Below are 70,675 nucleotides of genomic sequence, written 5' to 3'. Positions count from 1 at the left end.
AATTGTATTTCCCCCCATTGACGACTTTTCCTCTACTGTTTCTCTCTAGAGATGCCATTGCTACTTGGTTCTGCATAACCCTCCAGAGACGTGCTGATGTACAGATATCTTTTTTCACATAAACAGTCACGTATCATACACACTGTTTAGTCTGTGCTTTTTTTCTCTTAAGTACATATTTTGGGGAGAATCATATATTAGTGTGTATGGTTCACCTTCTGGAATGTTCTTGCGAAGCTAATTCTCAATCCACATGTCCATATTCCCTCCATGGATGTTTTCTTCCAGACTGGCCAGTGCACTTCTACTAGTTCATTCCTTGCACGGATGGACACCCAGTGCCTGGGCTGGCCCAATGGACATCAGTGTGAAAGATGAGGTTTGCTGGTAGTTGTGTGCCTGGTTTTGATCTTCTCCTGGTTTAATTCCAGTTAGAAACTTGATTTTCCCCTTTACACCTTATTTTTTTGAAGATGATAAGGGCCAGTACTCCAGTATAACACAAATATTGCTATATTGATAAATACGTTGATACTAAATTGTTGATCTTTAGATTAAAATATCCGTTCATCGGCTGATGTTCCAAGGTCCTATCTTTGGCATGAGAACGTTGATTTGGAGTTTGCAGTATACGTATGAAAATTCTGCTTGTGGGAGTGTTGATGTCTTCATGTCAAGAGCCAATGCAGTCCTGAGAGAGAAGAAGAAAGCTGGGGAAGACTAGGGTGTTGGGAGAGGAGTGGGGAGCACAGGCTGAGGGCCGACAGGAGGGACCTGTGAGCCAGGGTGAATTTTACCCTGGAGGTGATGCAGGGAAGTCTTGGCATCTGAAGGGTCGTTGGGTTGACTTTGTCTTTTATTATAAAAATAATGATCACAGATGGATACCATCTATGAGCCAGGAGTTCTGCAAGATGCTTCCCATATATTATTTCTAAGGCTCACAGGAATTGACAAGGTTTGTTTGTTTCTCCTCATATGACATCTGAAAAAAGCAAGGCTAAGAGGGTTTAAGTGACTTGGTCAAATGGCTAGTGATTGGTTGAGTCAGAATTTTCACTTGGGGTCATCTGACGCCAAAGCCCTGGCTCTTTGCCTTTTGCCACACTTCCTTTCCTACTATTGCTGCCTCAAAGTGGAGACATGTTCTGTGGTGAACACCAAACTATTAGGAGCCCTCTTGCTTGGCTGGAGGGAGGAGAGCATCTTGCCCACAGTGCTGGTTGGTGGATTGGATCGTGCGCTTTCCAAGCAGAGGTGGGCCCTCAGTCCTACCCACTCCAAGGCAGACAGTTTGATTCCCTGTCTGCTGATGGGGGAACCAGGCACCCCTCTTTCCATCCCTCGGCTACTGCTGGGATCATGCCCTTCCCTGTGGGCAGATTGGGTGTCCTGAGCATGGAGCTGGAGGAGCTTCCCAGAGTGTGGGCATTGGACCTGACCCCAACACGTGAGGCAGCAGGACATGTCTGCACAGCCATTGGATATGCCCAGCTGGCTCAGCCCATGGTCCTCAGGGCCTTCCTCCCCTCTGTCCAGTTACCACTCTTGCCGTATCTCCACCAGCTTTTGGCTCTTGGCAGATTCCGGCCCATCTCTAGTAGTCAGGGTCCAGCAGTTACCCTGCCTCAGATGATGGAGGAATGCTGAAGAGAGGGACTGTTTTCAAGCATGTAGTTGGGGTGAAGGGAAGTCAACAAGAGGTGGGGAAGCCTGGAGGGATTGACAACCATGGAGAGCCATTCCCACCCCTGGACGTGATGGGAGGGCGCTGGAACCCGTGGGCCCTGTCACTTGGAGAGGGCTGCTGGATAGGAGCCCTGGGCCTGGGGAGAGGGATCCAGACACTGTCAGCCCTCAGCCTCCCAGTGAGAGATCTAGGGGAATAAATATTCCCAGCCCACTTCCCTTCTGCCCCTGATTTCTGCTGGTTCTCTATGGCCCAAACAGAAGCCAGAGGGCAAAGGAGCTCCTTGATGCCGCTGAGGCAGGATGTTGGAGGCCAGCAGGAGACCAGGCTACCTGCCATCCCTTTGGTGCCCTTGGCATGTGGGTCTGATTCAGTCTTCCCCTGTCCAGGCTGGGCCTCCTGCTGTTTCCACCATCACAGTGAGGAAAACTTGACCCTAGCCAGCCTTCTCTTGACTTCTGGGAGGCAAAATGAGGACAAGATGAGGTAGAAAATGTGAGAGTTCTGGGAGGTCCTGAGCAGAGTTACAAGGGCCTTTGGAGCCCCTCTGTCCTATCTTGGGGGCGCCCTGAGGCTGTCCGCCACCCTGGCTCTGTTAGTTTCCAGAGCTCCAGCTTGCCCTGCCCTTCCCTCACAGTTTAAGTGGTCATCAATTACGCATGGAAATGGATGGCATGGCTACTCTCTCACTTTCATTAATGTCTGTATCTCTTTTTCCAGATGTCTGTTCAGAGCTGACTCCCCATTGTCAGTCCTGGGCCAGAGGCCCATGTTCCTTCTGAGCTCCTTCCTCCCAGGAACCAGGTGGTACAACAGCTGCTCTGGGATGAGCATGTGTGGGGCCCGTGAGAGGAGCCCTGAGGACAGAGGGGGACCCCAACTGCCATCCAGGTTGGGCTGGCTTGTGCTTGTCCTGAAAAGGTGGTCTGTCTCTTGGTTCCTGTTTCTCCGTGGGCCAACCCGTCTTGTAGGTGCAGGGGTGGTGGGCATGGCTGGAGGGGTCCTGGGAGAGAAGAGGGTGGATGGATGATAGCAGGCCAGGGCTGCTAGCCACACCCACTGCCCCATTTTTTCCAAGGATATTCTTCACTCTCTGTTTTTTTTTGGAATCTACATTGCCATATTTATGGGGGAATTAAGGAGCAGATGTGGGGCTGACAAATTCCTGAATTCCTTGTTACTTTCTGGGCATTTTGTACTGCTGGGAGAAATGAACGCAACTTGGGAGAAAATATTAAATCTTGTAAATGAATTTTCTCCATCCCCCCTCCCTCTCTCCCTCCTTCCCTCCTCTCTCCTTTACCTTCTTTGGCTCTGTGGCTTCCTCTCAGCCAGCGGGCTCCTCTCCTGTCAGCCCTATCTTGTCGCCCCACTCACCAGCATGTAGTGGGTGTGGCAGGCAGCTTCTAAATTGACCCCCAGTGATCCCCAGCTCCCATTTAATCCCCTTCCCTGGAGTATGGTCTGGACTTTGTAGCTCATTTCTAATGAATAGAAGTTATGGGATGTGTTTTGGTTTGTCTCTTTTGTTCCCCATTGTTCATTTGTTTTGTTTCTCAAATTCCACATATGAGTGAAGTCATATGGTATTTGTCTTTCTCTGACTGGCTTATTTCACTTAGCATTATACTCTCTAGATCCATCCATGTTGTTGTTAGTGGCAAGATTTCATTCTTTCTTAATGGCTGAATCATAATCTTGTGTGTGTGTGTGTGTGTGTGTGTGTGTGTGTGTGAGTTTGTGTATATGTGTGTGTGTATCACATCTTTATCCATTTGTCTATTGATGGACACTTGGGCTGGGATGTGGCTTTTCATATTAGGCTATGACAAGATGGTGGCTTCCATCTTGGGGACTGCTCACTCGGGGTGGGGGAGTGTGTAAGGAAGCCAGCTGATGAGTCATAAAGTCATCTCGTGGAGAGGCCACATGGTGAGGACCTGAGGGAGGCCTCAGGTCAACAGCTGTGAGGGTCAGAGATCCATCTAGTCAGCTTGCAAAAACCCTTCCCCAGCAGTCTTCTGATGAGACCACAACCCAGGTCAACAGCCTGATGGCAACTTTATAAGGCACCTCGAGCCAGACACCAGCCAAGCCGTGCCCAATTCCTGACTTACAGAACTGTGAGACAATAAATGTTGTTTTGAGCTGCTAAGTTTTGGGATAATTTGTTACACAACGATAGTTGGGGAGGCTCATTAAAGCATGGGAAGGAGGGGCTGGACCTGGGTGTAAGTTGGCAGTGGGATAGTGGGAGTCCTGCCTGCCTTCAGGAGTGGGACAAAGGGAGCCAGGTGTCTCTCCATGGCTGTGGCATCATCTGACAGCCTCACCTGTCTCGGAGCTGATATCAGCTAGATCTTAATGCCAAGGCTGAGGGATGGTGGATGACTTTATTGGGGTGGGGAGGCTAGGGTCCCTTCCCTTTTATTATTGACGGAGCTCAATGTCTATTTTATTAATAATACATGCCTGGTGGTGATGTCTGAATGAATGTTTTTCTCCCACGTCTAATTGTTCTGTCGGGCATCCCTCCTGTAGATTTATCATTCCATCTTTTCTTTATTTGGTAGTTTTATTGCCAGTGATTAGTAATGGCAGCAGTTGGAGTCCTTCTTTATGGGAAAGATTCATCTCTGTTTACTAATGGGATGAATCTGGAACGAGGAGACTTGTCTCTATCCCTGGCCCCATTTAGGAGAACCTAGAGTCATAATCCCCTGGGCTCCCTTCCCTCCCTTTCCCCCAGCACCATCTTGAAACATCACATTCTGAGGAGACTTTTTCAAGCTGGGGAGATGTCCCTGTGGCAGACCTGGAGTGTGGGCCATTTGCTGCTGCCCCATCACACAGTGTGCGATTCCCTATTGCCCGACCCACTATTGCTGCCTGATCAACCCATGTCCCAGGGACAGAGCTTTCTAACTTTGAGTGAAGCTGACCTTCTGCTGCAGTGCCCTTGGTGACAGCCATGCCTCCAGGCATGGTCCGAAACCTACAGGACTCACGGCTGGGGTCCAGGATGAGCTTCTCATCCCTGTACGACCTGCTTAGGCACGCTGAATCTTTCCAGATACACTTGCTCCCTGTCTGATTTCTGAGAGCTAAATGGGCTATAAAGTGAACCTCTTTTGCTTTTATGGAGGTGGAGAGCTGCAGGGGTGAAGCAGGTTGAACGTGAGAGGTTTGTGGGGAGAAGCACATTTCTGCGGATGGACGGAGTTATGTCTGCTTGCGGGGAAAGTGGAGAGCGGGCAGGAGGAGGCTCCCGCCGCTGTAGAGTATGCCGACCTTGCCAAGGCTGGTTCCCCAGAGGGCGTCCGGTTCAGGGTTCCTCACAGGCCCTCCGCGCTGGTGCAGCCTGCACCGCACGGCTGGGCTCCTCCTTGCAGAGCCATGGTGTTGGTGGAACAGCTCTGGCTTCGTAGCCGCACACACCTGGCATTTGGATCCCAGCTCCCATCTGTGCATGCACTGAGCTGTTTGGACCTTAGATTTTTCTTCCTCACAATGGAGAGAATAACAACTTATCTGGGAGGGGCTCATCAGGCTCCAAAAGGGTGAGCCCAGCTCCTCTAGGTAAGGGGGGGTGGCTGGCCAGAGTTTAGAGCCTTAACAGCTGCCCCCCGAGATTTCCCTTCAGTGTGGACCAGCTGCTTCCCCCATGCTGGCTCCAAGAGATGTGTCTCCTTTAACCCAGTTCCAGGTACTCCACCTTCCCCTAGTCTCTATTCCTTCCTTCTTCCCTCCCTCCATCCCTTGTCTCTTCTAAACACATATTTGCATCTACTATGCATTTATATGTCTACTATGTTCTAGGTGCTTTGGAAACAGCCGAGAACAAAATAGAGATCCCTGTTCTGTGGAGTCTATTATCAAAGAGGGGAAAGAGACAATAAATAATAGACATGATTTAATCCTAAATTACATGGTATGTTAGCAGATGATACGCATATGGAAAAAGTAACACAGAGGACTAAGGAAGGGCGGCCTGGCATGAGGTGGGCACTGGGTAGGTTCTGGTGGTCAGCAGGGTAGTCAGGCAGGGTAGTCAGAGTAGCCCCGACCCTGAAGGTGGAGCCTTGAAGGAAGGGAATGAAGGAGCCAGGTGACTGTCTGGGGAAGAACATTCACAACAAAGGAAACTGCCAGTGCTTAGCCAGTGCAAAGGCCCTGGGGCTGCAGCATTGGAGGAGCAGCGAGAGGTCGCTGTGGCTGGGGAGGATGGAGGAGCAGAAAGAGACAAAGTCAGAGTGTGACATCAAGGGCTGAGGAGCCCTTGTGGGTGGGGTGGGGGGCTGGTGGGAGCCTGAATCCTTCTGGCATCTGGCTTTTCACACAATGGGCACTGCAAAGTCCAGGACCTGCCCCAGGAGCTTTGGGCAGAGTATCAGCTCCTTTCTCAGTGACTCCTTCTTATAAGGAGCTCAAGGAAGTTCTCTGCCTGGGGCCCGAGCTCAAGCCTGGGACACCATTCCAGAAGCAGAGCTCTGGCCGGGCCGCAGGTCCTGCAGCGTCTCTGGCTCTGCCTTAGCGGCAGGGCTGCACTGGGAGGCAGTGGCACTCCTACCATGCTTGCTCTCTGATTCTGGTCTTGGGGTTGGCACAAGGAAGGAGGAGGTAACTTTGTTCCAATTAAGCTGCATTCATTTTGTCATCTGAATCCAATTCCCCTTCAGTCTCGCAGTCGAGGAATTATCCTTTATTAAACTCGGGCCGTTCCTGAGTGTGCAAGGCTCGAGCTGCAGCCGCAGCAGAATCCAGAGCGGTCCCCTGCCCCCCAGTGCCATGTGGCCCTGAGCTCCTGAAGATTTTCCTCTGGCAGCTTTTTCATGCCTGCTTGGTGGGAGGAAGCCAGTCAACGAATGACCTCAGCATCCAGGAAGGGCAGCTGTGGGTGTGCTGGGCAAGACCCAGTCCCTGGCCCAGCCTGGAGGGCCCAGCCAGGCTCACTGGGGGCTGCCTGCAGCCAGGCCACCCCCAGACTGTGGGGCCTCTGCTGAGTAGTGAGGGGTTGTGGGAGAGGGAACCAGATGGGTGAGCACTGAGTGGGTGCTGGGCAATGGTTTAAGTGCTTTACAGGCACTAACTCACCTAATCCTTACTACCATCCTATGAGGTTGGGATTTAGGATGATCTCCATTTTATAGATGAAGATACTGAGGGTCAGAGTGACCTGGTCAATCACTGAGTAAGTAGTCCAGTGGGGATGTGAATCCAGGCAACCTGATTCCAGGCTCTGCCTGAGCTCCCCACAAGGGGGGCCTCTTCTCAGTAATGTCTTTGATGTGTCTCTATGGGTTGGGGGTGGGTAGTGTTTTTTATTCTTCTGCCACTTGATCTCATTCCTGCGAACATTGAATCAGTAAGTCATGTGTGTTTCTATGTGTAACTTAAGTTTATTCATGCTTTTTGCCATACGATATTCATGCATTTTACTCTACTATTGGCTTATTCACTCTATCTCATTTTATTTTTTAGTGGCTGCTTGAAGGCTTACAATTTAATCTTTAACTTATAATAATAAGGTTATTCTGGAGTGCCTGGATGGTTCACTTGGTTAAGTGTCCAACTCTTTTTTTTTTTTTTAAGATTTTATTTATTAATTTGAGAGAGAGGGAGAGTACAAGTGGGAGAGAGGCAGAAGGAGAAGGAGAGGGAGAAGCAGACTCCCTGCTGAGCTGGAAGCCCAACTTGGGGCTTGATCCAAGGATCTGGAGATCACAACCTGAGCCAAAGGCAGACGGTTAACCATCTGGGCCCCCCAGGCCCCCCAAGCATCCAACTCTTGATTTTGGCTCAGTTCATGATGTCAGGGCTGTGAGATTAATCCCTGTATCGGGCTCCACATTGGGCATAGAGCCTTCTTAAGATTCTCTCTCTCCCTCTGCCCTTCCACCTGCTCATGTGCTCTCTCTCTCCCAAAAAAGAGATTATCCTGCTTCTTCCATAACATAAGAACCTGACAATAGTATTCTTCCTTTTACCTTCTTTCATCCTTTCTGTTATTGTGGACATATATTTTACTTCTGCTTACGCTGTGCACCCCATACCATGCTGCCATTATTTTTGTTTTAAACAGTTATCTTTTTTTAAAAAATATTTTATTGATTTATTTGAGAAAGAGAGAGAGTGAGCATGAGTGGGAGAGGTATTTACCCCCCCAAAACTCAAAAACACTTAATCAAAGGAATACATGTACCCATATGTTTATAGCAGCTTTACTTACAGTAGCCAAACTGTGGAAGAAGCCCAAATATCCGCTGACTGAGGAATGGGTAAAGAAGATNAAGTGCCTGGATGGTTCACTTGGTTAAGTGTCCAACTCTTTTTTTTTTTTTTAAGATTTTATTTATTAATTTGAGAGAGAGGGAGAGTACAAGTGGGAGAGAGGCAGAAGGAGAAGGAGAGGGAGAAGCAGACTCCCTGCTGAGCTGGAAGCCCAACTTGGGGCTTGATCCAAGGATCTGGAGATCACGACCTGAGCCAAAGGCAGATGGTTAACCATCTGGGCCCCCCAGGCCCCCCAAGCATCCAACTCTTGATTTTGGCTCAGTTCATGATGTCAGGGCTGTGAGATTAATCCCTGTATCGGGCTCCACATTGGGCATAGAGCCTTCTTAAGATTCTCTCTCTCCCTCTGCCCTTCCACCTGCTCATGTGCTCTCTCTCTCCCAAAAAAGAGATTATCCTGCTTCTTCCATAACATAAGAACCTGACAATAGTATTCTTCCTTTTACCTTCTTTCATCCTTTCTGTTATTGTGGACATATATTTTACTTCTGCTTACGCTGTGCACCCCATACCATGCTGCCATTATTTTTGTTTTAAACAGTTATCTTTTTTTAAAAAATATTTTATTGATTTATTTGAGAAAGAGAGAGAGTGAGCATGAGTGGGAGAGGTATTTACCCCCCCAAAACTCAAAAACACTTAATCAAAGGAATACATGTACCCATATGTTTATAGCAGCTTTACTTACAGTAGCCAAACTGTGGAAGAAGCCCAAATATCCGCTGACTGAGGAATGGGTAAAGAAGATGTGGTGTACATAACGGAGCATATTCAGCCGTAAGAAAGAATGAAATCTTGCCATGGATGGAGCTAGAGGGTGTCATGCTAAGTGAAATAAGTCAGAGAAAGACAAATACCATATGATTTCACTCCTACATGGAATTTAAGTAACAAAACAAATGAACAAAGGAAAAAAGAGAGAGATAAACCAAGAAACAGACTCTTAACTGTAGAGAACATACTGATGGTTACCAGAGAGGAAAAGGGGGGGGCAATGGGTAGAACAGGCGATGGAGATTAAGGAGTGCACTTGTTGTGAAGAGCCCTGGGGGATGTATGGAGTTCTTGAATTACTATACTGTATGCCTGAAACCAATATAACACTGTATGTTAGCTAACTGGAATTAAAATTAAAAAGCCCATTGATTGGCATGGGTTTCTTTAGATTTATTTTCCTTGGGGTTTGTTGAATTTCTAGGATCTTTGGGTTTATATTTATTATCAAATGTGGAAAAAGGCAATCATTATTCCTTCATTGGTTGTCTTCCCTCTTCTCTTTTTAAAAAATATTTCAAATAAATATATGCAGACCTCTTGATATTGTCCCACCAGCTGCTGATGCTCTGTTAATTTTTTAAAGTCTTTTCCTGTGGCTTATTTGACATAGTTTCCATTGCTGTATCTTCTAGTTCACTGATATTTTCTTCTGATTATATAACCTATTCTTAATCTCATCCAATGTATTTTTCACTTAAGCTATTGTATTTTTCAACTCTAGAAGTTCCATTGGGTCATTTTTTATATCTTACATCTCTCTCCTCACTATGCTCATGTTTTCCTCAGTGTTCTGGAATATATATATAATATATTTAGAATAGCTGCTTAGTGTCCTTGTCTGCTCATCCATTATTCCTTTCATTTCAGAGTCTGTTTCTATTGAGTATCCTCCCCACACCCCTGTTACGAATTATATCTTCCTGCTTTTTTGCATGCCTGGTAATATTTGATTAGATAGTGAACATTGTGATTTTTTATATTGTTGGTTCCTGGATTTTGTTGCATTCCTTTAAATGGAGTTGGGTTTTATCGGGTAAGCGGCTAAGTTACTTGGAATCCATTGGATCCTTTAGAATTCACTTTGATGAGGATACATTCTATCATCTGTGTTGTTCAAGATGGTAGGCACTACTTACGTGTGGCTCTTGCGTGCTGTCTATCCGGCTAGTGAACAGCATTAAATAGCCATGTCTGGCTAGTGGCTATCACATTGGACACTGCAGCTTTGGAGGCTTGCCTTCCAGGTTTATCTTTTTAAAGATTTATTTATTTATTTTAGAGAGAGAGTGCACATGTGAGAGAAAGAGAGAAAGAGAGAGAGGGAGAGCATGGCAGGAGGGGCCAAGGGAGAAGGAGAGAGAATCCTCAAGCAGACTCCTTGCTGAGTGCGGAGCCCGATGCGGGGCTCCATCCCAGGACCCTGAGATTATGATCTGAGCTGAAATCAAGAGTCGGCTGCTTAACTGACTGAGCCACCCAGGCACCCCACCTTCCAGCTTTTTAAGGGCAGATCTAGTGAGTTTTAATTCTAAGATTTATTTAGCTCCACTAGTAAGATGATGCCCCCCTGAAGATTCTACGTAATGCCCTGTGTCGTAGAGGCATTTCCCTTCTAATTAGTGGGAGATGGACTATTCTCGACTTTGTATGAGCTCTGGAATTGTTCCATCTATGCATTTCTGGTGATTCTTTTCCTGGCATTGGTGGTTTCCTCTCAAACATATATATTTATACTTGGCCAAAGACTCAAAGGGATCCCTTTTGCAGATTTCCAGAACTTTCCTTCTGTTCAGCTCCCTCCTCTCTAGTACTCTGCCCTGAAAATCTGGTTTTCCTGACCTCTTGAAACTCTAATCTCTGTATCCACAGAGCCATCCAGCTGGGCTCTGTTGTGTTTCCCCTTCCCCGAACTGCAAGCCTGGAAATTGCCTCTAGACAATAAGCTGGTGAAATCTTGGGGCTCACCTTACCTCTTCTCTTCAGGATCACGTGAGGTCCTATGCTGCCTTCTGTCCAGTGCCTAAAAACTGCTGCTTGCTGTAGCGGAAGCCCTGCTGCCACGAGGGGAGGCAGAACGGGCACGCTTTCACAATATGTACTTTAGCAGGGAGAGTGGCGAATTTCAATGTTTGGTAAATTGAGTTAGGAGCTCATGATTTTGATGGATTCCTGTCTCACATCGAGGGCTTTCATCCATTTGGAGTTTATCTTTGTGTATGGTGTGAGAGAGTGGTCAGGTTTCATTCTTTTGCATGTAGCTGTCCAATTTTTCCAGGACCATTTATTGAAGAGACTGTCTTCTTTCCACTGGAGGTTTTTTCCTGCTTTGTCAAAGATTAGTTTGACCACAGAGACTATGATAAAGTTATTTTTTAGAGCAGATTTCTGTTAATACCTAGTTTCCATGAAAAATCCCAAAGATTCTTGGTTTAAATAAAAAATGGCCAAATTGAATGGGCCTACAGACCTCACCTTTGAGTGACACATCTCTTCGGGTTTGCTGGAGTCCCCGATCAGGTGGCAGTGAGAAGGGAGCTGCAATGGGAATCGTTTTAAGCCTAGCAAATCTCCTCCAGGGCCAGCAACAAGAGGGCTTAGATTTACTTAGAAGAACACTTTTCCTTAGCATCTTCTGCCAAAGCTTGGAGGATTCAGATTAGATTCAAATATGTTGTGGGAATTTGGGGAGAGAATAGCATATGGCTTCTCTCTTCCTTCCTCTGCTTCTGGTGGCTTCTGCCTTGCCCCCTCCCTCCCTGCTTTGCAGAGTGTAGGCCAGGGAAAGGTCTTTCCCCATGCTGACCCTGTCAGCATGATAACATGCTCTGGGAAGATGGTATGGTTGGGGGTCCTTTAACTAATGGTCTTAGCCGGGGTCTTCTAATTTGAACTTCTTGAAGCCTCAAGAACACACCCGAAGGAAGCTTTTGAAACTTTTAGGGATATCTTGGCTGATTTGACTTCCTAAGAAACTTCGGTGTCACCTTGTTTCAAAACCTCATAGAGAAATTAATTGAGACATGAAGATGTCAAGCGGTGTCTCCTCTAGGACTTTCTAAAGCTCTTCCATGCTTGATAATATTCAAATCCTACCTACAGAGTTAAAAAGGATGTGTGGACCCCTTAGGTCATGATGCTGCTTATCTTTTAGAGCCATTTTTTCCCTCTCATAATATTTATTGCTCCATCTATGGAATGGAAATTAGACAGTTTCATTGGATTGAGGGGAAGTGAGAAGAGGACAACCAGCTGAATTTACCCTCCTTGCCCTGAAGGAGGTCAACCTTGATTTTCCTTAGATGACTTAAGAGTTAAACCCCAGCTAAACCAGCCTGGCCTTCCCACTTGGCAGCCAAACATGGTGAAATACTTCAGAAGACTGGGGGCTGGTGCTGAATCCTCCCATGGCAATAAACAGAGTTCAAGTCCGCTCACCACTTTCACTTAATGCAATTTGTCTAACGTCCTCCTCATTTCATCATCACTAAACCAAATAAGAGTTGGTTTCTAATTTGGGTTTTGGACTTTGTGAGCGCTGGGCAAGTCTTTGGCCTCCTTTTGTTGGGAAGTGTGAATTTCTCATCAAAGAACATTAGTTAAATGTGAATGCTGACTTACGGGGTACATTGTGGGACATCTGTTCTTGGGCCTCAGGTCCCTGAGACCATATTTGTGAGACCACAGCCTGCCTGGCTGCCCCTCATACAAAGTCAGGGGAGCAGAGTGCCTGCTCTGGTTTGGAACTGGGTTGACTTACCCACATGGTGTCAACAACTAGGTGGGTAAGTGAGGAAATAAGATCAAAATGGCATGGGTTGCTTTCCCAAAAGATCCTTTTTACCGGCTTCAAATTTCCATTTAAAGTAAGAATCCCTGGGGCTCCTGGCTGGCTCAGTCCGAGGAGCATGCGACTCTTGATCTCGGGTTGTGAGTTCAAGCCCCACATTGGGTGTAGAGATTAATAAAAACAATATTAAAACAAAACAAAATAAAATAAAATAGGAATCCCACTGAATTCAATGATGTTTGCCTGTTGCCTTCCTTGGACCTCACACTGTGCTAGGCACTGGAGATGTAGTGGTGATGTGGACAGACAAGGTTCCCTCCTCCAAAACTGACCATTGGGTTGATGAGGGAGACATTTAAATAGGCAATTACAGTCTATGCTGTGATGGGGGAAGCACACGGACCGACAGATAGGGAAGTCTATGGTCAGGAGCGAGGGCATTGGGGTGGCCTCCGAGAGGACGTGGTCTAATCTGGGGAGCGTTAGGGTACCCCTGAGTTAGGCAAGGTGAGGCTGGCAGGGAGCGGGTGAGAGTGGACAGGGAATGGAGGCTGGCAGAGAGAGAGAGTCCCCGTCTTGCTTTGCTGTGTCCAAACTATTCTAAAGTTTAGTGGCTTAAAATAACAGCAATTAGTTTATTATCTCTCATGGTTTTGTGGGTCAGGAATCTGGCAACGGCTTGGTGAGGTGCTTCTGGCTCAGGTGGCCAGAAGCAGGAGCTGGAACAGGAGGGCTGGGATCTCTCCCTTTCTTTCCATATGGTCTCAGGGCCTCTCCAGACTATCTCCACCTGGTCAGCGTTGGCCTCTTCTCAGCAGAGTGAGCCAGGGTACGTGGACTGCTCCATGGCCGCTGGGGACTTGAGGAGTGTGTGTTCCAGGGGACAGGGGAATGTGGCATGGCGTTTTTTGACCTGGCCTTGGCATTGCACACCAACTCTATCCTGTTGGGCACAGACCAGCGGGCAAGGAGACACAGACCCAACCTCCTGTGGAGGGGTCAGAGAACGTGCAAAGGGCTGGAAATGGCCCATTTGGTCAACTTGAAGAGCCCAGGATGACTGGAGGCCAAAAAGCAGGTGATGAGGTCACTGAGAACTGAGGTCCCAGTATGTGGACCCAGTATGTGCATGTCTTCCTCTGGAGCTGACTCTGCTGAGGTGAGCAGGAAGTCCTGGAACGTTCTGGATCAGGGTGGGGCATTATTCAGGGCTCTGGATTCCCTGTGGGGAGAGAGGAAGGGGTCATACTGGGAGGGGGAGCAGTGGGGGGGCTCTGGCAGCAGTTTGGGTGAAGGGTGATGGTGGGGTGCAGAAGAATGGTGCATACTGACAGATGCCTGGAGATAGAATTCACAGGTTTGGTCTTATTGAACTGGGGGCAAGAGATTGGGAGCAGTGGGGATGGGGGCTGTGGCTTGGGCTGCCAGGAAGTGGGCACTGTGGCGCTGAGCCGGGAAGGCCGGTAGGGGAGGACCTGGCTTGAGAGGAGAGCCCTGGAGCTTTTTTCTTCCACCAGTTTCCTCTTTGGAGGCTGGTAAGGCTGCTCTGCCATCGCCAGAGTGTGGGTCTGAGCGGGACCCCCACCCCTTCTCGATTTGGCCCACAGTCCCAAATCCTGCCTTCCTCTGGCCCCTGCACCTCTGTCTCCAGGAGAAGATGGAGCCCAGTCTGTTTTCATCCCCAGGAGGGGCACAGTTTCCTTTGAACTCCCTTGCTGCTCTGTGGCCTTGGGGTGAACGGGCTGTTTGTGCTGGTCAAAGGTTTTATATTTCTGTTCTTTAAATCGTGACAAAACATGCACACTACAAAATTGACCGTCTTAACCACCCTTAAGTGTACATTTAAGTACATTCACCACCAACCATCTCCAGACCTTTTCGATCTTCCCCAGCTGGAACTCTGCAGCCATGAAACATCAACTCCCCATCCTCCCTCCCCCGGCCCCTGGCAACCGTCATTGTGCCTTCTGTCTCTGGATTTGACTACTCGGACACCTCATAAAAGTGGAATCATACAGTATTTGTCCTTCTTTGACTGGTTTATTGCACACGGCACAGTGTCCTCAAGGTTCTTCCTCACAGCGGGTGTCAGAATTTCCTTCCTTTTTAAGGCTGAATAATATTCCATTGTACGGATAGACGACATTTTGTTTGTCCATTTATCTGTTGACTGACATTTGGGTTACTTCCAACTTTTGGCTATTCCGTGAATAATGCTGCTATGAACATGGGTGTGCAAAAACCTGTTTGAATTTCTGCTTTCACTTCTTTCGTGCATCTACCTAGGCGTGGAATTTCTAGCCTGTGTGGGGATTCCATGTTCAGCTTTTTGAGTAACTGCCATGCTGTGTTTTACAGCGGCTGCACCATTTTCTATTCCTACAAGCAGTGTGCAAGGGTTCCAGGTTCTCCACATCCTCGCCAACACTTGTTTTTTTTTTTTCTTTACCTTTTATTTTTTTAAATACTAACCATCCTTATGGCTATGAGGTGATACCACTTTGTTGTCTTGATTTGCGTTTTCCTAATGAATACTGATGTTGAACATGGGTCAAAAGGTTTCCATCAGAAGGTATCCACCGTCTGGGGAGTCAGCACACCTGGCAGAAGAGATGTGGTAAGTGTGTGGGGGTCAGGGTTGATGGCGAGGCCATTGAAATCACGCTGCCCAATGCAGTGGATCAGCTGGCTGGACAGAGGGCACTCCGCGTACTCACACAGGTACGCAACAGGCTACCGTACAAGGAAGAGCGGAGATGGGGCTCCACCAGAGCAGTGCTGATCGGTTCTTGACCTGGCTTGCTGGCATGTTCCATCTTGATTGGCAGGGAAGAATGGGCTACTGAAAGCACAGGAATACCAAGTGAGACTACCATGCCATCTAGAGTTTGTATCTACCTAGGAGAATATGTGGAAGAAGAACACACCAGCCTAAAAATTTCCAAATTCAGAGGAAAATATAGGACTGACTATAGAAGACAGGATGGCGGGCACCCACGAGGTCACTCAACACATTATGATGAAGGGGGATGAGAAGGCTCTAAAGAGAGCAAGGTGCACTTCTGAGCTTGGGAAGGATGGGAATGAGAGAAGGTCAGGGCTGGGACTCAGGAGGAGAACCGATGGCATGGAAAGACCTGGAAAATGGTGTCAGCGTGGCAGTGCCTAGAATACGCTGAGTTGGAGAACAGTACTAGAAAAGTGAGAAGACTTAGAAACAAAACTGCGTTTGGCTGAATGATGAACACAGCCAAGACTGGCTTTGCTTGGGGATGATGATGTGCGTGGTTCCTTAATCCCACACGATCTCCTTGTGTGCTGGGAGCACTGGCTCCACCGCCTTGGAAGGGAGCGCTCGTTCCTCTCTTCTGGGAAGATCAGTCCATGACCTCCTTTCAGAGCTTCAGGGAATGCCTGGGCCTGGCTCTGGCAGGGCTGGTGGCTGTGTGGGACAGTTCTAGATCCTGGCTGTGTCTATGCCCGTCCACAGCTTTCCACCTGGAGAAGGAGTGCCTCTGTGTTCTCCCTGCCCATGGGCAAACCCTGATGGTCCTCCCTCCTCATATCCCTCCCCTGAAGTGGCTCCACCGGTGGGAGCTCTGCGCCCGGGTCTCAGTGATGTAGTTAGGACACGTTGAACATTGAATCCATCCTTGTCTTAGAAAAGGGGTCACTAGCTTCTATGGCACATTTCCGGTGATGGGGAGCTTAGTGCTCCCCAGGCTGCTCTAACCAGGTGGACACAGCTGTGTAGTTATTGGCACGCCCTTCTTGTAATGGGAATGAATCGGCCTCCCTGCCACTCTCCCACCCTGACGTGTAAGGCTCTCTTCCCATGCCCGTGGCAAAGCTGTAGACATGAAGACATGGGTATGTCTCCTGGAATCTTTTCCCTTCCAGACCAAACAGAGGCTCCCAGCACTTCTCAAAGTTTCCTGTGCAAATGAATCAGTGGGAGCTCTGGTGAAAATGCAGACTGAGAGTCTGGTATTTCTAACAAGGTCCCTGGTGATGTGGAGGCTGCTGTTCCATGGATTACACTTAGAGAAGTGTGAGTGGGGTGTTAAGAGTGTCACCTAGAGAGAGTGAGAGTGGCCCGAGGTCCTGGCATGGCCCGTTCACTCAGTGACTATGCGACTATGGGAATTTACTCAACGTCTCAGTGCCTTTGTGAAAAAGGGTACCTCTCAGAGGTTTGTTGTGAGGGTGGAGGCCAGTCTCAAAGCTCCCGGCTCCAGGGCTGGTACATAGCATGTGACTGACAGTGTGAGCTCTTGGTCACTTTCCACTGAATAGCCCCAGGACCTTTGATTGTTCCCTTGAGATACATTTATGTACCTTCCCAGGAAACACTCAGAGGGGCCATAACTCACAGAAGGGCCAGTGCACTAAGTCGAAGATGCAGGCATAGCTTCGACCCACAATTTCCACAAATAATATGTTTTCACAGTTCTCACCACTGTCCTATTACACACAATGGTAGAAATAATAGGGTTTGTTTTTGGGTAACTCAAAGGAGAGAAATATTAATTCAGAAGCTGAAGGGACATATCAACAAAGGTCTATCCTGTGAGGCTACACCAATTTCATTCCTGTGCTGAGTAAAAATGCTAATTAACAATTAGCTAAGCCGTTATACTTTGACAATCTATTAGTATTTTACAAACGTCATCTTTGTTTGATAGATAGATTAAAGTTGGGGAAATTCTGGTTTCTTCCTAAGCTGATGTACTACTTGGTGTTTCCTGACTCAGCTTAGGTGCCGTCTTCTTTAGGAAGCCCCTTTTCTTCCCGGGCTGAGTCAGGTGCTCCTCAGACCACTCTGTTAAATTACTTACCACACGGGACTATAATTGTTTTTCTTCTCAGTTAGATTTTAATTCTTTGGGTGTGGAGACCAGATCTAATTATCATGGTTTATCTTTAGTGCCCAGTAAAGTGCCTGGCACAGAATGGGAACTCTGAAAATGTTTGTAATAAGAGAGAGGAAAATAGAAAGAGAGATAGGGAAAAGGAGAGAAAGAGAGGAAGAGAGGGAAAGAGAGAGGAAGGGAGGAAGGAAAGAGGTGCACGTTATTTGCAAATGAGCTGGTCTTCATTGATTTTGTCCCCCGGAAGCATTACCTGCCTCCTAGGAACATAGGCACCTTGCTGTAAGTGATGGAGGCCTTCCTTGGTCAGGAAGGCTGACCTGCTGGGGAACCAGGTGTCCCGGGAGTCCCTGCTCTCCGAGTGGATGTTGCATGCTGCCAGATGCCCTGTTCCTGTTGTGCATTTACAAGGAAGGTGACCTTGATCTCCAAATATCTACCTTGATGCTTTTAGCTCGATCAATAGCTCTGCTTATATTGTTTCTAAGACAGAAGATGACTGCTTCCCCACATACAAGCTCCCCTAAGGAAAGTATATTATTCCTTGTGGCGACATCGTTATTATTACTATGGTTGTTGTTGGTTTTTTTAACCCAGGGTTTCTATTTTTGTTAGGCAGTTCTTTTCCTGGGCCCTGAGAATTTTAAATGAGCTATCACCTTTCCTATCTGAGTAAGATGAAAGTAAGGTGAGAGGATGCTTAGCCACAGAGGCAGAGCCAAGATCACAGATCGTCCTTCTCACTGGCACCCCAATGCGTGCCTTGTGGGAACCAGACTCCTCGGACGGCAGCCGGTCTACGTTCCTGGCTCATCGTCTGGTTGTCTCACCATGGCATTGAGCCAGGGGATTTGTGAAGTATTTTCACAGTGAAATTAAGGTGTGGCTGTACTTGTTGGGAAAACAAACAGGTAGAAAATCCTGAACCCAAATCATGACCAAGAATAAGTTAGAGCCCTTGTATTGGTGCGAGTCTGGGACTTGGTGAGTTCTGGGCCTTCCCATCTTTCCAGCCTGGAAACAGCATCTTTGCCAAAGGAACAAGGATGATGCAGTTTGTGGGGTCCCTGGGGACGGACGTGGGCAGCACAGTCCCAACAGCTGCATCGACAGCTGCCCTTTCTAAGCAAGGAGGGAGACGTGTTTGGCCCTGCCTTTCCCATAGCACAAGAATGACGTTGCTTCAGCGGATGCCCTGGGTGGAAGCCCATGAAACCAGCCTGCTTTCCTTCCTCGCACAGTTGCCCACAGTGGGCATGCGCTTGCAGACTCCTCTGTTCTCAGACGTGCAGAGATGCTTATTGCCTTTTGCTCCCTTGACCTGAATCAGATACTTTCCTCCATATCCCCAAAGGCCTGGAAGTTGGGAAAATACAATTTCCTTTCGAGCACAGGGCATAGGCTAACCGTTACGAAATTGGGACACCTGGGGCCTGATTCAGTTCCCTGGGCCAGCCGTGATGGTGAGCTTGGCTCTCCCTCCTCTTTGTCCTCTGACACAAAGGGAGAGCCCGGGCCCGCCAAGGTAGGGACAGTGCTGAGGGCTCCAGAAGGAGCACCAGGACGGCAGCAGGGGCCGAGACTGCCCTGTTCAGAGTGATGGCCCTGTGTGGCCGGCAGCGATGGAAGGCCTGGACAGCACAAGGCACTTACTCACCAGTCCAGACCTGCCACTGCCCACAGATGGAAGACCAGTCCAGGACAGAACCACATCTGCAGGCTTGTTTCACTTTTAGAAAGGTAGCCTTTTCTTTATCAGAAAATAGCCCTCAGAGGAGAGCTTCCTCAGTAAAGAAAACCCATTCTATCCAAATAAACATTTCTGCAGGGTTGCCTTTGGGGCAGTCCTTAGCCATTTCTGCCCGCAGTGAGCTGGAAAAGGTTGTTGCGTGGGAGTGAGGGTAGAGATGCTTCTCTGTGCCATGCTGGACATGGAGGGGCTGGGCCGGGTGGTCTCCTCACCGGGCAGGGCTGGGCTCAATGCAGTGCAGCGTTTCTGGGGGCTTGGGAGTTTGCTCACTGCGTGAGCCGGCCCTTGAGAAGAAGTAGGTGGGGTGCCCGAGCAGAGTGGCCATTAGGAATCAGGCTAGACTCCCCTCACTGGCATGGCCAGAGGAGGACAGGGTGAGGACAGGAGGGAGGGGAGAAGGAAGGGGGAAGGGGAGAAGATCCAGGATCCGGGAAGGGGCTTGAGAGGGACCTGATCATGCAAACAGCACCCTCCCAAGCAGGAAAGCCCCAGGAAGCCCTTCAGGTGGGGTTTTCTCAGAATCCCCACTTCCTTTGATACTTTAGGGATCCCACATGGCTAAGTATGTGTTGATGTCTGTGTGTGTGTGTGTGTGTGTGTGTGTGTGTAAGTGATTGATTGTTCTGGGGAAAGGGGAAGTAAGTTCTTCTTGGTTTATTTGAGGGGGGTTGTCTGCTGTAATTCTCAAGAAATGCCTTCTGTGGCAAAGTCCTCTAGGTCGTTGGTGGAGATGATGCCCAGGCGTGGAGCGTCTCCCCCCTCCTCCCCTGGGCACCGGGGAGATGGCGCCTGTCTGCCGGCCTCAGGGGCCCTCTGGGAGCCAGGGCCAGCCACCTCAGGGGTGTGCGGGGCCTGCCTGAAGAAGGTGGGGGCGGGGAGCTGAGAGGAGCATCGCAGCGGTATCAAGGGCAGGGGCCGGAAGTGGGGGTACAGCATGTAGGGAGAATCAGGTGTGTTTGGTGGGGGCGGGTCGGGGGAACCCCCCTCAGAGGATGGGATGGGGACCTTGACATATTTGCCCGTCTCTGGGTCGTAGAAGGTCTTGATTTTCACCTGGAGTGGTAGATCGAAGACGAAGTACTCTCCAGATTGGGGGTCTTGGAGGACCTTCTGGGTGGCAGGGTAAGGGGCCGGAGGCATAAGGGACTGGGATCCCCCGGGCTGCCTCCTGAGTGGCTCGGAGAAGGCAGACACTGAGTGGCGGTGGACGGGAGGGGGCAGGGAACGGACCTCGGGGAACCTGGGTCGGGGCCTCTCTCCAGGGGATGGTGGCCTACGCTCCCAGTCCTCCAGGACGGGCTTTTCTTCTGCGGGTTCATTATGCCTTTCTTGGAGTTGGTCGGTCTTTCTTCTCTTGCTTGCCAGCTTTTTCGCCCGCCGTAGGGCCTTCTCTGTTTTGGGTGGGACCGCCGGGGGCTTGCCGGCCGCCCTCTCCAGCTGAGCAGAAGCCTCTGTCTTCTCTGGGAGGTCTGCTGAGCTGGTGGCCATGTCCAGCACCGACCCTCTTGGAGAAAGTGTCCTGAGGTCTTCTGCGGATGGCTCAAGTTGGGGGTCTGAGCCAGCCTCCCATGTGAGGGCGTGTGTCAGGTCCTCCCTACGGGCGACCCTGGCCGGGTAGCGGCTGGCCCAGGGGCTGGGGTGAGGAGGCTCCCCTAGCAGCAGGCCCGGCTCCGGGGGGGCCTGGGAAGCATCATCCCAAATGCTGCTGGTCGCAGGGGAGCACGCGCTGCTCTCGTCCAGGGAGCTGGCATTGGGGGAAATAGCCATCTCGCCAGGGACCAGTCTTCTCCCTGGGGGCCCTGCTCTGGGTGTAGACAGTAAGTGACTTTTGAAATCTCGTGTGTGCTCCTCCCAACACGTTCCCAGCTGCCGTGGGGATGGCTGGTCTTCTGGGTCGCCTTGGGGCAAAGTGATGGTGGGGATGCACCTTGGAGCAGCCAGCTTCCCCTGGTCCGTGGAACTGTTCTTGCCTTCATTTGCCCCAACGTGAAGTGCAGCCTGTGGGTGTGGCTTCGGCCCTTCGCTCTCTCTCATGAGTGGAGGAGATGGGGCGTGTCTTGTTGGGACTGGCTGGGAAGTCTCCATCCGGGCCATGCCGGGCACCTGCCTGTGGTCCTCCGTGCCCTCCCAGGCTGTGTGCTTCCAGTGTGTGTCCTGCGTGCTGGCAGGGGTCGGGGTGTTGGCCATTTCCTGGCTCTCGGGGCCACCAAGACCAGCCTCTTCTCCCCAGCCTAGCTTTGGCAAGTTGTCCTCTCTGTGGCTGCCACTTAGAGGGTCCTCCGATGACATGGTCCTCAGGAGGGGCAGCATGATGGGTTTTATCACGGGGGTGGCCCTGAGGGTGTTGTCTTTAATTGCAAACAGTATGTGCTTGTTTGAAGTGGAAGACGGTGAGGGGGTAAGGTCTTTGGTTGTATCCTTACTTCCCCCCATCCAAGTGCCTCTGAAGTTAGCTTCCTCTCTCGATGCCTTCCTGGGTCTACATCCAGACAAACCTTCCCCTTCTCCTTGCAACGATTCCTCCTTGCTGCGCTCCTGCACGCACGTGGGCCCATTACTCAGGGCACAGTGCTCTAGCTCTTCTTTCCCCGCCACTTTCTCCTTCTTGTCCTTCTGACTGTCTCCTGCACTTCCATCTTTCCTCCTGTCTTCCTGCTGGCTCTCGGTAAACCACATTTTCTGCTGATCCTCAAATGAGGCAAAGGACTGATCTGAAGAGCTGGTGCTGAATTTGGCCTTACTTTTGAAGGCTGGCATGAAATCAGATTGGCTGTCACTGTAAAACACGTCTTCTTCCTCGGGAGAGAGGGGCCCTGGTGAGAATTTCTGGTTGAAGCTTGGATTCTGAAGTCCTGCTTCTCTCTCAGGTTCTGTGTCTTGAGACACGGATCTCAAGAACCCCTTCTCGAGGCTGGAGGTCTTTGGTTTCTCTGCAGCCTTCTCTGCCTCAGGCTCTCTGCTGCAAAGTGTCAGGGACAGGTGCTTCCTGAGGCAGTGTTCCCCGGCGTCTGGACCCTTGCCCGACCTGGTGGTGCCCATCTCCGGGTCTCCATCATCCTTCTCGTAGCTGTTTCTGTCAGCTCCCTCCCCATTGATGCAGAAGGGGGCTTGGGTGGTAGCTGGAGGTGAGCTAAGAGTTAGACAGTTGTCTGCATTGTCTGCACCAGGGTCAGGTTTAGGGTCCTGGCTACTGACGTGTGACCCAGAAGGGCCTTCAGCTGGTCTTTCCTTAGAAAGCTCGTTGGGAGGGCTCTCCTCCAGCCCATTGGGAAGGACGGCGCCATTGCTCACAGATTCTTGCTTGCTTCTGGTTTTCTCCTCAAGGCCTCTCAAGAGAGGTGAGGGGCTGTACGTGCTCTTCACACGCTTCCGCACATCCTTAAGGTTGAACAGCAGGCTGGGGGCTTTGGATTTGTAGCTGTCCTGAGACTGACCTTCAGTGGGCTCCTTCTCTTGGTACCCATTTAGCTGTCCTGGGGGTGATGGGGTTATCTCCACCGGCTGACTGTCGGATGGATCCATGACATGCTTGGTGGGTATGACGGGGGTCAGAAGCTTACTGATGTTAAAAGGAGGACTGTAATGCTCGTTGGGATCCATGGGCAGGTCAAGAGCCTCATTTTCTGGAAATTGTCCCTGGGGATTGTGCTTTGTATACAAGGCTGGACCTCTTCTGGTGGCCTGCTTCTTCTCTTCCGAAGCATCTGGTAGACTTTCTTTCCTTCCTTTGCCAGGCTTTGGTTTCCGCCATGGGGCCTGGGTAGTCTTCACCTGAGGGTCAGGCTGTGAGCCAGAAGCTTTTCCCTCCACAGTGAACGCTTGGGCTCCAGGATCCCTAGCTCCCCAGGGTCCAGATGCGGTGAGAGCCCCTGCTGCCAGCCTGTTCTCCTCCTGGCTGCAGGTGGCCCGGGCTTGGCAGGGGGAGACTCTGTGCTCAGGGGCTGGGGGCTCTCTTAACAAGGGCGCATCCTCGTAAAGCTTGGGAGCTTTGCTTTCTGGGACAGTGTCAGTGGCCTCCTTTCTCTCGGTCAGCCTCGGCTGGTGGGCGTTCCACGACTCAAAGGCACTGTTTTCACTATGAAGAAAGGTCCCTTTGCGGGGCCACTCGTTACCTCTTCCAGGCTCCCCCTTGGCTTGGTTGTGGGGTGGGGAGGGGAACTTGGACTCATACGAGTTGGCCACGTCTTTGGGTGTTGGGAGGAAGCTGCTGGAGCCATGACTGGCCATTTCGGGATTTTTTGGGGACTCCTGCCCTCTGGGCTTCCTGCCAGGCTGGTGGCTATTCTGATGGGCACCAGAGACTTCTGCGGGCACCCTCCTGACAGTCAGAAAGGCAGAATCAAAGCAGAAGTTGACACCACTTTCTGGAAGAGGAGCAAATTTGGGGGGATTCTTGAGAGCCGGGGGCTTACTGGTAGGAGGCCTGCTGTCACCACGTTGGCTTTCAGTCCTGTCAAAAGATTTAATTAGTGATGACACTTTCGAAGCAGGCTTGCTGCTGCTCCTTAGGCCATAAATGGGCACCTCCAGCCTCCTCTGGGCTGGGGTCAATGGGGGGCTGCTCTTGGGATACTTTTCTTCCCCTTGAACATACTTGGGCAGCTGCTGGAACGTGGCCGCCCAGCCTGCATGCTCGGTGCCTTGTGACGGTAACTGGCTCCAAATGCCACTTTTCCTGTGGGTGTGGCTCACCGTTCCCTGGTGAAAATTCGCAAACCCCTGGCGGGTGATATCTGGGGACAGGGTCAGGTCAGAGTCATTGAAGGATGTGTCCTCTGAGATGCACAAGCTACGGAACGCCCGGTCCGTGAGGCTGCTCACCTCCCTGTCGGCATCGTCTGGCATGCTGCCGATGCTCGAGGAGTCGCTGAAGCCGTCTGTGCACTTCCTGCCCCCCTGCATCATCCGCCGGCTGGGAGGGCTGCCCCTGGTCCACCAGTGGGGGCCTCTGTGGGACGATTCTGGAAGAGCAGCCCTCTTCCTGCCAAACTAGAGCTTCCTGTGGACCAGATGCAGTTGCAAAGTGGGATTTTTTTTGTTGTTTTCTCTGCAAAAGAAAGACGTGCAGGGTATGAACAGGATATCCAACTTAGTGGCTCCATAGGAGACTGGTCCAGATGGGTAATCGTGCCCATGATGGTTAATTTCATGTGTCAACCTGGCTGGGCCCTAGTGGCCAGTTTTTGGTCAAACATGTCTAGATGTGGCTATGAAAGTATTTTTTAGATGTAATTAACATTTAAATCAATGGGCTTTGAGTAAAAAAGATTACCCATCCTCCACAATGTGGGTGGGCTGCATCTCAGAGCCTGAGCTCCCTGGGGGAAGGGAGAATTCTGCCCCAGGTACCTGGATGGGAGCTGCAACACCAGCTCCCCCCCGGGCGTCCAGTATGTTCTGCAGATGTCGGACCCGCCAGCCTCCATAACTCCACAAGCCAGTTCCTTAAGATACATCTCTTTCTATATCTACACACCCTATCGGTTCTGCTCCCCTGGAGAACCCTGCCTGACACCGTGCCTACGGTCCAGATGTGCCGTTTTTGCAGAGAGATCTCCCCTGACATTTCAGGGGTGCCCCCCCACTTTCTCTCACAGTCCCTGGTTTATTTTCTTTGTGGTATTGAGCACACCCTACAATTAGGTTGACTTCTTTGTTGCCTATCCCATCATGAGACCGAAAGAGCCAGGAGCTCAGGGGCCACTAGGCTGCCTGTCTGCTGCTTGAGCTTGTCCCAGAGCCACCCAAGAAGGCACAGTCCCCAAGAGCCTGTAGCACCTGGGCTCCTTAACTCTCTGAATTGCCCTTGAGTGTGACCAGTGGGAGATGCTAGGCGGAGCATGGAGGGAGCCAGAATCCCTGGCATTTCTCCCCCATCCTGCTCCTGGCTGTGGTGTGGGGTCTCGGCAATGCTGCAGTCCTCTCTACCTATGGCCCCTCCCCTGGGCTCGGACTTTTACTGCTCCCCTTGCCCCCTGGGGCTGTGGTGGCTCCCACTCTTCCTGAGTGGCTCTACTTGCTGGGGTCTCCCTAATGCTTGTACCTCTGTTATGGTCCCTTCATTCGATTTTCTTCTTCTTTTTTATAATTGTAGTGAAATTGACATGAAATAAAATTTACCAACTTAACCATATAAGTGCACAACGCAGAAGTGTTAAGTACGTTCACATTGGTGCCGCCATCACCACCATCTCTCTTCAGAACTCTTAGAGCTTCCCAAACTGAAACCTTGTACCCGTTAGATATCAACTCCACTCCACTCACCCTCCACCCTGCCGACCCCAGCTCCAGGCAGCCACTGCCTGCTTTCTGTCTCTATGAACTGGGCTATTCTAGGTCCCTCATACCAGTGGAATCACCCAGTATTTGTCTTGTTGTGACTGGCTGGTTCACTCAGCATGTCCTCAAGGATCATCCACTTCCATCCAATTTCCTTCCTTTTTAATGCTGACTAATATTCCATCGTATGTTTATTCTGCATTTTGTTTCTCCATTTGTCTGTCAGTGAACATTTAAGTGGCTTCTGCTTTTGGCTATTGTGAATAATGCTGCTATGAACATGGGTGTACAGATATGCGTTCAAGATTCTGTGTCCCCAATTCTTTTGGGCACATACCTAGAGGGAGAATTGCTGGATCCCATGATAATTCCGTGTTAAAATTTTTGGGGAAACGCCATACTGTTTTTCACAGTGGTTGTATCATTTTACATTCCCACCATCAGTGCATGGGGTTCGTCTCTCCACATCCTTGCCGGCACTTGTTATTTTATGTTTAAAAAGAATTTTTTTTAAAGTAGTAAGGAGGGCACGTATTGCATGGTGCACTGGGTGTTATATGCAACTCATGAATCATCGAACTTTACATCAAAAACCAGAGATGTACTGTATGGTGACTAACATAATATAATAAAAATATTATTATGAAAAAAAAAGTAGCCATCCTAACGGGCGTGAGGAGGTACATTGCATTTCCTTCTGTCCTGTCTGAGGATGCTGCGTCCACTGGGACCCTGACCACTACTGCTGGGTTACATACTTCCACTGCCTGGAACAGGCCTGGCCCAGACAGAGGATAGGTCAACGAGTACATGAAAAGTTAGATAAAATAGCAACTATAGACCCTAGAGTGGGCCCGAGTGGTGGGCATTTGGGATGGTGAACATCTGGCAGGATGCTCTGAGTCCTCAGCTGACAGAGGACGTTGTCACCTGGTGGCTCTGTTCACAGCAGCAACAGAAGCCGGCAAGGCTGCGTTCTTCCCCCTTGCCTGGCTGGCCAGAGCGATAGCACTGCCAGGGCTCTGGGGGCTGGAAGTTGAAGGTGCTCCCATCAGGGAGGCAGGGCTTGCACATCAGGCGCCCCATGTCCTATCCCGGCCCCGCATGGGGGATAGTGCAGGAGGTGTCTGGCCCCGGTCGGCTGCTGTTGGGCTAACGGCATCGTGTTTGGGTCCCGGAGGCCAGGCTTTTTTGGGGTTTTTTGTTTCCTGTGTCTTGACCGCAGCCCGACGGTGAGTTTCCAGTGCTGACTCATTGGCAGGCCGGCGTGGTTTTATGAATGGGAGGACTGAGCTGCTTGTGTTGGGGAAAGGAGGGGCCCCGAGCTCCAGCGAACTGGATGAGCCGGCTCTGCGAAAGCCTTACTTACATGCTCCTCGGCCCTGCCTTGCACAACAGGGCTGCATCTCCCCAGAGAGCACAGAAGGCCGAGGGCCTCTGCCTCATCTCTCAGAGCCTGCTGGCTGGCCAGCCTCACTCTCTTCCCCACCGGCTTCTCCTTCCGTGTAGCGCGGTTTCGGTCACAGTGATGGAAGCATTCGGATGTCAGGGGACGTTTCGGCAGTTCTCATCACAGGAACAACCCCTGTTGTCTCCGCTTCCGTGGTGCTGTTTCTTCCTGCTTCGAATGCGGACACAAAGCCTGAGACCGAGTGTGTTTGTTTGCTAGGGGCTAACGGAGCACCACACAGTGCTGGCTTACACAACAGAAATTTAGTATCTCACGTTCTGGAGGCTGGAAGTCCCAAATCGGGTGTCAGAGGGGTTAGTTCCTTCTTTGGGCTGTGAGGGAAGGGTCTGCTCCAGGCCATTCTCCTTGGCTGGTAGATGGTCACCTTCTCCTGTGTCTTCATATTGTCTCTCCTGCATCGGTGCCTCTGTGTCCAAATTTCCCCTTTTTATAAGACCACCAGTCCTATTGGATTAGAGCCCACCCTAATGATCTCATCTTAACTGATTACATCTGCAACGACCCTATTTCCAAATAAAATCACATTCTGAGGTCCCCGGGGGTTAGGACTTCAACACACGAAAATTTGGGGGATGACACTCAACTCGTAACAAAAAGGCATTCACTTTGCAATCTTAAGGAACAAGCAATGACAATTAGAAGCCAGTTTGCTGAGGATGGCCTGGTGGGCGGAACAGCCCTGGGTCCTTGATGACATTGCTGAGCTGTGAGTCTGAGCCTGAATTACCTGTCCTGGAATTTGTGTTATTGGGGTGGGGTTGGGGACCTTCGTGACTTCAGCCACGGTGAGTCAAGTTTTCTGTATCTTGAGGTCCTGCTGATACAGTCAGGGAGGCTTCTGGTGTCCTGAATGTTGGGGTCTTGATCTAGGCAATGGTTGTACTTGGTAATGGTAATACTGGGGTTTCTATACTTCCACATTTAGATGAAAATAGAATAGTTGGAGATTTAAATTTAGAATCTTAGAGTTAAGTAAACGACCCTCCCACTATTAGCAGATACTTGTAATTTTTTTGAACACTCAGCTTTGAACACTTGATAACTTCGGGGCAATATCTTCTCCCTCTGTATTTAGTCTTGGTGGGACTGAAAGTCAAGGTGCCTGCCGAAACCTCCCTGGCCAAGTGCAGATGTGAGACCCAGGCCAGGCCCTTTGTACTGTTTCTTCTGGAGTGACGCTGGTTTGTTCTTTCCAGTGGCAGGTTGTCTGCTCACCCTTTCCCACCCTGGAACTTCAGCCTTCACTTTGAGTCTGCAAGGGCTCCAATTTCCTTTTAATACTTACCTATTTCAGTTGCATTGTCCAGTTTCTGTCTCTTTTGTGCATGGCCAAAAAGTTCTAACGGTCCTGAGGTTTGTGTCATAATTCCCAACAGTAATACAAGATGTTCACTGATATTGGAGTATTCAGAAAATAGAGTAGTCCCCCCTTATGCATGGGGGATATGTTCCAAGACCCCTAGTGGATGGCTGAAACCATGGATGGTAGTATTGAATCCTATATATACTATGCTTTACCCATGATACAGTTTAATTTACAAATTAGATACAGTAAGAGATTACCAATACCCAACAGTAAATAGAACAACTATCACAGTACATTATAATAAAAGTTACGTGAATGTGGTCTCTCTCTCTCAAAATCTTACTGTACTGTACTCACCCTTCTTGTGATGACGTGAGATGATAAAATGTCTACGTGATGAGGTGACGTAGGATAGGTGACGTGGGCACTGTGACGTAGGGTTAGGCTACTGTTGACTTCTGACCACACGTCAGAGGGAGGATCATGTGCTTCGGGACTGTGGTTGACCGTTGCTAAATGAAACTGCAAAAAGAAAAACCACAGATAAGAGGGAACTCCTGTAACCACATTTCTTCTGCCTCAGGAAAGAGACTTTTTTTTTTTTTTAAGATTTTATTTATTTATTCGACAGAGATAGAGACAGCCAGCGAGAGAGGGAACACAAGCAGGGGGAGTGGGAGAGGAAGAAGCAGGCTCCCAGCGGAGGAGCCTGATGTGGGACTCGATCCCATAATGCTGGGATCACGCCCTGAGCCGAAGGCAGACGCTTAACGACTGCGCCACCCAGGCGCCCCAGAAAAGAGACTTTTATTTAGATAGTTTCTTCAATTCTTTTTTTTTTTTAATATTTTATTTATTTATGACAGAGAGAGAGAGACAGCCAGTGAGAGAGAGAACACAAGCAGGGGGAGTGGGAGAGGAAGAAGCAGGCTCCTAGTGGAGCAGGGAGCCCAATGCTGGGCTCGACCCCAGGACCCTGGGATCACGCCCTGAGCCGAAGGCAGACGCTTAAGGACTGAGCCACCCAGGCGCCCCAGCTTCTTTGATTCTGATTTGATTTTCCTGGGATCGGATGGGACAGTCACAGAGTTGGCTCCACACACCAGGTCCCATCCCCAGTCTCCCAATGCCCAGTGGAGCCCTTCAGCACAGTAGCTGACAAAGGAAGGTGTTTCCTTGGATTGCTTCCATACCTGTTACAGCAGTGGGGGCTGCAGGTGCCTGCCTCGCTGGGTTGTAGGGCCTGTAGTTTTACAACTTCTTCTCATGCTTACATTTGCTATCATCACTGCCCATCTGGAAAGAAGAAGAAAAATATCAGTGGACCTCACTGACCGACTGGTCAAGTACGCATCAGAAGCAAAAGATGTTTTTAAATGTCAGTCATACAGTTGGCTTTCAAATATATTCTTTTAAAATCCACACTCGAACTCAACAAAATTCCAGACATGGGCATTTTTGGTGAAAACCAATATAGAACCAATATCGATCCCTTCCAATATTCATTAATTCATCTCTGGTTCAAGAAATCTTAAGGAACCTATATTAAACCTTTGGGATTTCTAATATGGTTGGCCTAGTTGTGAATTAGTTTTTGCTAGTCAAGTCTGACCAAAGGCCTTTCCCACACGGATTAATAACTAAGGTTTTGCAGTAAAGAGAACGGGAGTGGCAGAACTTGAATCCACTCAGCAAGCGGCAGCACGGTGTTCGATTTATTGTTGGCAGGAAGCTTGAGTCTCTATTTTGACATCTAAAAGAACCAAAAAGCTGCCCAGGAGAATTTTAAGAGTACTCAGAATGAATTGTAAACTAATTAAAATAAATCCATTATGCAGATTTTAAATGCAGACCATTGGGGCTTCCCCAAGACCTTCCTCATCTCACGGCTCCTGGATATTAATCTAGTCCATGGTGGTTTATTAATAATCTGAATAATCATACTAACTCAGGTTTGTGGAGTTCATTTCTTTGGAGGCTCACAGAGGGCTTTGTGTCTACCACCTTTGGGCTCGTCCCTGACTCCCAGGCTGTCCCTTGTCCTCACACCACCCTGGGTTTCCCTTTTCCATAGCTCATGCTCTATTGTCGCAGGTCGCATATCAAAATCCGTATGTCTTGGGAATTGATGGTTGCTTCATTTTCTCCTCAACTGGAAAGAAAATTCCTTGACCGAAAAAAGAAGTCTGACTTGCCTTTGTGGAGTCAGCTCGTCAACACAGACACCGAATAAATGTGGGAATGCTCTGAATTGGGTATCTTTATGCTCAATTTTTCTGGAGGGCAAACTGAGGCAGAGAAAAGAAGGTGTGAGACTGAAGGAGAAATTCTGTTGAGAAGAACCACTGACTTTGAGTATCAAGCCATCTGAGAAATTCAGACTGATCCTTTTGTGTCACTAGATAGCGGGGCCCCTTCCCCTGCCTGCTGCTCCACGGAGAGAAAGCTCGGGGCTAAGGATGAAATCAATCCGAGCTGCACGTGGCGGAGACATGGGTGTAGAAGGACGTGGTGGCGTGTAGCTTGTGAACAGTTAGAGAAACGATCACTCTGTGCTTGGATTCACGGGCTCACTGTCATTGCCGCTGAAACACACTTTTTGGAGGCCAGCGCAGATCTGTGCTGCACTGCTCTGGGCAACTCCCTCGGGCTATTCCTTTTCGTTCAGCACTGCACTCAGAACAGCTTGTAAGACTCAAATGGTTCATGTCAGGCTCTTGCTTAGAATCCCCCAATGGCTTCCCACTTGTGAAGAATGAAAATCAACCTCCTTAACAAAGAGCCTTCCTTTCCATCTTCCCCTTGGACCATCTTCCCTCTCATGGTTGGCTTTCCAGAGCGGGCCTCAGAGCCTTTGCACACATTGTTCCCTCTGCCTGGGATTCTGTACTTTCCCCTTTCCCCTATTACCTGCTTAACTCCTACCTATGCTTCAGAACCCAGTTCACATGACCCTTCAATAAGGCCATTTCTTCAGGCTACTCTAAGTCTCCCTGTTATACGCTTTCTTAGCTGGTTCCAGCCACTCCTTTGCAGTACTTGTTATCATTGTACTTCAGTGGTTAACTGGGTGATTGTTGTTTAATATTTGTCTTTCCTGGTAACCTGGGTGCCTCACGGTGGCTGTGTCCACGTCCGCCTGCTCTCCAGGCTCTTCTCAGAGAGCAGAGTGCACAGCACAAGAAAAGTCTGGTAAATGAGGAGGCAAATCATTCCACCTCTGTCCTATTACTAACACTATTGACTGGCTTAGCAGGACCTATTTTATTGAAAGTCAATTATAATTGGATAATTCCGGAATTATCACAAATTTCACATTTGTGAATTTGGATTCAAGTGCATTTAACTTACGTTTTGATTCCAACACTAAAATATATAGAATCTGCCTGTGGTACGAGATGGAAGCAGGTGGAACAAATCAGAGACGGCTCCCAGGCTGGCACGGTGGAAGGCATTCGTTTGTACCATGGCATAGGCCGTTTAAGTTAGGATCCAGTTTCAGGGTTGTCAGGGAGGAATAGAGAGCAACTTCATGACTTCTCCATTTTCCTGTTTGGTTTTCGAATTGCGCTCAGGGCTCCAGTTGGGGGATGCCCTGACTCCCTGTGGAGGGCCAGCATCCAGCAAGTATTTGCTGGGCACAGTAACCGGGGTGTTGTTTACAGCCACATTGCTGAAGCCGTGAACCGGTACGTTATCTAGATTATGGGTGTCAGCAGATGACACGTTGGCATCTGCCCTGCGTGGTACAGGCCACCCTGGAGGACACACACAGCTCTCTGTTACCGGGTCCTCCAGCACTGCATGCACTGAGGCTAGGTGCTGGCCAAGCTCGCATCAGGTAGAGCGGCTTCTGCAAAGCAGCGGAACGCAGGGGTTAGTGGGCTGGACTTTCCAGTTCAGCCATTGGGGAGGGCTAAAGGGTCTGGTGACACACTCATCTTCAAGAGTTGCTTGGAAGGGGGGCTGGGGTCGTGTACGCACCCGTGGCCTTAAGACTGGGAGAACGACACTTGAGGATGTACTTTGTCTTTCCTTATTGCCCGGGTCATCTTTTTTTTTTTTTTTTTTAAGATTTTATGTATTTATTTGAGAGAGAGAGAGCATGAGCGGAGGCAGGGGTGGGGAGGGACAAGCAGACTCCCTGCTGAGCAGGGAGCTCAATGCAGGACTTGAACCCAGGACCCCAAGATCATGACTGGAGCCGAAGGCGGATGCTTAACCGACTGAGCCACCCAGGCGCCCCAGCCAGAGTCATCTTTTGAATCAGAATATATCAAACAAACCACGTGGCAGTATGCATCGTCGCGGAGCAGCTTTTTCTCCCACTGAGCAACAAAATGTCTTTTGCACAGTCATCACTAAATTCGAACTCTTCTGAAATGTTTTCCCACATGATGCTTTTCCTGTGTCACGCTGCAGGATGCTGTGGGACTATCGTGGCCTGGAATACGCTGCTCTTTGCAGATACAATTTTCTCTCTCTCCTGGTCCCTTACAAATGCCTCTGCGTGACCCTCGCGCAGCCCCAGCTCTGCCCATGCCCCCTCCCTCCAGGCCCATGGAGCACTGGAGAAGGAAGGAGCTGCAGGCCCAGGAGGGTCCGGGCTTGGCTCCTGGGAGGGCTACCCTCGCTGCCTGCCTGGTCTCTTTCTTCCCCGGGCCACCGACTGCAGACTGCTTATCCTCGGCTAGCCTCTCCTTGTAGGCTCTTTTTTTAAACCACTGGCACGGCTTCATTCCACTTTATCTGCTGTAAATCCCATCTTTCCAACAAGGCTTTGGGCTCCTTGGAGTGAGAGCCCCGGACCTGGGTCGTCTGGGACTGGCAGGCTTGCTGGTGCGTGGTGGTCACTCCGCTGTTGGCAGCCCCTGCTGCCGAGGGCGCTTCCTGGCCCGCGAGGCTGTCCTGACGGAGCTTCGCTGCGAGGCTATGGTGTGACGTGGGATGGCTGAAAGCTCTGCCCCCCATGTTCTTGCCTGCCTCGGGGCTCCTGGCGGGAGCCGGCCCAGGCCCGAGAGGGCATGCAGCCCGACTTGGGCTGGTCTGTCCCTGGCATTGAGGACACAAGTGGCTGGAGGAGGGGACTCATATCCACCACCGTCTACAGGCCCTTCTCCAGATGCTCCACGTACAGCAACTCATCCAAGCCGCACAGCTGAACAAGTGTGACGGGCCTCCCTCTCGGAGGCCCCAGCCCCGGCACCATGAGGGCCTGTGTGGCCCTATCAGCTTCCTTTCTGGGATGAGACAGCGGACGCTCAGACAGGTGAAGCGAACATTCCGTGTCACACCACTAGTGAGTGACCGAGCTGGGCTTGGGACCCAGGCCTGTGTGGTCCTGGAGTCGGTCCCCTCCCTAGTGGGCGCCGTTGCTGATTTCTCGGGGCTGGGTTGCCAAATTGAGCCAACGAAAAATACAGGACATCCAGTGAAATTTGAATTCCAGATAAACAACCAACCGAGTATGAGCGTGTCCCGTGTGATAGTGGGATATACTTCGTATTAGTCAGAGTTCTCCCTAAAATTAATCATCACGGGGCGCCTGGGTGGCACAGCGGTTAAGCATCTGCCTTCGGCTCAGGGCGTGATCCCGGCGTTGTGGGATCGAGCCCCACATCAGGCTCCTCTGCCATGAGCCTGCTGCTTCCTCTCCCATTCCCCCTGCTTGTGTTCCCTCTCTTGCTGGCTGTCTCCATCTCTGTCAAATAAATAAATAAAATCTTAAAAAAAAATAAAATTAATCATCACATACTTACACTAAAAATAGGTAGTCATTTTTTATCTGAAATTCAAATTTCACTGGACATCCTGTTTTTTTAATCTGGCAGCCCGAGGTCCTCACCAACTTTTGGAACCCAAAGCGGATCACCATCAGTGGAGGCCAGCTCAGTGAGTCATGTTGACTCATGTTTCTGTGTCACCCTGCAGTTCGGGACAAGTTTGGCGGCCATTATCTTGTTTGATCCTCAAGATCCCTTTGAGGTGGGGCAAGCAGGCCTTATGGTCACCGTTTTCCAGGTGGAGAAGGAAAGACACAGAGAGGTGCGGGATGTTTTTTGGTGTCACACAGCACGTAGACAAGAGGACGCAGGCCAGGATTCAGCTCAGGCTCACCACTTGGTTACCCTGAGCTTCCTCCGGGAGCATCCCTGACCCTCTGCTTCATGGGGTGAGGAGCACATGGGTGTGTCTTCGGCTCCTGGACTGCAGTTCAAGGGGGGAAGTGAGGTCGAGGATGGAGAAAAGGAGGCTTTTTGTTTCTAATTACCTCCCAGGGATCTGCTCAGCTCCAGTTTCCGTGACAACCGTAAGAATGGAGGTTTGGCTGGTAAGCAGAGGGCCCTCCTGTCGGGGCGGCAGACGGCAGGAAGGTTCGGGGGGCCTCGCAGAGCCGGGCGGGATGCTCTCGAGCTCCTTGGGAGGCCACTTCACTCCCCTCTGGTCCCTGCCCGTCTTTGCACAGGAAGCCATTGGGGTTTGCTTTGCTGCTGGGTTTGACCACTTGCCTGTAGTGTGGTTTTTGAGCCTGAGCTCTTTGGGTGGATTTAATTACCTTAATTGAATGGTGTTTTCACTTCTCAGTAAAGGGGAGGCAGGAAGCTGGTGGAGATGACAGGGGTTGGCTTTATCACACCCTGAAGGCCCAGCAAATTGGAATTGATGCCTCTTGGTCTTTCTGGGTGGTTCTTGGAGCTGTTGAGGTGGGCACGCCTTGAAGAGCAGTTCAGTGTAGGGAATCATGACAGCCCCCTGCCTGTGTGCTGACGGGCCCTGTTCCAGCTCATGAATGCACAGATGTCCCACAGGCAGCCTTCACCAGCCCAGCCCAGGCACGTGCCTTGCTCTGGACGCCTGCCCTGCTGGTCAGTCTTGGGCCAAACTCTGGACCTCTCTGTGCAATTGCCAACAGCCCTCTCACTTGGCAGTTTCAAAGAGAATGTCCTTGTCTACATCCTATATTTTACGAGGCTAACAGTGATGGCAACATTGTTCCTTAGTTGGGGTCCTTTGGCGGGGGAAGCAGATGCATGTCAAGTGTCTACAGTGCGGCAGGCCTCAGACCCACTGCTGTGTGTGCTGCTCTCACTCATTCCTCACGGAAACCCGGCAGGGTAGGCCCGTTTCCCCACCTTACAGAGGTGGGAACTGAGGCTCCACCTGGATTGCCTGCTGGGTCTTGCAGAGTGTTGGCGCTGCGACTGCCGGTCTTCGGCTCCTGGGCCCTGCCTCCCGGCCCCATGACGACTCGTCCTCAGCCATCCCTAGTGTGATGATGGCTCTATCCTTTTAATCCCTTTTAACTCTGGGAAATCAGAAATCTCAAGGTCATTACATTCTACTGGAAGAACACGGGGGCTCTTGTAAGGCCAACCGGAAGGTCTGTCGCGCACTCCTTCACTTGGCGAGCACCCCCAGAGCATTACTGTGCGCCCCCTGTTCCAGGGCTGGAGATGGGGTTGTGGCAGAGCTCACCGGGGCCCTGCCTCGGGGAGCTGCGGTGAGTCACTAAGGGTATTGGGCTGCATTTACCTCCGATTGCCTCCGGTTGGCTTCCAGTGGGCAGTGTCGCCCCCACGGAACACGCAGCTTTGATTTGCACCTGGGTCATCGTGCATCTGCTTGGGCCATTTTGGCTCCACTGGTCTGGAACTTGTGAGCAGGGGTGGAGGATTGGCCTGCATCCTGGTCTGTTTGAATGTCCCCAACCTAGGAACTAAACTGGGAAAGCCACAGGCTCTCAGACTGACCCCTGGACTCCTATGCCCTGGAAGAGGACAAGGCCAGCTTCCACTAGACCCGGGAACACAGTGTGGTTGGCACCGGGGGTCCTGATGGCAGCCCTGGGCGGGCGTGTGTCTGAGTCCTCCCTGAATCACATCACATACAAGGGGCCTCAAAGCCCTGCCCTGTGTAGGAGACCAGGAGTCACAGGGAATGTGGCTGAATGAAGCAGCATGTCTGGGCTGGCTGGGCTCACAGAGCCACTTGTGGGCAGGTGATCGTAGCTACTGTTGGCATTCCGCTACTTTCTCCCTGGAGCTCAGCCCAGCCTGCACCCCCTTCCCTCCTGGATTCCCAGTCTGCTGTGTCTGGATGGGACATTTCCTCGGGAGCCTCTGAGAATGACCCAGGTCTGCAGTGAGAGGTCAGGGAGTCTGGCAGAGGGGAAGGCAAGGCCTGGTCTCACCAAGCTCACCACAAAGGGAGGGTGATGGCCCCTGGCATCACACACCCAGCGGGGGGCCCTGTCGCAGAAGGAGAGGGGAGAAGCAAGATACAGAGGCAAGGGGAGGTACGAGAGAGGTGGAGAGATGGGCTGAGTTCAAAGACTCAGCAAGCTGCCCCTCCCGGCTCCTGTTTCTGTTCGCTGATTGTGTGACTGGGGGCTGAGCAAAGTTTAACAACTGGCTGTCTGGGGCAAAGTTCTTGCCCTGTAGCGCTGGCTGGTTTCAGTGGCTGACGTCCTGCTGCCTGTGGGCCACCGTGTGGTGCAGGGGCTCTGGGAGCCTCTGAATCCTCCAGTGCTTTGATAAGGATCCTGGGGCAGGGGTCTCACTCTGCAAAGGCTCTCCGCAGCACTGTTTCTGACCATCTCTGGTGGCAGGTGTTGTCGGGGATCACTCCCTGGAGCTCCTGGGGGCTGAATGGCCTGGACGCAGCCAGAGCTGTCTTTGGACACTCCTTCCACCAGGTGGGAACTCAGGCCTGGCACCCCGGGCTTCTCGGCCCTGCTCCACCAGATGTTCGCTGCAGAGGCCGAGGGTCCCAGCCTCAGTGGCCAGACCCAACACGAACCCCAAGGGCTGTATCTACTCGCAGGCCAGGCAGCCTTTGGCAGGCAGATACACAGCTCTTTCAGAAACACAGGCATCGCCAAAAGTGTGGGTCCACCTGGGTGTGGGCCAGGACCTGGTGCTCCTCTACATTCACTGGGTATGACCTTGGCTAAATGATGGCAAGTCTGTGAGCCTCAGTTTTCTCATCTGTAAAATGAAGCCAATGCCATGCACCTGTGTATAAAAAACTGGGGTTCTCAACTTGGCACTATTGACTTTGCTGAAGTCCCCTGGGGCAAAATCACCCCTGGTTGAGAACTGCTGTTATGGAATCAAGGAAAAAGCATAGCCCTGCCACTGGAACATCATTCATTCATTCATTCATTCATTCATTCATTCATTCATTCTTCCAGTCAGTCAGTCATCCTTTCCATATTTCCCAAGAACATCTTGCCTTAAATTCTGGAAATGGTAGGAACTGAAATGAGATAGCCATCAAATGGGCAGTTCTAGGCAGTAGAAAGAGCTGGAGCCCCGGGACCAAGTCAGGGTTGTCTTGGGCCAGCCACTTCCCTTCTGCCTTTACCTGTACAATAGAAGCAGGAAAGTACAAGGCGGCTCTGCTCAGCCCTCAGGGCTGCTCCCCACGCTGGAGAGGGCCGTAGGAAGGAATTGTCACGAAGTCAGTGGCAGCCACTGCCTGAGTCTCCAGATGCCTGGAGCCATGTGACTCACCAGCTCGTGGGTCCTCCCCCGGCCAGGGGATGCCGGCACCAGAAGGAGGCCCAGGGAGCCCCGGGCACCACAGACCTGTGTTTCAACATTTGGCCACTGGACACCGAGGGAATTATGTGCATGCCCTTGGCTACAGGTCTCCCAGGAGCGGAAATTTCATCCTTGCTTGTGTTTCCTTCAACAAGCAGTAGGAAATATTCACATCCTGGTACGGAAACTGCTCAGAGACATATACAGTTGACCTTTGAACAACATGGCTTTGGACTGCAAGGGTCCACGTATACCCAGACTTTTCCAATAAATCCAGTCCAGTGCTGTCAATGCACTTCCTTATGAGTTTCTTAACATTTTCTTTCCTCTAGCTTACTTTTTTGTAAGAATGCAGCATATAATACATGTAACATACAAAATATGTGTTCATTGTTTATGTTATCAGTGGGTAAGTTTTGGGGGAGTAAAAAAAATCTTGACTTTTGACTGCACGGGGTGGGTGTTGGCACCCCAACCCCCTCATCATTTAAGGGTCAACTGTAGATCAAGGAAAATTCATGAAGCAAAACTCAACCTGCTTATCTGTACTACTCCGATTTACTCCAATTCTATTCTATTCTATTCTATTCTATTCTATTCTATTCTATTCTATTCTATTCTATTCTATTCTATTCTTTCATTAAAAAAAAACCCCCATTTGCAATTTGGTAAGTGATTTCAGACCTAATAATGAGTTCTGATCTGCAGTGTTTTTTGTAAACTCCTCTGGACCAGACATTGTCTGGACTCCAGACGTTGCTGGTCAGGGCCCAGTGCTGCTGCCCTGTTTGCAGTGATGCTCGGTTTTCATTTGGATGGAGAAATGGAGACCCGAGGCCCAAACGCTGTGACTGGCAGGGTCTGACCAGAATCGTGTGGGACAGCAGGGGAGACCACCTCGGGGGCGGGTTTACAGGCCAGGCCTTGTCTTTGCTTCAGTGCTGTGTCCCCAGTCCCTGTCAGTGCCTGTGCTTTTGTCAAAGGAGCAAACGAATGAATAAGAGAAATCCCCATGTACCGAGTACCTGGCATAAGACAAGCGCTTTATATACTCCAGTATTACTGACTCATGTTTGTTATTATGTAATTAATATTTGCAACAGCCTTGAGGGGTGGAAATTACTTTTGTTCTTCACAGCGGAGGAACCTGGAGCCCAGAGAAGTTTACTACCTGAGGGCGTGGGGTTTGAACCTGGGGCTGCTGAGAGGGAGACGGTGCCTGCAACCTGTATTTAAGGGGGTGCCTCCAGGAGCTTCTGAAGTGCCTCCTGCAGCCTGAGAACCTCTGCTCAGGACCACCCCATCCCTGGCCACCTGCAGCCCCCACACTCTTGGTTCTCACCCCCAAGTCTCCTTGGAGCTCATCTTAAGACCCTCGGTCATAGGTTGTCTTATTGCCCGCACCCCATCATACCCGAGATCCTGCATATGGGGTGCAGAAGCATGAAAGCCTGCCCCGTCCCTCACTGCAGTTGTGGCTCTCCAGCTATGGGCTCCAGAGTCAGACAGACTTGGGACAAGTCACTCCATGTTTCTGGGCCTCCGTCTTTTCGTAGGCTGGGGCTGATGGGGAGGGGAACCCAGCAGCCCAGTGCTCGCGAAGGCCCTGTGGCTCATGAAGCAGGTCTTGCAGGGAGAAATGATTGTAACCAACAGCCTGACCTCCACCTTGGAGAGCCTTGTCCAGAGAGGAGGTCCCTTCAGGGGGTCCCAGGCGAAGAGACACTTGGGTTTGTTGGGAGTGGGGTGTCCCTCAGCACCCATCCTCTTTCCAGCCCCTGAGAAGAGAGCCAAGAAATTTGGGGATGGACACCACCCCTGAAAGCAGCACTGGAGTGTCCCAGGCTTGGGCAGGGTGCCCAGACCACAGGGTCAGGGGTGCTGCAGCGTTCTCCTCACCATCTGTGAGCCCAATTTCCCCAGCTGTAAACTAGTGCCGTGGGGCTGGTTGGCAAAGGCGGAGAAGCAGTGCTGGAAGAGCCACGGCTGAGCCCCAGCTCCCGGCTGGCAGTTCCAGGTGTCCATCCCGTTTATCCGGCTTCTACTGCCTGCCACACACTTGGAATCCGTGATCTTGCTCAGTGGTCACAACCAGAGGCAAGTTAGGTAGGGCTGGTGCTGAAGGAATTTGAGCTGGGAAAATTGCAGGTCAGAGAAGTTGAGGAACTCGCTCAAGGTCACACAGCCAGAGAGCGCCAGCGTTGGGATTCAGACTCAGGTGTCTGTGCTACATGGCTCTGCCCTTCCTATGCAGGAAAGGCCGAGCGAGGCTTTGGGTTTCTGGGGATGTCACCATCTGCCATGGTGTCCACGCAGGGTGGCGTGGGGGCGGGCAGCAACTTCTCTCTTGGCACCTTCTCTTTTACCTTCAGTGGCTCTCGTCTTCCCATCAGGGAGTATTTGCTTTGGCAAAGCTCGAGATGGCATCCGTTGTACCTGGCTGTCCTTCAGGGAGCATACTGGAGGGTGCCATCTTTCTCGGCCCTGCGCAGCCAGGAGGGCAGGACTTTCTGGGATGGGGGAAGGGCCTCACATGGGGAGTCGGGGAAGTCCTAAACCCAGGAGTTCCTACACTCCCTGAGGGCACACATACACACACACACACACTTGTCAGAGCCCGGCTATCCCTGGCCTCTCACTTCCTGCTGGAGGTTGGAAGTAGATGGGAGATGTGTGCGTGGTAGATGACAGCTGTCCTTTCTCCAAGGGGTGTGGCAGCTCTTCCAGGGAAGGAGAGACAACTTTCCTGCCGTGGGGTACTGATAACCGTCTTGCCATCTTCATGGAATTCCTCATGGGATGCTTTACAGTGGCAAGAAAAAGAATTCCGATGTGGCTACCCAGGTTATCCTTCTAAAAATGAACACTTGAAAAACGCTCTCTCAACAGGCAAAGTTATTTAGAACTACAGCTGGAGTTGAAGGAAAAAGATCAGCTTCTGGAACATCTCCTACTACGTTTGAGAACAACACGGGGACCTTGTCCCCTTTCCTTCTCTAAGGCAGTGGTCCTCCTTGAAGGCCCCAGAGGCCTTGGTAGCAGGCCAGGCCCCACCCCAGAGATGCCCACTCAGGAGGTCGGGGCGGGGCACGGGGGATGCTGGTGCGGTCAGCCTTGGGGCCACACTTGGAGCTCCGCTGCCCTGGGTTGGAGGCTGTATCCCTTTTTGGGAGGTTGTACTGATAAGCCAGAGGCTCTGGGGCCCCTTGGGCTCCACGGTTTCCAGCACTGCGGTCTGGGCTATGTCTGCCGTGCTCTAGGCTGGCTCTGGGCAGGCGGTGCTTGAGTGGGGTACAGAGGTGATTCGGAAATGCTGCCCTCCTCAAGGGACTATTGCCTGCGAGGGGAGAGCCGCAGAGGCGAGTGCAAGCTGCAGGTCCAGCAGGTGGAAGGAGGGCGGTCTCACGGGGCAGGGCTTGTGCGAAGGCAGCTGCAAGACAGCTTTGGCCGCTGCGTGTGCGTGACACCCACCTGGTCCTGCTGGCGCAGTAAGCAGAGTGTGGTGGAAGGAGCATGGGATTTAGAGTCAGACCAGGAGTCCCCTTTTCTAGCCCCGTGTGACCTCGACACATTGCCTCCCCTCTCTGAGCCTTCAATCCTTCATCTGGAATAATACCCACTGCATTGGGTGGTTGTGAAGGGTGGGGGTAAAAAAAATATCGAGAGCCCAGAGGAGATTTGCACAGCATAAGGACTCCATGAATGGAAGCTTCTAGCACTCCAGAGACCTCAGGTTTTTGAAGGGGACAGCGCAGGGAAGGAATCCCATATCTCCGTCAGTGGTAGCAGCACCCACCAACAGGTCTGCTGAGCGCATTAAAGGAGCGCATGTGTGTAAAGCACAAAGTAGGTGCTCACGAAATGCCAGCTGGCATCATTTCTAATCCCCAGACGGGGGCAGTATAACATGGTGGGTAGGGCATGGCCTGATGCCAGACCCCCTTGGGCACGGGTCCTGGTTATGCTAGCTGTGAGTGACCCTCTGCAAGTTATAAACCCTATTCGTGCCTCGGTTTCCTCATCTGTAAAATGAGACTAACAGTCGTACTGCCCCATGGGGTCATAGTGAGGACCTAATGAATTTCTGTCAGTGAAGTGGCTGGCACCTAGTGGCTGTCCGTAAATGTCGCTAACCTCCCCACCACACGTCTCGCCCCACTTAGGGCCAGGGGCACGAGGGTCCCTAGGATGATGTTGCCTTTCGCCACATAAGCAAGGCAGTGACTGACCAGTGTGCAGAGAGGGCTTCCCTGTCCTGGGATCCGCCCTCATGCGTGCCCTCTCCGCCTGGTTTCCCTGCCTTAGCAAGCCACTCAGCTCCCTCATTCTTAGATGGGATCTCAGCTGACCTTTCGCAGTGTTGGTGCTTGTAGGGAGTTCCCCTTGGGGAACCTCTTGGGTCTGCAGCTCCTAGGCAGTCACCCAAAGCAATTCGAGGAATCCTTCCATGCTCAGTTACAATTTAGACTCCTACCCTTGCCCTAGTCAGTAAATTTAAATTAGATAAAATTAAGTAAAGCTTTAATCTCCCTTCTTTCCCTTGGTGGAGAGGGGGGGTTGCTGCTGGGGCACAGCAGGGCGTCCTGGCTGCTGTCGGTGTGCACGGAGTCACCCAGACCCTGCCCACGTTGCTGTGTGGGTGGGAACATGACTTCCCCTCTCGGGCTGAGTCCTCCACCCCAAGTGCTAATGGTGCACAGATCCGTGACGCTCTTTGGTGTTTGAGGGAAGGTAATAATGATGCGTGAATGTCCAGCGGCCACTGTGAGGTTGGGTCAGTCCTGCATGATGCCAGCTGCTCTACGGCTGAGCAAGGAAGCCGAATCAGCTGAGCCCTGAAACATTGGGGTTTTTCTTTAGTCACCTCTGGAAGGAAAACTCCAACTCCAAGCTGGGGTTTAAGCAAGAGAGAAAAAACCCAACAAATAGGGCAGTTGAGAAAGCAGTTGTCATATTTATTATGTGCCTGGTACTTTTCATATGTTTGCTCAGTTCATACATGAAGGAGCCCTTGAGATAACGTCTCATTGGTTGGTATTCCCATTTTACAGAGGAGGAAGGTGAGGCCCAGGGGCTGGCTACAAAGGGTGGAGCTGGACTGTGAATCTGGATCTGCCCATCCCCAGGGCCCCTGCTGAGCACCTCCGCAGGGCTCCTGGGGCAGCAGGGAGCCTCTGAGGCTCTAAGGGCAGGAGACTGTCTGGGCGTGCATGGGTTCTCCACGAAGGTTTTGACTCTTTGGTAAGTGGACTGGCCTCCTCGTAGAGACTCTTCTGGATGGAAAAGACATAGGCTTTGGACTCAGGTCCCAGGTTTGCATCTTAGCACCTCATTAACTGCGTGCACCCTGGGGCAGGTTACTGAACTTCTCTAAGCTGCAGGTCCTGCCCTTGCAAGGGGAACCTCAGACCTACCACGCCGGATGAGGCTGGCAGTAAACCCCAGACAGTCTACGCAAGAGCTCTGCACATGGGAGCCAGGCAGCCAGGGATGGACCTGATGAAAACGGTGGGCACGCAGGGACAGAAGTGGCCCTGAGCTGGTGGCTTTAGCCCAGTGGGTTTGAATTCTCATTTCTTGATCTCTGTGGCCGTTAGGCTTGACCTGCCCCAGAGAGGGGCCGACAGGGCCAGGTGAGGGGACCAGCCGCTGGTGCTGCCTGTGGCCAGGCTGCACCAGCTGAGGGCAGACCCAGGGGCAGCTCCAGCATGAGCTGGCTGTCTCAGGCAGGGCCCCAAGGTGCAAGGCACGAAACCGGCGTCCACAGTCAGCAGGGAGTAGGGAGAGCACTGCGCCACTCAAGCAAATCTGTTTCCTCTCCGCCTTGCCTTCTGAAGCTCCAGGCAAAGGCATGGCTGAGATGAAATTCCTCTGTTACAACGCTCAGCCTTGCAGTCCCTCAGAAGCTCAAGCTGACCCTGGAAGGGGCTCCTCAGGGATGGGAGGGACCAACTGAGGCAGGGAAGAGCATCCAGCTGGCAGAGCCCCTGGGCTCCTGCTGGCACCATGTGCGGTGTCTCCATGGGATTTGGAAGCCCTTCTAGGCCCCAGGCACCTGCGATGTGCTTGTCTTCTCTGGGCCAGAGTCTGGAGGGATGGCCATGCAGAGAATGGAGGACACAGCAACTCCCCGCTTCCATGTGCTGTGGTCCAGAAGGGTCCCTTCCCTTTCCTACTAGGGAAGAGAGGTCTGTCTGTCAAGTGCTGGGGAGAAGGTTACTATTGGTGGATTGGACTTGCTGTCAGATTCCCAGACACTCCGACTCTGTAGCCAAACTCTCCAAGGCTGACTGCTGCAGGCTTGGAAGGGAATGCCCTTTGCGCCAAGTGGTCTTCAGTCTCCCACCTGAGAGCCGAGGTCAGCGGAGAACTGCTCTGCCTCCGCCTTGAATAGCGGACACGCATCACTCACACACGCAGCCCCCTCTAGGGAATATTCCATGATGATACCGATGACTTACATTGGGGGTGACACAGCTCAGCAGTGCTCCCTGGTCTCCGTTTTTGGGTCTTGATCTATGTGTTTTGACAAGTTCCTTGTGTTCCCCCAACCCCCATCTGTCCTCACCAGCTGGTATCATGCAACCCCTGGGAACCAAGTAGAAATTAAAAGGTATTTTGACAAGCAGTTTTTCCAACTAACTGAATGAAACATACGATTGAGTTGTAGGGTTACAGATTGGCTGGATTTGGTGAAATGTGGTTTAAACTCTCAAATGGAAGTAAAACCAAGATCTTCTATAGCCTGTTAGGAAATATCAGCTCTGATGTCTCCACGAGGGCCACCTTCTCTTAAAGCCCTTTGCAACTCTCCAGTAACTCTCGGCAGACAGAGTGAAATCCCAAGAGACAGTGAAGAAGATGGCCCAGCCCTGTCTCCACTGGCTGGCAGGTGTCAGTTACTGAGATTTCTGGCATAGCCTGGAGGAAAAGGGCTATTTCCAGACGTGGGGCTTCCCCTTTCTGTAAGGGTCTCTAGGGCCTTTCAGGGTCAGGAGCGAAGAAGCAGAAAATGCCAAGACACTTGCCTGCGTTGTGGTGAAAAGACCCCAGCGTGGACGCGTTCCTCCTCTGAGGACTGGTGGCCCTCTGTAGCCTTCCCGGTCTCCTCCGCACACACCTGTCTCCCCAGCTCGCCAGGAGATCCAAGCCCCTGTTTCCAGGACCCAGCATCCACCAGCCCCCTTTCCTCCCAGTGCTCACAGTTGCTCCCATCCCAACCAGCTTCTGGTCACCAAACAGCAGGCACAATTGTCCTCCTCTCAAAGACCCAGGGGCAGAAGCACGCCGGACTCGGGTCACCCGGAGATGTCTATTTATAAACCATCCTGATAAGCACAGTCTGCCCTGCTCGGCCCAGGCCACAATCCACAGCAAAGCTAACCTCCCAGTGTCAAACGGAATATTTCCTGTACCAGCCAGTCTGGAAAAACCAGCCCCGAGGATGGGCTGGGGCTCCTGAGCCAGCTTCGGATCCTGAAGGGTCCAGCTGACAGGCTGTTTTAGCAGCTGGACATTTCCCTGCTTTTTTTGGTGTGGGTACCAGATTGACCCATCTCAAGGAGTGTGCTTGTACAACTGGGGTCAGCAAACTTTTTCTGTAAAGGGCCACTCAGGAAAGGTTTTAATGTTTGTTGGCCAAATGGCCTCAGCCTTTGTAGCCATGGGCAAAATGTAAATGAACAAGTATGGCTGTGTGCCAATAAAACTTTATTTACAAAACCAGGTGCCCAGCCCACAGCTGTGGTTTAGTAACCACTGTTGTAGAAGGAACTCAAATGCTGGCAAATTGGACCCCATTTAACACAAACATTGGTTTAATCTACTCTCCAGGATTTCTACACTTATGGGTTTTTAAAAATATTACTTCAAATAGAGTTCATTATAATTAAGTTAGATGTGTTGAAAGAAGTGGTCTATAATTTAGTTTAAAAAATAGTTTTTGTTTTCTAGAGCAGTTTAGATTTGCAGTAAAACTGAGCAATTTAGGGAAAGGTACAGAGATTTCCCATATAGTCCTTGCTGCTGCCTCCCCCCATATGCATGGCCTCCTCCACGACCAACATCTGTGGGAGGGGTTTCAAGTCCTAAATAATAATTTTTTAAGGCTATCTAGTTTTCCACACATATTCAGTATTGTTCTCCTCAGTGATCCATTCTCCATGAGAAAAGAAAGATACGATTTTAGATTTGGCCAAGCGCGAGTCTGGTGGACGACCCCCAGCGTGTGGGAGAATACTGTGGGGGGGCTCCGTGCTCAGGACACACATATTCCCAGAGTCCACCAGCCAGAACGTCCCAGTGACCAATTGTCCTCTTTGTTACAGCTGCGGGGATCCTGCCTAGCCTAGCACTGGTCTCAAGATAGTGAGTCCCCTGCCTGAGGACCTGTCACTGTGCGGTTGCCCCGGGTTTGACAACGCGTGACTTAGGCCGATCCACAGGCTCGTGTCTGCTCGGCCATGTGAGAGTGAAGCGCCCTGACACACGCCTGTAAGGACAAAGTCACACACATCTGTATCATGCACTCTGTACGGCGTACCCCTCCTGCTGCACACGGAAATCCGGCACCCACGGCACCCCCAGCCCACCGAGAACCTCAGCCCCCAGGGTGCCCCTTGTGGCTCACACCACCCTGCGCGGCGCCCGGACTCAGAACTCCATCCCCACCACTGCCGGCCCCCCAGCGAAGGTCCCTGCCGCGGGGAGCTCCAGCCTCCCTGCCTCCGCTCAGAACCCAGCCAAGCGTCCGCAGCCTACCTTCCGCTCTGCGTGTGGCCCAGCTGCTGGCTCTTCAGGCCTCCCCGGGAACCGGAGAGAACCCTGAGTCCTCCAGCAGCCTGGCTCTGCCTGGCCGCCGAAACTTCTTCCCTCCTTCTTTGGGCTGCCCAAAGAGGAGCCGGGGACGGAGTCAAGACCCACACCTCTTTGTTCTCACAGACCTGCCCACCTGGGGGAAATCAGGGCCCAGAAGTTGTCCTGACACTGGATGTTCATGAAGCGTACCTAAATAGAGACCCGGCTGGGGGAAACCAAATGGTGTTCTTGGTGGGGAAGAGGCAAACAGTCCGCACCGCACACCCGCGTGGTGTCAAGTAACAGTCAGATTAAACAAACAGCCTCAGCAGCTATTTTTACATCCAAATCGGCCGCTGGTAATAGATAACTTGGGGAGTGAGAAATTGCTTGCCGCTGAGCTGGACCCTAACCATGAGTCCAGCTTCAATCCAGAATGATTTTGGAAAGCTATTTCAGCACCTAGATTCAAACACTAATACTCCAAGGTGCGAAGGAAAACATTTGTTTGGGGAAACGTTAAAATACACGATAGTGGGTGCCTTGGAGCCAGCGCCGGCCCGGACTCCTGCTGAGGTCCCGGGGCAGAAATAGCCTGTTTCATCATCCCTGCGGAGGACCGCGGCCTGCATTCCTCGAGTAAGGAGCCGCACTCTGCTGTACTTTCGGAGCAAAACAACAGGCCCAGCTGCAGGCTGGGGGAAGGCCGGGCTGGGATTTCAGGGGGAGAGTTTCAGAAGGATGGGAAATAATCAGGGAAGAGGCAAGGTAAGTGGCTACTTGGTGAGCCGGGCCGTGGCAGGCCCCGTTGTGTGCAAGGTCCAAGTGCTGGTGGACAGGTCTCGTCCTGCCAGCCGAGAGCTCCCCTCTCCAGCTCTGGGAGGGGCTGGCCCAATGGCCACTTTCTGTCTCAGCCTGGGGTTGCCTGCTCTCCAAACTGCCTGCAGACCCCCAACATCTTCCAACCCTATGCCTTTGCTCATGCTGTTCCAACCCCTGGGAGCCCCCCTTCCCCTCCCCGAGTTGGCCCTGTGACGGTCCTCTCACTGCAAGGATTTAAAGCAAGAATTTTTGTCTTTGTTTCCAAGAGACTTTTCTCATGTCCCCCAGCCCCATGGCCTGGAAAAGTGGAGGGGCTGGCCCCCACCAGGAGCCCTGCTATACGAGGTGCTCAAAGCTCCCGAAAGTCTGCACAGCGCTGTATCTCTGTATCTATTTGTGGACTGCCCCCCCAGCTTTGTGGGCTCCTCATGGCCAGCAACCTGTGTCCCAGCCCTAACTCAGGGCCTGGCACCACCTCCAGCCTTGAATCTGCTGGTGGCCAGGGTCACAGAGACTCAGGTCTATGCACTTCAGTTTGAACCAAGTCAGAAAGACCAGTTCCTTGTTGTCCCTCAGTTGGAGCGGTCAGGCCCCAACCAGCATATTATCCAGCCCCTTTTCCTCCCTGGAGCCTCAAAGCTTGCCTTTTGTCCTGAGAACTGAGGACCTGACTGCAGGGACACCTGCTCACTGATCAGTACTCAGAGACAGTGTGAGGGAGGCTCAAAGTGAACCCCTTGATCTTACCTACCCCACCCACCTCTCCTGCTTGTCAAAACCAACACTAGCCAACCTGGCCAATGGAAAGAATCAACTTGAGATGTGAGCCAGCATTAAAACAACGCAACACAACACAACACAACACAACACAATACAACCAAAAGACTCGGAACCCTGGCCCCTTGTATTTCCTAGCTATCTGACACCAGCCAAACCCCTTAACCTGTCTGTGCCTTAGTTTACTCATCTTTAAGATGGACAGACTGCCTCAGCTCTGCTGGGTTGAAGATCAAATGAATTCATGTACACGGATATGCTTGTATATTGCAAAGCTTCTCAAATGTTAGTCATTTTTTTTTTATGATTTTTGCTGCACCTTCAACCAACCGTACTAGCACTTACTATATTTTTGTAAGAAAAATTTAAAGCGACTTCTTAAAAAACAGAGCTTTGCTGCAAACCTGCAAAATCATGGGTTTGATGTTCTAGTTCATTTTTTTTCCTGTTACACATTGAAACAAATTCATCGCCAGTTCACATGTTATCTGTGCATGACCCAAATAATTTTGTTCCAGATTTTAGGGAAGGCTGCATCGTTAAATCTCATTTTACGGGGGGTGTTTGCTTTGGGGTGTGAGTAACAGGAGCTGAAACCACTCAGCAGGGCCTTGGTCTTCCTAACTTGCTTTCCTCCCGCTCCTCAGCACATTCCTTCCCCAGCTTACTTTTAAGTCTTCGCAGGTGGAGAGCCTGACCGTGTGTCTGGTTTGGGGTCCTGGAAGAGGTGAGCTTTGCAGTGCGGCGGGAGCTGGTGGTGTTTGCTTGAAGTGGCTGCCTGAGAAAAGAAAAGCATGAGGGTGACCCAGGGAACTTTCAGGAGGCAGGACAGTGGCTGGCAGCTTTGTTAGCGTCAGCAGGAGGGGTCGGGAGAGAACAATAAAACACAGTTGACCCGGCAAGAGCCTGACCTGGGAGCAGGAACCCTCAGAGCTTGGGGGTTGGGGTCCAGCTAGCCTGGCCACAGCTGACCGCTGCAGAATCCGATGTCTCCCCCACACTGTGCCCTACCTGCCCTGTGCCATGGACTCCACATCTGGCTCGGTCATGGTGGGCATACCGGGGCGGACCACCCCCACACGGAGCACAGCCAGAGAACTCAGCTCCCGCTCCGGACCAGGAGGTCGAGGTGAGCTGGCATCTTTCCAGGGGCCGGGCCCAGGCAAAGTGACCACTCTCGTCCAGTCCAGGAGCCGTGAGCTGCGTGGAAAGAATGTGAATGAAGACACAATTCTAAATGTAGAACCACGGACGCTATGTGAGCTGGCTCCCTAATCATCCAGAAAAACAAGGCCTGCGTGTACATTCTGCAAGAGCATAAATAAAGCTGTCCTCAGGCGGCGGGCTCCGGCGTCCCATCCTTGCAGTGACTTCCCTGGCCCCAGCTCACGGCAGAACCCCTGAAACACGGCGGCAGGGGCCCATCTGCCTGATTGCATGGGTGAAAATGGCCTTGCTCTTGCCTGGACGTGCATGGTGCTTACTAACCTCATTCTGCAGCAGACTGGCTCCATCCTGCACCTGTATTATTCAGGAATGTTCAAAAGCTCATAATGGGGACAATGCAGAATTTCCAGGGCTGGGTGTTTGAGGCTCACGTCCCTGCAAAGGACATGAGGCGACTCTCCCAGTTCTCCCACCGTTGTGGTTGTACCAGACTGCTTGTCTGGAGGCCTCAAGCAGACTTCTCCTCACTCGTGCTCATTCTTCTTTACGAGTTGTTTGCATAAACTTCTTCAGGAGAGTGGAGCATTTCCTGGGCTTAATAATAAGAACAAAGTCATAAATGCTAGTTAACACTTATCAAACCTTGACTCGGTGCCCTGCACTGTCTTGAGTCTTTACCTAAATTAACCTCTATGCTGTACCCTCTTTATCTCAGGACCTGGCACTATTCTGTCCTAGCCCCACAAATTGCTACCTGCCAGGGAGCTAAGCAGAGACACGATAAGGAAACTGGTGTTTCCTGAGCCTGCATGATGTTCCAGGCACCGCCCGTGTGTTCTTTCACTGAGTCCTCACGATATCCCACTGTGATGTCTGTTCATCTCCCCTCTTTACAGATGAGCAAACTGAGGCTTACAAAGGTCCTGGATGTCATTCAGCTAACTGTGGCACTGAGGGTGCAGATGAGGGCTTGTCTGTCTGCCTGTCCAGTCTGTATATTTCTGTGGCACCCCCACCCCCAATACAAGCACACTCCCAGCCCAAGTCCAGGGAACATGGCTGCATTCCATCCACCTGTTTTCCTTGTCTCTCCCTGGCAAGAGAGCAAAGTCTGGCCAGGACACCTCCTTAGCTACTGATTTGTTATGGGAACTGAGGGGATTCTGTACCTCGGCGTCGGCACAGTGAAAGCATATCCTCAGGGCTGATGGCAGGGTGGGACGTCACTGTAGGGGGATACAGCTGGAGCTTGGGCCTCGCTGGGCTATCACTTGCTGAGGGGCCTGAGCAATCAGACCCTTCCTGTCAGGTGGATTTTCTTACCAGAAACTCGGAGTTGGCTCCTTTGTGAAGGGACGTTACGTGGTAATGCATGTCTGGTGCCTAGCTCAGAAGGGCTGGCTTTATTGAGGGGGGGCAGCCTGTTTGCGCTCACAGCTGGAAAACAGCTCACTGGCTCAGGTTGCTGGGACCCTTTCTCTAGGGCTGCTGCTCTCCTAGCCTCACCAGCCTGGATCCAGGATGGTCATGTCATAGTCACCTGACAGTTACCTGGGCCAGGAGGGCTCTCCTTAAGGCCTTTCCTTCAGAATTCCTTGCTTAGGACTTTCCAGTGAAAGATTTCAATGCAAGAAATAGAACCTGGGCCGTGAAATGAAGTAAATCCAGTTTATTAAAATGCTATCAAACACCAACAAAATCATGGTGGCCAGTGGAGAGGTCAGCCACCAGTGGTGCATGTGGAGTCTACGAAAGCCATCTCTCCAAATGGAGGGATCTGGAAGTCGAGAGTCAGGAGGAGCAAAGGGAGTGGAGAGGTGTGTGTGCTCTACTCTCTCACATACGGGCCCACAAACTTTTTCTGTAAGAGGCTAAAGTAAATGTTTTCAGGTTTGCGGGCCAGATGGTCTTTGTCCCAACTGCTCAGCTCGGCTGTGGAAAGAGGTCAGAGATGATCCGTAAACAAAGTGGCGTGGCTGAGTTACAATAAAACTTTATTTATGGACACACCCATTTGAATTTTGTATAATTTTCCCAGATCACAAGTATTCCTGTTTTGGCTTTTCCATTTAAATATGGAGTTTTAGCATTTTTAGCTAATGAGACTGTACAAAACCTGGGGCAGGACAGGTCGGCTCCAGGACTGTACGTGCTGAGTACTGAACCACTCTCTCCCTTCAGCCACCTCCAGGCACATGGGCTAATGGCCACCGGAAACCTCACTAGGGGGGAAGCACACACTGGAATTCCAAGACAGTGCCCCCCAAAAAGACCACCCCCAAACAGAAGCAGAATGTGAAAGGTCTCCCGTATAGAATAGTGTACTGGATCTTATGTGGATACGATGATACTTTTCATATTGTGGCTTTAATAAAATATATTATTAAGATTGTTTTCACATATTTCTTTTTCCTCTTTTAATGTGGCTACTGGCAAATTTAAAATGACACACGTGGCTCACGGCGTGTATTTCTAGTAGGCGGGGCTGAGCTCTCCTGGCAGTGACTCTGCCCCTCACCGCCCACTGCTCCCATGAGGCTGGTCTGCTCCTGGGATCAGGGCGGATGTGGTCCTGATGAAAATGTTTCAGCTTTTCCATCGTCACCTGCTCTGAGTTCGGAAGTTAAGCAGGAACTGTGTATTCCTAGATCACTAGTATTATTATTTCTATTTGGTTCTTCCATTATCTGTAAAATAGTGAACCTTAAGAAATTAAACTTTCTGTCAATGAAGACAAATGGGGATAGTTAACCATGTTCTGAGCACCTATTAGATACTGGATTAATACCCAGTGTGTATTTTAATTTTCACAACCCCCCCCAGGGGAGTGTGGGGACCATTCCTATCTCCAGTTTCAAATGCAGAACAAAGTCAGAGAGGTAAAAATCCCTTGCCCCAGATTATGTGATTGACAGCAGAGCTGGTCTCCAAGTCAGGTGGCGCTGTCTCCCCAGACTGAATTTTTTTCCTGGTGCCACAACCACTCAGGTGCTCATAGAAGCAGGGCCTCCTGGAAGAACTGTTTCTCCTTACAGCGCAGAGAGGCAGCCGAGGGAGCGCGCAGAGCGGCCTGGCTGTGGAGAAAGAGGATTGTAAGGCAGGGCTGGGGTGCAAAGCCAGAACATGTTCTTTTCCCGCTTTGCACCCCCAGGCATTGCCTGCTCTGTCCCCCAGCAGGAGCTGGGGAGGAAGGCCCACTGTTTAACTGTTCCATACCCACCCTGGCCCAGGAATAGTATGATCGCTTTGACCTCAGAAGTGGACAAGTCTAAGAATCACTTCTCTCGCCCTGGCTCCAGCCATACGGCCTCCTTGCTCATCTTCACATATGCAGCTCCATCCTGCCTCAGGGCCTTCACACCTGCTGATCCTCTGCTTGGAGCTTTCCACCCCTGATCTTTACAAGGCTGCTTCTTTCTCCCCATTCAAGTGTCAGCTCAGGGGTCACTTCCTCAGAGAGAAATTTCCTGACCACCCCATCTAAAGATTCTCACTCTCAGCCCTGGTCATTCTCCACCCTGTTTATATTCTTCACGGCACTGATCCCTAATGGGACCATCTCCTTCTTTGGTCATGGGCTTATGCTCTGCTGATGCCCTGTCCAAAATGCAAACTCCAAGAGGACTTCTACTTTGTCTGCCTTCTTGTCTCCTGCACCTAACGCGTGCTAGTGGGTGAATGGGAAAGCAGTGCAGGTGAGGGGGCTCCTTACAGCTTTGCACCTCCCCCTGGCCTTACGAACTCAGTGTTGGCTTTATCTCAGGGCGGTGGTCTGCAAGTCAGCTGGACGGCTGGTGAAAACAGATTGCCACGGCCCTCCCTCAGAGTGTGTATTTCTAACAAGTACCCAGGTGGTGTTTACCCTGCTGGCCCAAGGACCACCCCCTGGAGGAGAAAGAGCTGCTCCTGGCCAAGCGAGGCCAATGCCACTATTGCAACAGGTGACCCTCTGGGAGCTGCTGCTTCAGAGTGGCTTCCACTCAAGGTGAGGCTCTATCCTCCCTGCGTCTCCGAGGTAGAGTTACAGATAGGAGAGCTGAGACACGAGTGAAATAAACAGAAGGTGAGGCTGGGGCTTGAATTCAGGAGTTCGGGCACTCAGCCTCAGTAGGCTCCCACCTGTCCTGCTGCCTCGCTGCGGTCTCACCTCCTGGAAGCCTTTGGATGTGGGTGACAGGTGCCAGGTGGATCCAGCCACCTCTTTCCACTTATAAGCTATGTGATGCTTGGCAGAACTTGGCAGAACTTTGGGAGGCATCCAGGAGAGGCTATGTAGCTGAGTGGCTGAGAGTGTAGATTTTGGCCTCAGGCAGGTACAGGTTCCAATCCCAGGTCTGCCAAGCCCAGCTGCGTGACCTCCGGAGCGTGATTTAACTTCTCCAAACTCCAGTTTGGTCCTTCCTTCACGTGACTGTTGCAAATGGTAAACGAGAGGACGCAAGTGCATGGCACAGGTACTGCTCACAGATGGCACGACAGGCCGAGGACGCTCTCGGGCTAGAATGGGCTGGATCGGGCACGGGTAGGAGAGACACGGCAGGTTCGCAGTGATTGAGAAACCGGAGAGCTCGGTGGGGAGGTGGTGAGCGGAGGTCCATGAGCGGGGCTGGGCCTCACCGTGGAGCACCGCGTGGCTGTAGAAAGCAATGAGGAGCGTATCACCGTCGTTCCCAGGGCAAAGGGGAGACTCGTGGGATCATATGCTACCATTTACTTAAAAAGAAGAGGGTACAAATATGTGGGTATATATTTGCTTATATTAAAGGAATATAATATAATATAATAAATAAATAAATAAATAACCCAGAAACGGTTACCTCTGGGGAAGGGAAGGCACAGGTGTGTGTGGGGTTGGGAATAGGAGCTGGGCTTCTCTGAGTCTACTTTGGTAGATTCGATGTGGAGCCATGTAAGCACCTGCCAGCTTATAAAACGAGATTAAACCAAACCTTTAAAAAAAGCAGTCCCTAGAAATTAGTGCAAAATGAAACAAATGAACTTAATGTGTAGGGGGCATAATTTCACAGAGGGGAATTATTTCCAATGATTTGAAAATACATTAATTTGACTTAACATCCGCGGTCAGGATATAGTCTCACTCAAAATTAACTGTCAAGTGAAATCTTACACTGTTCTCAGAAATATAGATAGAGATAAAACAAATGAGTAAGGATGTTAATGTCATTAGAAAGCGAAGTGGTTTTTTTTTTTCTTTTCGTAGTAGAGACGACAGATGCAAATATAAAATCAAAATGGTAACTAAAACCCCATGCCTGTATATTTACATTGAATATGAATATAAAGTAAAGAGCATATAAAATCAAACATAAAAAAATCAAGTATGAGATCAATATAAAGAGAAATCATAATGAAATATACTTTCTCTTAAAAAAGAAAAGCATTTCCTACTAAGAAGGCAGTAACTAACATAATAACTAACATAATAGCTAACAGAATAACAATGAATCGCCTTTGGACCAAGATTTTTGTCTCTAGACATGATTTCTCATTAAAAAGAGCAAGTACTCCCTGCGCTGGAGCAGAAAATGTATAAGAAGGAGCCTGGAACCCCTTGTCACACCTCAAAGGGAGTCAGGCTAAGGAAACCCCCTGGGAAAATATCAAAAGAAGAGGGGCAATTTGAAGAGGTTCCCACCAGGAAAGGTGGGAGGATACAGTGTGTGTATCAGTAAGAAAACACCCCAGGGGCTGAGACACATTGAATCTGCTTGAGCCCAGGAGTTCATAATGATACTGAGAAAAATAACAACTCAAGCCACCCTCTGTGGCTCCCTGGGCAGACGTAGGGAACAACTTCTTTTTTTTGAAAAGGGGAACAGGATTGAGTACCTCCCCTAACTTTCCTGGATGAACCATACAAAACAGTTTAAGGAGCCAAGTGATGGATTAAGGAAAGTTTCTCTGACAAAGAAGGAAGGGTTGAACTAGAATATTATCAGTTTCAAACCCCTGGCAAAATAGTGGGTCAAGATGACAATCACCGAGGGGCCCCCTAAGAAAATACATAAATACATATTGCCCATGAAGTATTCTTGCCAAAAAACCAAGCCTAAATCAGACAAGTCCCTAACCCTGGATTTTACTACCAGATTCAAAGAATAACAGGAATAGAGAAAAATCATGAAATGCCACTGTGACGAAACAAGGAGAAAAATCGGGGTGTGGATAACTCTACGGGACAAGTGACCGATTTCTTTCACACATAAACCTTTGAAATTGAAGCAGGTGGGATCACTTGATTAAAAGACACTGAAGGAGACACATCAATTAAACTCCGCCTACAGACTCTTTCTGGATCCTGATTGCAACACACATCGCAAACATTTATAAGACAACTTGAAAAATTTGAGTGCTGCCTGGGTATTTGATGCCACCCAGGGACCATGGCTCCTGTTTTTAGGCATGGTCATGGTATTTTATGGAAAGGGCTTTATCACTTAGCAAGACCTACACCCATATTTATGAATGAAGTGTGATGATCTCTGGGACTTACCTGTAAGTCACGCAGTATATGGGGACATGGTTGGAGTACATAAAACAAGATTTTTGGCCTTGGGCATTTGCTATACTATCTTCTGAACTTTTGGATACATTAAAAAAGTTCCATAATTAAAAAAAAAAACCCACAAACTTCCCTGGGGCAGAGAGGAGAGAAAGAGAGGGTCAGGGTGAGCGGAGGGGGAGGTGAGAGCTCCGGGGAAGGAGAGAGACACAGCAGGGAGTCCGAGAACTCTGCAGTCAGGCGGCTCTTCGGGAGCCAGGGTGAGATCTGAGACTGTCCCTCAGGCCACGTGGCAGGGGAGGTGGCACCTGGGTCTGCCTGGCCCATCCCGTAGACTCCAGTCTGTCTGGTAACCTCACTTAGGGTTATTTGATATTAAGTAGCTTCAAGGAGGCCAACGTTTCTACAAGTGTTGGCAGGTACACAAAACATCAGAAACAATTAAACGTCCAATTTTAGAGTTTGGTTGGCTAAGGCTATGCTTAAAAATTAAAACTTAAAATAGAAGAAAATATTTATGGTAGATTATTAAGTAACCAAGTAAAAATGTATATATTTGTGGAAAGAAAAAAACCCCTGTAACAATGGAGTTATGTAAAGAAAAGTTCTCCAGTGACATATCACTAAGCATTAGGTAAAAAGATACCTAAAACCAACAGATACTGTTTTATAAGCAGAATATGCGTGTGTTGATTTTTCCTTTTTAACAATAATTATAATGCATTTTTCATCGAGATGATTTGTAGCAGGGTGAAGAAAACTTGTTCCCACTTTTGACAAGAGATTATAGTTGGACCCACTTGCAGGAAACCTGAGTGCAGAATTTTAGTGGGGCTCTTTCGGTTCCCCTACCATGCTTGCCCCGCTGGAGCCACCTTCGCCTGGCAAAGGTGAGTGGCTAATTTCACCCATGACGTTAACACCCCTGGAATGGCTATATGGGATCGTGGGGCTAAAAATACCCCAGTGCAGGCGGAGTTTCTCTAGAAAGCCCATAGCTGTCTACTTTATCCCAAGGGCTGGGGAGGTCACACCCCTGTGGCCAGGGCTGTGATGTGATGACCGCGTCTAGGGCAAATACTGCTTCTTGGACTCTTGCAGATCCCAAAGTCCCTGAGGCATTGCCTTTGCTGCAGAGTGCCCCGGGAAGGAGGTGGAGGGTCCTCACAACTACGGATGGGCTGCCTGGCTCACGTACCTTCAGTCTGGTTTCCTGTTGGGGAACAGAAGATGCCAAGACCCCCTCTGGGCACCTCAGCTCCACCAGGGAAGGTTCATTTGCACTCTCCTGTCCAGTTTTAGGGCACAGAACGGGAAGCAGACACCCACAGTGGGAGAGGTGGGGACAGAGGTGGGGATGGAGCCAGTCTGAACTATCAGATGAGTAGCTATGTAGGTCACCATTCCCCTCCAGGTTCCCTATCTGGGACATTCAGATCCCAACTCCTCAAGACTAGCCCTACTTCCAGAACTTTCCAGAGGCTTCCAGAGGCCAGACTTCAGGGAGCTTTCCCACAACTTCCTGGGCATCCACCAGTCACCATTCTGTTGGCACGGATGGTGCTGTCTGGTATGCAGAGGGCTCTCCATCACTTTATGGGACATTGGTTCTTAGCGCAGCCCTCTGAGGAAAGCTCAGCAACCTTGTCATCCCTCACTTCCCAGCAGAGGGGGCAGGGTCTTGGGGATTTATGGAAGTCACATGGTGAGTCCAGCAGATAACGGAGCTGGTACAGACCTCAGGTGCCCACCAATTAGGGTAGGGCCTTTCAGGCTCTTTCCTGGCCTTCGTGGAGGGACAAGCACCTACCTTTACTTACACATCCCTGGCTCATAGCTACAAGCCCCAGATTCGCCTAAAGCAGTCCATGGCCAGATATGGCCCAGAAGACTACAGGAGGGATTTGTTATAAAATAATTTGGATCAGTTAGCAGCATTTATTTTTTTTTTTTAGAGGATTTTATTTATTTATCTGACAGAGAGAGCATGCACACAGGCAGGGGGAGTGGGAGAGGGAGAAGCAGGCTGCCCGTTGAGCAGGGAGCCCGATGTGGGGTTCGATCCCAGGACCCTGAGATCATGACCTGAGCCAAGGGCAGATGCTTAACCACCTGAGCCACACAGGCACCCCTGGTTAGCAGCATTTAAAGACCAGACGACTTTGTGGTGATAGCGGCATATCTATTGGAAGATTGGGCACCACTGGGTGGCATTCATGCATGGGAGGAGCGGCTGGGGCTGCCCCTTCAGGCAGGGCATGCACCCTCCTGCCAGCCATCAGAGAGCCTCACTCATTTACATAACCTGTCAGGACGAAGACTTTGGTGCTTGCAATTGCTTTCTAAGCACAGGATGGTCTAGACGGTGTTGGAGAGTGTTAACTGATCACGACAGCCTGTCTCAATGTCTTCCCTAAAGCCAGCTGTGGGGGCAGGACCCCGAACACTCAGCCCCGCCACCCTCCTTGCCGCTGGACCCCATCAAACACTCGGAGAACTGGGAGCCACGTTGAGTTGAATTAAACCTTGAACAGGACATAAACCAGGACGTGTTCTGCTGGCATTAATACTAAATAAGGCTTATCTTCTGAAGCATTTACCTGCTGTGAGCAGATATATCTTCATGAAATATGAAATCCACCCAAATTTATTAAAACCGCCTGCGAGTAGTGGGAACTCAAACTGAGCAGCCCTCCGTTAGAGCCTCATTATTATGATGGCATTATTTATTTATATCCCACCGTAAGACAGACATGATGTAATCCAGTAATTAAGATTGTTATGATTGAATATTTATTAAGCACCTACAATAAGCCAGTCACTGATCCACAGAAAATGAGTCTTTACCCTCAAGAGCTCCCATCTCGCTGCCATGGGGAGCTCAGTGCCTCTCATAGGGGAGCAGGGGGGCAGTTTAATGGATTTTGTCTTTTCTGAGCAAGCCTGAGAAATGACACTGATCAGAAATTGGATCCAGTTTAGTCTTGCTGTTCATTCGGAATGAAATGAAAACAATCCATCGCTGGCTTAGGAACGAGATAGGCGTGCAGAGGGACTGCCCCTCCAAAATGTCTCGGATGGGTAGCGAGGCCTCCCAGCACTCAGCGGCGGGCGGGCCTGGGCCTCCCCTGTCTCTTTCCCCCTCACCTCCCACCCAGGCCAAGAGACATGGGCAGCTTGGTCTGCTTTTTAAACTCATTCCCAGGCCCAGATTGGGTGGCACCTTGGTACTTCTCGTAACTGGGGTCCTGCTCTGACATGTCACGAGCCAACATTCGCTGGGTCCCTCCTGCATGCCGGGGGCTACAGAGGACACCAGACACAGCATCAGGCCTCCTGGAAACCTTGTTCCTGGACAAGGCCCCGCAGGGAGCTCCCTCCATCTGTATCCCTCCAACTGCTCCGAGACACCCCGTGAGAGCTTCCGTGGCCTCTCCTCTCTCTGGTTTTCCCTCCCTTGTCCTTCTCCCTCCACACCGGGACACTTCTCCCCCAAAATGATTTGCTGGGCTGTGAGCTCGCCAAGGTAGAGCCTATGCTCCGGGCTCGTCTTGCTTCTTCCTGCCCCAGTGCCTGGCAATTGTTTGTACAGCAAAAGAAGAAATGAACGAATGAAAGCATGAAGGGGTCAGTGAGCAAAACGTAATTGTAAACGTGTGCCGGGCATTGATATGTGACCTTCTGCGACCAACTTTCTTCACTTACAGTTTTTCCCTAGCAGATTGTGTCTGTGTTTGGGAAGAGGGTGGAATGTCCCCCGGGTTCTCTGGTGCGTTTGGTAGGAGGTGTTTGAAAACTGACACATGCATGCCACACTTCCCTGAGCATTAGTCCTCACTAAGGCACTTGGTTCAAATAAAAGCCACGTTACTGTGGAGGAGACCCTAATCACTTCCCCCAAATCTCGGGGTTTTCCTTTAAGTTAAAAAAAAAACTGTGGTTAAATGCGTGTAACATAAAACTTGTCATCTTAAGCATTTTTTAAGTGTGTAATTCTGTGGCATTAAGTATGTTCATACTGTAGGGCAACCAACCCCACCACCCACTTCCAGAACTTTTGCAGCATCCCGAACTGGGGCTCTGCCCCCATGAAACACTAACTCCCCATGCTCCCTGCCCTGGCCCCTGACACCCCCCCATTCCACTTTCTTCTCTATGAATGTGACTACGTTAGGTATCTCAGAGAAGTGGAATCATGCAGTATTTGTTTTTTGTCACTGGTTACGGCACTCAACATAACGTCCTCCAAGTTCTTCCATGCTGTAGCCCGTGTCAGGACATTCTTCCTTTTGAAGGCTGAGTAATGTTCCACTGTGGGTATATATCGTATTTTGTGTATCCATTCATCCATTCATGGACACTTGGGTTGTTTCCACCTTTGGCTATTACGAATAATGCTGCTAACTCATGGGTGTGCAGGTTATCTGTTCAAGGTCTTGTTTCCATTGCTTTTGGGTGTGTACGCAGGTCCTATGGGTAGTTGTATTGATAGCTTTCTGACGAGCTGCCATGTGGTTTTTCATAGTGGCTGCATCACTCGACGTTCCCACCACAGTGGACAAGGGCTCCAGTTTCCCCACATTCTCACCAACACATGTTCTTTTCTCTTTTTATAAAAATTTGAGAGTAGGCATCCTCGTGGGTGTGAGGTGGTATCTCACTGTGGTTTGGATTCGCATTTCCCCAGTGATGAGTGATGTTGAGCCTCTTTTCAAAAATACCAGTTTTTAAAGAAGCTGGCAGATGCCCCTGGATGAGGTTTTATTGGCAACGAGAGTCTTTATGTTGAACGTGCCATATGGTTTGTAGCTGTGGCTTTTGATGGGCATGCTGGGGGACTAGGGGCGAGAGGCTGGACCGGTGTGGGGGGGTGTCCACGGTGCCTCCTCTTCCCTGTAGCGCCGGGTCAGCTGCAGACGGTGATCACCTGTGGGGCATTACGCATTGTGATGCTGCGTCCCCTCTTACGTGTCTGATTTAATCGGTCTGGGGCCACGTTCAGCCTCACATAACCGGGGAGGGCAAATCTGATGTGCAGCCAGGAAGGGAATTGTTGCGTCAAGCTGTGCTGTTGGTTCCGTGGTGTGGGGCTCTTCTGGGGCCAGCGATGGGACATAGCTGCCTGTGTAAAAGTGAATGAGTGCATTGCTTCGGGCAGGTTTCTCCTGGTGCCGGGGATGAGGACCACACTGGAGTCCGCTCAGGTCTACTTCCTTCTCTGACACTTGTCCCAGTGCTGTCGGACACCCCTGAAGTCCGCCTAGCAGGTCTTACGACGTGTTCGCTAGGAGGCTGGGGGATACCTCTTCCTTGTGGAAAAGAGGTTGTCACTTACTACCATGTCCCCACTTGAAGGGGGGGTTTAGCAGAAAATCTTTGCCGTCTGGAACTAGTGGTTAAGCTACAGCGTTTCCCCACCATCTTGATGGTAAGACGGGCCAGGAGGCGTGATCCAATACAGATTACCGGGCCTCCCCCTTACAGCTTCGGCTTTGGTAAGGCTGGTTCAGGACCAAAGAATCTGTTTTGTTTTTGCACAAGCACCACAGATGACACTGCCCTAAAGTGGGGGTGGTGGCGAGGGGAGAAGACCCTGCCCTCTGCCACCATAACGCACCGCTCACTGTGAGTCCCTTTGCTCTCAGCCAGACGTTCACCACGCGTGGACCCTGGACCAGCAGCATCAGCATCTTGGGGCTTGTTAGAAATGCAGATTCTCAGGCTCCACTGGACTGGACTCTGGGGGTGGGCCCAGAGATTTGCATTTTTCTTTATTTTTATGTTATGTATGTATGTATGTATTTATTTATTTATTTTAATTATGTTCTGGTAGTCACCATACAGTACATTCTTATTTTTTGATGTATTGTTCCTTGATTCATTGTTTGTGTATAACACCCAGTGAGTTGTGTTTTTCAAGCCCTCTGGGAGATTCTCCTGCAAATACTGGTCTTAACAAAGCCTTTTCACGTGTTTCCCTTATGTTTCATAGGTGGGAAACCAGAGCCCAGAAAGCAGCACGACTTGTCCAAAGTCAGACACTGGAGAGGGTGCAGAGCTGGAACTCAAAACCGTGGTTCCTGACTCTGGATCCAAGAGCTCCCATGAATTCCTTCCCCGAAACACACGAGGGTCTGTAGAGATGGGTGTGGAGCCTGGGCGTTCAGGAGCTTCTTACCTCCGATTCTAACTTCGCTGCCAAGGATGGGGAGATCCAAGAATGGAAGGGATGTAATATATGCCTTTCACGTCCATTAGAGAATATTTGGTCAATAAATACAAAAACAAGCCCCGTCTAAAGACAACCCTCCTTCTTACCCCCAACAAGAGTTCTACACTTAGGGTCTAGGATTCTAGATTAACCTAAAGGAGAAGAACTCTTTAAAACAAAGGATTGCATAACTAGGCAAATCAGACATAAATATGATGTCTCCACCCATGGCATTGGTGAGAATTGTGTAAACAGGACTGCCATTGACCATAGTTCTAATCTGGAGCGAGATCAAACCACCAGACCCAGGCCACACCCTTCAGGAACTATTAAAAGAGATTGCTGTCAAAATGCCAGTTCAGCCCAGAGTGGAGAGGAAACCTCCAGAGTGGCTGGGCTTGAAAAAGGAGCAAGACTTAAAGGCAGAGCTGTGACCTCAGCTCAGGGGATGTTTTCCACTTCCTCTGAGGAATGTCGGCCACCCCTCCATGCCCCTCCCAACCCTTCCGGATGAAAGGGGATTGCGAGGCCGTCAGACAAGAGAACGGGGCTGGCACCTGACTGCATAGTCCTGCTTGGCCTCTTACTAGCCATACGGGTATGTGCACATTGTTAATCCACCCTGTGCCTCAGTGGTCTTATCTATAAAGTGGGCATAATAATATTGACCTGGCAGTTTTTGTACAGATTAAATAAACAATGTGTATTCAATCTTTGGTTCCATGTTTCACCCGAGGTTGGCACTCTGTGCGAAGCAGCTCTGATTAGGAGAGTGGTATGTTACTTGTGGTCCTTGGAAGAAGCTTCTGTGGACAGACCCTGCCTGGTTGGGGTCACCAGCTCAGGCAACAGGAAGCAGTGTCAGGATGCCTCTTTGCCCTTAGTAAGTATTCTAGGCAAAAAGTCAGCACAGTCACCCCTGAATGCTTCCCTCCCCAGAAAGTCGAAAATAGCCCAGTCTTTGATCTGTTTTGAATACCACAGAGTGCTTGTTGCCTCCATTTCCCAGGTATCATTCCTCCTCATTCAGACCCACGTTTCATCTTTTCCTTTTAAGGTTCCACTGGGGGGTCTCATTCCTGAACATTTTCCACGTGCACTTACAATATAGTTATTTGAGAGTGGGGGCTGAAGCTGGTGATGGGACATGCATGTGGGTATGTGTGTGCATGCATGTATGAAGTATCTGTGTGTGTGTGTGTGTCACAGGCAGGCCTGGGGGTCAGACTTTGCATTATTATTTTACCAAAAAAATAATAAGAAGCTGATTTCCACTGTTAGCTCACTCCTTAGCTCTAAGGGCTTTCTAAGGATTTTATTTTCTAATTAGCAGATTTTCTAGGGATCTTACCCTGAATTCTTTGTATGTATTATTATGTACGATGTAAGAACTAAAATGTCTCATGTTTTGGAAGTGCTTCCACGCTGAGATTTCATTGTATATTCAGGTGATCCTTTGTGGGATCATAGCACCCTGGAAGGAGGTCATCCTGCCTCCTCATCCTACATCTGGGGAAAGCCAGGCCCTGAGAGAGGAGTCGGCTCCAAGGTTATGTGGTATGTGGGTGGTAAACCCCAGTCCTGGCTTCCCTCTTCTGTGGTACAGTTGGATGGAATTGGCCCTTAGCATGCCCTGCCAGAGACCAAAGCAGGCTAGATATTAACTGTTCTTCCTGTGGCAGGATCTAACGCATGAACTCCACCATCACTGCCCAGAAAATCCCATTTCCCAATTTAATGCTGCAAAGAGGGCCAAAAAATGGGCCTATCTATGCATTCACTCATTTATTTAACGTTCCTATGTCCCTGGTTTTGGGGACTGGGGACTCTGAGATACAGACATAGTCCTGGCTCCCACCCAGCCCGCGTGCTCGGCCCCCTGCTGGCGGGCCGTGGACATTGCAGGTCATGTTCTCCCTAAGGCCAAGGAGCGTGTGTGTGTGTGTGTGTGTGTGTGTGTGTGTGTGTACACACACGCCAGAGAATCTCTGCCCAGGCTGCAAGGCTGCAAGGTTGCAAGTTTGCAGGTTCAGTGGGGCCCAAGGTGTAGGGAGTGGGAGAGTGAGCTAAAGAGTCTTCCCCTGGAGACCCGATAGAATTTGGAGTTTTTAGGAAGGTTGCGGTGTTGAGAAAGCCTTATTAACATGCTCTCCCATCCCTGGGAGAAAGTATGTGGAAATGAGGTCACAAGTCAAAATGGTGAGGAATTCCAACAGCTGGTGAAATAAAAAGGTGTATTGGAAAGTGAAAGGCAATGAACTTGTCTGCGTTCTTCATTTGGGATGAGGCATTCCTTTTCTTGCTTTTCCTCCTTCCCTTCCTCCCTTCTTTCCTACTTCCTTCTAACAAAATGTATTTTTCTCATTATAGACAATTCAACAATTTTGGAGAATGTAAGAAAAAGTAGGAAGAGAAACCCCACCCAAGATGTGGACAGTGGGGGAGTCTCTGCTTGTATGGAGTGCAGGGTGTCTGGGAACTCCCTGTACTTCTGCTCAGTTTTGCTGTGAACCTAAAACTCCTCCAGAAAATAAAGTCTGTTAGGGGCGCCTGGGTGGCACAGCGGTTAAGCGTCTGCCTTCGGCTCAGGGCGTGATCCCGGCGTTGTGGGATCGAAGCCCCACATCAGGCTCCTCTGCTATGAGCCTGCTTCTTCCTCTCCCACTCCCTGCTTGTGTTCCCTCTCTCGCTGGCTGTCTCTATCTCTGTCGAATAAATAAAATCTTTAAAAAAAAAAAAAGAAAAAAAAAGAAAATAAAGTCTGTTAATTAAAAAAAAAACCTCTACCCATAAGTTCTCTAATTTCTTTTTAAAGATTTATTTATTTTGAGGCAGAAAGAGAGAGGGAGAATGGGGGGAGGGGCAGAGGAAAAGAATTTTTCAAGCAGACTCCCCACTGAGCACAGAGTCCTCCATGGGGCTGGATCCCATGACCCATGAAGTCATGCCCTGAGCCGAAACCAAGAGTCAGACGTGTAACTGACTGAGCCACTCAGGTGCTCCCCTATTTTTTTATATGGTTGTGGACGATTTCATCTGGACAATTTCATAATGTTCTTTTGTCATCGAGTGTTATAATGAAAGGATTTTCATGTTACTTTGACTTCTTCTGAAACATTATTTCTAATGGCTTAATATTCCATACTCTGGGATTTCAACGTATTTGGCTCTTTAGAGAATTCCACAAAAAAGATATTTATAGATAAGACTTAATCTTATTTAGACTTATTGTCTTAAGATATATTTGCAGATGTGTAATTATTGGAACAAAAATGCACATTATTAAGTCCCGTATGCACATGTCTTGCCAGATTGCTTTCCACTGCCACCAGCAATGGGAAAGCCTGTCTGTTTGATCACATCTCCAATAGCAATGAGTATTTCCTTTTTACAGCTTTTTGCTACTATGAGCTGTAGGAAACAGGAAATGTCCCTGTGACCACGGCTGCTACAGTCCGGGGGGGGGGGTCAGGGCTTGAAAGGACACCAGTGACCCTCATGGCAAACCCTGCTTGCTGTCCAGCAGCTCCGACCACCCCCGCCTGAGCTGTGCCTGGTGTACCCCACAGCGGGCACGGCCAGGCCGTTCAGCATTCTGCTGGGTGAGCATCTGGAGACCAGCCTTGCATCATTCTTCTTTCTTGTCTTTGGGATGAGATCATGAAATGCAGGCTGGTAATTGCTCAGGAAAAGAAGGCTCCTTTTTAATCAGGTGCTAAAAGTGTTTTCAGCAGCCTTGTGCCGTGCTGCTGACGAGAGCAGTCTCCAGCCAATTTCGTGACACTTCAAAGAGCAGAGGTAAGATTGCTTCTGGGAAATTAGCACCACCACCTCCGCCCCCAACCTCGATTTTCTTGGACCATTTAACACAGGTCAAACCCAGAGATGGGAAATATTGATGTGTCTGCAGCACAGATAGTGCTGAGACCCTGGCTGAAACCTTAGGCAATCGCTGTCTCTGAGTGCTGCGTTCTGTTTCTTCATCTGTACAATGGACAAGTAGGAGAGAGAAGAGGGGAGAAAGTCACAGTGCTTACTGTGCTGCATACTTTTCATGTTCTATTTCATTTGGTATTTTCAAAAACTGTATGAGGCGGAGAGCACTGCTATCTGGGATTTGGATCCACCCCGCTGTGCAGTGCAGGTCCCCCTCCTGGCACCGGTACACCCGGCACGAAGACTCTCCCCCTGGTGCCCACACCCAGGGCCACGGAAGCAAAACCTGGCTTTGTGACCCACGGCCAACACCCTTCTTAACTCTGTTGTGCTGAATTCCTCCAGCTGTAAACAGAGCCGATTGGTTTCAGCCTCTCCCTCCAGGCCAAAAGCACTTGGGAATCACAAAACCTCCCTAAGGTTGGAAACAAATATTGTTCAGGAAATGGAAACTTACTAGAGCAGTTAATCAAGGCTGCACAGCTGGGGCGGGGGCTCTCTCTACCACCTCCCTCCTGCTCCCCTACCTTGCGGTTCTGCTCCTGATAACATCTTAGGTCAAGCATGTGGCTAAATATAGCCACTCTCCCAGCTGGGCTGTCATCAGCACTGTCAGTGATGTCCCAGGTTTTCAGACTTAGCGTCAGCCTGTGACTTGACAGCCAAGCTCAGTTATGGGGTTGGGATTTGTTTTCAGGAGGCCCACCCTCTTCCCCACTCTGATTTTAGGCACTGGAATGGACCCCAGGTGTGGAGCGGGGTGGGGCTGGAGGGAGCCTGGCCCTGCAGACCCAGCGGGCTGAGTCTTCAAGATTGAAGTCTCCAACTCCTATGCCCCATGACCGTGGGAATAGCGCTGCCTCACAGGAGTACAGGGTAGGGCCAGGGTAAGTCACCGTCTCACCACTGGCAGTGTGGGAACGCGGGCAGCCATGGACCCTCTGAGCCACGATGGCCTCATGTACAAGATGGGGTGATGAACGTCATGCCTGCCATCACGGTGAATGAAGGCAGGCAAGGGCACGCTGACTCTGCTTAAGACAATAAGCGAAGCTCCTCGCACTGGTGGAATTGACGTGTATGGAGTTGGCAACGAGGCTTGGCCTCTGCCACCTCTCCACCAGCCCTGCCGTAGAGATACCCAGTTCACCCCAGCTAACATCTTCTGAGCGTCTCCGCTCACTGGCAGCCCAGGGCTCGGAAAAATGCTGGGCTCAAGAGCGCACAGACGGTGAGCTGCAGAGACAGGACCGAAAGCTGGGTTTGTGCCAAAGTCTCCATAGTCCCTGTCCGGTGCTCCCTCCTCCCTCCTCCCCAGGTGACTGTCACTTACATTTTTCTCTAGTTTATTGCTCTGAGAATTCTTGAGGAGGAAACCAACTGAGGCCAGAAGAGTACAGAAGGGTCTGGATAGGGCTGAGGAGGGGGCACAGAGGGGGCTCACCCCCAATGGAGCAGTTTGGGGGAGGTGGGGCTTCTGCACTGTCCCATCTGGAAGCTCCAGGAGCATCGTTCTGTATCAATGGCACCCCTGGATTTGTACAGCCCACAGCCTGTGCAGCTGAATGTGGTGGACTCTTTTGGGCCACTTCTCCTCCAGGCCCCTTGGCCTTGGCCCCTTGGAGATATAGCTGGGTATGTACATTCTTTCCTCATCCCCCTGAGGCCCACAGGCTCCCAGGTTAGAAGCAGGGATTGAACTTAGCTTAGTTGAAGTGATTTATTTTTATGAGTGTCTGTTCCCCTGTTTAAGTGGTGCAACACAGTGTAACGAGTTTGCCTGGATTTGTAAGCTTCCTCTATTCTAGAAGCATTTGTTTTGTAACCGCCATGGGCCAGGCAATGGGGATACAGCAGTGAGGAAGACAGACAGGGTCCCTGCTTTCTTGAAACTTAAATTTGGGGGTTGGGGTGGTGGATTCGAGATGAAAGAATAGAGCCTTGAGGCCAGGGTACAGTGTTTGCATTTTCCTTGGGGTTACAGGAAGCCGATGGTGGCTTTAATCAGGGGGCTGGTAGGATCCAATGTGCATTTTAGAAAGACTTCTCTGGTTGCTGAATGGAATACAGAATGTTGTAGGATGAGATGGGGGCAGGGTGCCAGGCAGAAAGATGGGTAGGGGTCCCACTGAGAGAGATGGTGGCCCAGAGACTCAAGGAGAGCAAGGAGGAGGTCATTTGGGATAGAATTTGGCTCTGAGGCCTTGGGCGTGGGGGATGAGGAAAAGGAGAGCCACTCAGGCCTCCTAGTAATGAGCACTTAACTCGCTGTCTGCCACTAAGGTCTGCAGATGTTTTGGGAAGCCACCGTGAGATGGGCTGCTGTCCACAGCTAACAGGTGGTGAGCACATCTCTGTGACTGAGCGATCACCGCATATTGACTCATTTTCATAATCGCAGCAATCCTAGGAGAGAGGTACTATTGCTATGTAAATAATTTGCTTTAGTCACTTGGCAGTTACCCAGGCATACTGGCTCCTCCAGAAAATTGGTCTCAGCAGTAGCTGTCAGCTTCTCCTCGGGCCACCGGCTCTGGTCATCAGAGGGAGCTTTGCTCACGGCCATGGGTAAGGGATCATGTCCACGCTTGAGAAGCTGACGTTTGCCTTCTCCAAACATAGGTTCGTAATTCTTCTTCGGAGTTTGCTGAGGACTAACAGGACGCTCCCCACTCTCTGTCCCTTAAACAGCAGATGAGCCTTACCCCGGAGAAGGTGGAGGATGGCAGGGCTGCCTGGGACCTTCCAGGGGGCCAGGCCACCCTGCTGAGGGGGCCCACAGAAAGGTCTGGAGTCCCTGACCCCAGGGAACCCAGCAGTACCTTTGAGCCTGTCTGGAAGTTTCTGCGCAGCAGAAGGGCTCTCATTCGGTGGCTCCATCGAGATGCACACGCAGTGGCTATTCCAGTTGCTAGCCACCAAGGAGAGCTTGTGATGTGAGCTGCAGGTTGGCCTTGGCCATGCTGGTTAGCGCCACATGCTGCGGGGAGAGGAGGGAGCTGCAGAAGCCCCAGGCCCCTGTCCTTTCCCTAACGCTGAAAGTTCACCCCACTCAATCTTTGCATGGATCATTGGGCCAGTTCCCTGGTCATAAATGCCCGTTCTTCAAAGCGCAGTAGGGATGGGCCCTCTCAGAGCCCGGGGTTGGACGGCCCCCCGTGCGCACGTGCCTGGGCGTGCTAAGTCCCGGTATGCGTGTGCAAGCGTAGCAGGTCTCACGTGGACAGTGAGCGAGTCAGAATAAAGAGAATGGCATTTGGGGCATTCTTGGCAGAGATGAGATGGTCGTGCGGCCAGGGATCCAGGTAAGGGAGGACAAGGGTGTTCCTCAGGATCTCAGGGTCCCATCAGGTCGCTTGCACCTGCGAATTCGGTACCATCAGCTCTGTTTTCCAGAGATGTGCACCTGGCGTGCCTTTCGCTGTTACCTCTCTGGCTCCCACGCGACCATCCGTTGTGTTAATTGAGTGCTTCACAGTGTTTGAAGGCTGGGTTTTGTGCTTGAATATATTGCCACATTAATAACTTCTGAACATTTCAGGCAGCGTCGAAATAGTAAATTAGGACACGACGGGCCATATATTCCGGGCAGAGAGCTGAAGTGCCATTTTATTACATGTGCCATGGAATTAAAGGCTTAATTTTCTTTTAAAAGATGGCGATGCATCATTTCCTGCAGCCAGGTAAAAATAGTTAGCAGAAATGATTGATCCTTCATTTCATTTAAAAATAAGAAACCGGAATCCTAGGATCTCACTATCTGTTATTTATCTCTGCCTGGAGGGCACTTTAATCTGCCATCCTGACTTGAAGGACACCGCCAAGCCCTGGGATTGGTCCGGAGAGGGAGGTGAGGATGGAGCGGTGGCTGCCCCTATGGGTTGCGGGGCCCCCCAAGGCTCAGAAGGCAGGTAGGAGGTGTTCCTCTCCCAGATTTGACCCCAGGCTGGCTCTGGGGTAAGGCCATCACCTCTTGGTGCGCGGTCCTTAACCTACAAAGTGAGTAACAGCAGGAGCTAGTCAGGGGGCTGCTGTAAGGACCTCGTGAGATTATAGCTGGAAACAAAGTGGGTCTTTAGTGACTCTTGCACAATTAAAAAAAGTTATTTATTTTTGAGAAAGAGAGAGAGCAAGCAAGCAGGGGACAGGGAGAGGGAAGGGGGAGAGAGAATCCCAAGCAGACTCCCCACTGAGCATGGAGCTCGATGAGGGGCTTGATCCCAGGACCCCGAGATCATGACCTGAGCTCAAACCCAGAGTTGCAGGTTCAACTGAGTGAGCCTCCAGGGGCCCCGTGACTCTTGCACAATTATGTGATATTTGCAGGAAGATAATTTTAGGACAGCTCTTTTGTTTTCTGATAATAGTAATACTCACTGAGGAGAATTTGTAAAATAGAGGAAATAACAAAGAAGAAAATAAAGAATTGGGACCATATTGCCCGACGATGGTCAGTGTGATTTTTTTCTTTTTTTGGCACACGTTGAAAAACAGAATTAGATTTACATACATTTGTAATATTCTGGTACTCTGCTTTCCTGGCTTGGTATTATAATGTGAATGTGTGTCTCGTCATCGACAGTTGTCCACAAACTTCTTACATGGCTGCATACTATTCCTTTAGATGAAGCCATGTGACCTATGCTGATCCCCCATTGTTGGATCTTTACCTT

At 50.5% G+C, this 70,675-nt stretch overlaps 1 protein-coding gene across 4 annotated transcripts; it reads right to left on the bottom strand.

Annotated features, from left to right (window-relative positions):
* Window positions 1–18,377: 18,377 nt before the first annotated feature.
* Window positions 18,378–49,268, bottom strand: C6H10orf71 (chromosome 6 C10orf71 homolog). 4 transcript variants are annotated; one of them, XM_019807869.2, is made up of 5 exons: window positions 49,177–49,268; window positions 48,834–48,943; window positions 29,419–29,521; window positions 28,583–28,747; window positions 18,378–24,216 (listed from the first exon to the last, which is right to left on the bottom strand). In XM_019807869.2, the coding sequence occupies exon 5, from the start codon at window positions 24,072–24,074 to the stop codon at window positions 19,854–19,856; it is 4,221 nt and encodes a 1,406-aa protein (XP_019663428.1). In that variant the 5' UTR covers window positions 24,075–24,216; window positions 28,583–28,747; window positions 29,419–29,521; window positions 48,834–48,943; window positions 49,177–49,268; the 3' UTR covers window positions 18,378–19,853. The 4 variants fall into 4 exon arrangements, with proteins under 4 accessions (XP_019663428.1, XP_019663431.1, XP_019663430.1 ...); XM_019807872.2 differs by having other exon boundaries at window positions 48,834–48,939; XM_019807871.2 differs by lacking the exon at window positions 49,177–49,268 and adding an exon at window positions 49,077–49,146.
* Between the last annotated feature and the right edge of the window lie 21,407 nt (window positions 49,269–70,675).

This window comes from Ailuropoda melanoleuca, chromosome 6 (assembly GCF_002007445.2).
Source record: "Ailuropoda melanoleuca isolate Jingjing chromosome 6, ASM200744v2, whole genome shotgun sequence".
Taxonomy (NCBI): Eukaryota; Metazoa; Chordata; class Mammalia; order Carnivora; family Ursidae; genus Ailuropoda; species Ailuropoda melanoleuca.
Note: the sequence above shows the minus strand (reverse complement) of the source record. Positions and strands in the feature narration are given on the sequence as shown.

Excerpts from the sequence above, each read along its gene's own strand:
- C6H10orf71 (XM_019807869.2), bottom strand. The coding sequence starts at position 24,074 with ATGATGCAGGGGGGCAGGAAGTGCACAGACGGCTTCAGCGACTCCTCG.